At 43.5% G+C, this 72,089-nt stretch overlaps 1 long non-coding RNA gene and 1 pseudogene across 1 annotated transcript; both read left to right on the plus strand.

Annotated features, from left to right (window-relative positions):
* The first annotated feature begins 32,509 nt into the window (after positions 1-32,509).
* Positions 32,510-57,149, plus strand: LOC143809984 (uncharacterized). The gene is made up of 4 exons (XR_013222573.1): positions 32,510-32,638; positions 32,674-32,745; positions 43,372-43,513; positions 56,761-57,149. It is a non-coding gene; the product is annotated as an uncharacterized LOC143809984 (long non-coding RNA).
* LOC143808989 (catenin beta-1 pseudogene) lies at positions 50,623-52,813 on the plus strand (annotated as a pseudogene).
* Positions 57,150-72,089: the final 14,940 nt, after the last annotated feature.

Here is a 72,089-nt window from a genome sequence, read left to right on the forward strand (position 1 = left end):
TTTTTTTATTTCCAAGGCACACACCATCCGTAATATGGTTCTGACTTTAAATAATAGCAATGTTTTGAGGATTCCTATCACACATCCAGAACAAGTCCTTATGTGGCCTAGCAGTTTGTTAGTAGTAGACCGGCGTCACACTGGCATATTGCATCGGATGCGAGAGCATTGGATGCGATATGCTAATGACACTCGGCTCCTGCTTGCAGCAGAGCAGGAGCCGAGTGTCATGCGTCTGTGCTCTGAGCCTCTCGCACAGGGAGGATCGGAGTACAGCTGCGGAGGAGGTGGAGAAATGAATTTCTCCATCTCCTCCATTGCTGGGGTCCGCTTATAACGCACAGCACTCGGATGATATCCAAGTGATGTGCGTTGTCTCACTCGCACCCATAGGCTTAAATGGGTACGAGTGAGTCCAGAGTTTTCCTCTGTCCGAGACAATCGCAGCATGCTGCGATTGTCTTGGACAGAGGAAAACGGCCGACAAAAGGTCGGCTGGTGGGAGCTGCCCCATAGCTGAACATTGGTCCGAGTGTAATGCGATTTTTTTATCGCATTGCACTCGGCCGTTTAAAACGCCAGTGTGACGCCGGCCATATACACACAATTGGGGGTTAAGATGCATTTACACTGAAAAATGTGAACTAGTGTCCTTAGCAATGCAATTTCATGATAATCTCGTAGTGTAAACAGGCTGCGGATCACCCGATGATTGAGAAAAATGCTTATTCACTGGGTGAAGTGATCTTTTGTTTAGTGCAAAAGATCGTAATTCTCAGTGGTGCATCATCCTGTGTAAATCATGAACAATGGCAGCCTATGTATCTTGAGCAATCTATTACAGACCACTCAGTAAGCATCATATATTGCATTCTGTCTGTGCAAACAGGGTATTAAACGACTGCTGATCAGCAAAGGTTTGCAGATCGTGGTTGTTTTGTAAAACACAGAGATCAAGACCCAACTTTTTACTTTTGAGACATTTGAAACCAAGTTCCACTTTCATTGCTGAGATAAGTGACTGTGCACATTTAATTCAATTACATTTTTGTCTGATACAGGAGAAATGTCAGGGCAGGGATTAGCTGTTCTTTAGATTACACCTGCAGTGTTACAAGCCAAATCCTGGTGCGCCGACCCAAAACACTATACCAATAAACAACAGGTCCCCTTTCAGCTTGCCAACCTAAGACATAGCACGGTTTTGCAATGACTTGGTTAATAAGGGAAGGTTTCTTAGTAACAAGACAGAACTTGTACATATCAGGGTACATGCACGTTGTGTGTGCACAAGGATGAGAGTAACACCTCTTGAAAAGAAGTGTGCAGGTGTGCTGAGATTAGTTTTGTTTTCCTAGTTCTCTAAAAGTCTAAATAGGTTTCTTTTCAGTGACGCAAAACTTTTTTTATACCTTTTTTTTTAAACTATTCTTTTTCTTACTTCTAGATATCATATCTAATGACGTAATTGTATTTGTATTCAAACCAGGGTCAAAACTATTGAAGGTACAGTAAAAGTTCACCCACCCATAACTTGGCTCTAGGATCCAAGAGGGGGTCTAAGACCACCAGGACTTATAAAGGTATACTAGAGTTTATTTCCATTGTAGAATCACTAGTTGAATCACTGTTTTTACTAACTCTGCGCTGTGACATCACTACATTAATTATTTCTGATCAAGAAGATCATTCACTAATGTGCATTATGCTTTAATAACTGTTTTGTATTTATTGTGTTTGGGATGTGCAAACACTTTATATTATTCTTGTTCTATCGTACCATTGTTATCATCATTGTATGTATTATTCCCATGCCGGAGCAACAACAAACAGTGTACAAAAACCTTTTCATGACTACACAGTATTCATTACACATGTACAGTACTATGAGACCACTGGGCTTGTCCTTCCCTTTTTTATGATATTACTTTGTGCAGTATTCCTGTCTTGCAATACGCTGTAAAAGGTGTTTGGGCAAATTTTGATGTGTGTGAAACATGGTACGTATATGGACAGTAATATACAGTATGTCCAGACCATGCATCTGTACATGGAGCATACCAAAAAAGTTGCACTCTATCATGCTAAAGCATGTTAATGTGAAATATATGAGATATGAATAGCAATACGGCTTTTGAATATTAGGAAAAAAATTTGAGACGCCTAGCATAAAATTTGGCCAAATTATATCTGCCCATCGTCAAGGTGGTCTCCAAAACTGATGCGTGTGAACCTATGTGTGTGAACATCTCTCATGGGGCTCATACCCATATACGAGAAAAAAAAAATCCGATTTCCGGACCGAAAAAAAGGAAGAGTGCTATGTGAGCATCATGTGAGTACAATGCGATCTTCACACCTAGCATCCGATTGACATCCGAGTGCATTGTGATTGCTATCCAATTGCAATGCGACTTTAACATGAGTTTTTACATACAGCAGTTCTCTGTCATTTACACATAATTTTCAAAGGAAATATTTGTCAAAACGCACACACACACACACATATATATATATATATATATATATATATATATATATATATATATATATATTGCTCAAAAAAATAGAGGGAACACTAAAATCTCACATCCTAGGTATCACTGAATGAAATATTCCACTTGTAAATCTTTATTCATTACATAGTGGAATGTGTTGAGAACAATAAAACCTAAAAATGATCAACTTAAATCACAACTAATATCCCACGGAGGTCTGGAGTTGGAATGATGCTCAAAATCAAAGTGGAAAAGTTACAGGCTGATCCAACTTCAGTGCAAATGCCTCAAGACAAGGAAATGATGCTCAGTAGTGTGTGTGGCCTTCACGTGCATGTATGACCTCCATACAATGCCTGGGCATGCTCCTGATGAGGCGGCCAATGGACTCCTGAGGGATCTCTGTTATGATCTGGTGGCCTAAGAGCAGCATGAGACGTACTCTGGAGAAGGTGGTACCTGTACTGACCGCAGACCCTGAACTTAACACCGCAACTAGAAGTAGCCGTGGAATGTACCTAGCGCTCCCTAGACATCTCGACACAGCCGGAGGACTAATTACCCCTAGAGATAGAAAAGGGAAAACTATCTTGCCTCAGAGAAAATCCCCAAAGGATAGACAGCCCCCCACAAATATTGACTGTGAGAGGAGAGGGAAAAAAGATACACAGACTGAAATGAGAATTTAGCAAAGGAGGCCACTTCTAGCTAAATAGAAAGGATAGGACAGAGTACTATGCGGTCAGTATTAAAACACTAGAAAATATCCACCACAGAAAATACAAAATCTGCACAGCTAACTAAAGATATGGAGGGTATATCTGCATCTCCAGAGATACCAGCTTGGCTAAACAAATCCTTATACAGACCAAGCTGGACAAGACAAAAACATGGAAAAGAGCCGAACAATAAGGCCACAGCATGTGGACAGCAAAAATCAAGGCCAGAACTTATCTTTGTTGAAAAGAACTGCAAAGCAGAAGAGACCAGGCAGGGATGTGAATCCTCCAGGAACAATGGACAACTGGCACTGACTAAAGGGTGAAGCAAGACTAAATAGCCCAGTCAAAATTGCAAAAAGTGAACACACCTGATAAATGCTGCGATTCAGAGACAGCAGCGCTACCACTTACAACCACCAGAGGGAGCCCAAGAGCAGAATTCACAACAGATCTCCTCCTAGACCTGGACTAAAGCGTCCGCCAACTCCTGGACAGTCTGTGGTGCAACGTGACATTGGTGGATGGTGCGAGAAATAATGTTCCAGATGTGTTCAATTAGATTCAGGTTTGGGCAACGAGCGGGCCAGTCCATAGCTTCAATGCCTTCATCTTGCAGGAACTGCTGACACACTCCAGCCACATGAGGTCTGGCATTGTCTTGCATTAGGAGGAACCCAGGGCCAACTGCATCAGCAATGGGTTTGAGGATCTCATCTCGGTACCGAATGGCAGTCAGGCTACCTCTGCTGAGCACATGGAATGCTGTGCATCCCTCCAAAATGCCACCCCACACCATTACTAACCCACTGCCAAACCGGTCATGCTGAAGGATGTTGCAGGCAGCAGATTGCTCTCCATGGTATGTCCAGACTCTGTCACGTCTGTCACATATGCTCAGTGTGAACCTGCTTTCATCTGTGAAGAGCACAGGGCATCAGTGGCAAATTTGCCAATTCTGGTGTTCTGTGGCTAATGCCAAGCGTACTGTACAGTGTGGGGCTGTGAGCACAACCCCCATCTGTGGATGTCGGGCACTCAGACCATCCTCATGGAGTCGGTTTCTAACCATTTGTGCAGACACATGCACATTTGTGGCCTGCTGGAGGTCATTTTGTAGGGCTCTGGCAGTGCTCCTCCTGTTCCTCCTTGCACAAAGGCTGAGGTAGCGGTCCTGCTGCTGGGGTGTTGCCCTCCTATGACCCCCTCCACATCTCCTGGTGTACTGGCCTGTCTCCTGGTAGCGCCTCCAGCCTCTGGACATTATGCTGACACAGCAAATCTTCTTGTCACAGCTTGCTTTGATGTGCCATCCTGGATGAGCTGCACTACCTGAGCCACTCGTGTGGGTTGTAGAGTCCCTCTCATGTTACCACGAGTGAGAAAGCACAACCAACATTGAAAAGTGACCAAATCAGCCAGAAAGCATTGTTACTGAGATGTGGTCTGTGGTCCCCACTTGCAGAATCACTCCTTTATTGAGTGTGTCTTGATAATTGCCAATAATTTCCATCTGTTGTCTATTCCATTTGTACAACAGCATGTGAAATTGATTGTCAGTGTTGCTTCCTACGTGGACAGTTTGATTTCACAGAAGTTTGATTTAGTTGGAGTTATATTCTGTTGTTTGTGTTCCCTTTATTTTTTTAAGCAGTGTATATATGTGTGTGTGTGTATGTATATATATACAGTATATATATATATATATATATATATATATATATATATATATATATATATATATATATATATACACAATTGACAGATGGATAAAAAAGAATGGATAGATAGGAAAAAATTTGGAGACGCTTAGCATAAAATTTGGCCACATTATATCTGCCCATCAACCATTTATTTTCCTAATATTCAAAAGCCGTATTGCTATTCATATATTATATATTTCACATTGACATGCTTTAGCATGATAGAGTGCAACCTTTTTTTGTATATTATATATGGAGGTAGCTACTCCTGGTATGCACCTATTCACACTAGTCTGGATGTGCCAGTCAGTTTTTTGTCATTTGTATGTTAGTTTACTGACCAAGCACTCCGCCCTTCAACATGTGGTGATTTTAATTACAGCAGGTTCCTACTTAGGCCTCTTTCACACTTCCGTCTTTCCTTTTCCGTCACAATGCGTCTTTTTGTGAAAAAAAAACGGATCCAGCAAATGTTTCTGCTGGATCCGTTTTTTCTCATAGACTTGTATTAGCGACTAGTGTTGAGCATTCCGATACCGCAAGTATCGGGTATCGGCCGATACTTGCGGGTATCGGAATTCCGATATCGAGATCCGATACTTTTGTGGTATCGGGTATCGGTATCGAAACAACATTAATGTGTAAAATAAAGAATTAAAATAAAAAATATTGCTATACTCACCTCTCCGACGCAGCCTGGACCTCACCGAGGGAACCGGCAGCGTTGTTTGCTTAAAATGCGCGCTTTTACTTCCTTCCGTGACGTCACAGCTTGTGATTGGTTGCGTGCCGCCCATGTGGCCGCGACGCGACCAATCACAGCAAGCCGTGACGTAATTTTCAGGTCCTCAATGCCTAATTCTAGGCATTCATGATTTGAAAATTACGTTCCGGCTTGTGATTGGTCGCGTCGCGGTCACATGGGCGACGCGACCAATCACAAGCCGTGACGTCACGGGAGGCAGGAGACGCGCGCATTTTTAAAATTACGTCACGGCTTGTGATTGGTTGCGTGCCGCCCATGTGACCGCGACGCGACCAATCACAGCAAGCCGTGACGTAATTTCAGGTCCTGATGCCTATTTCTGCATTCAGGACCTGAAATTACGTCACGGCTTGCTGTGATTGGTCGCGTCGCGGTCACATGGGCGGCACGCAACCAATCACAAGCCGTGACGTAATTTTAAAAATGCGCGCGTCTCCTGCCTCCCGTGACGTCACGGCTTATGATTGGTCGCGTCGCCCATGTGACCGCGACGCGACCAATCACAAGCCGGAACGTAATTTTAAAATCATGAATGCCTAGAAATAGGCATCCAGGACCTGAAAATTACGTCACGGCTTGCTGTGATGGGTCGCGTCGCGGCCACATGGGCGGCACGTGACCAATCACAAGCCGTGACGTCACGGAAGGAAGTAAAAGCGCGCATTTTAAGCAAACAACGCTGTCGGTTCCCTTGGTGAGGTCCAGGCTGCGTCGGAGAGGTGAGTATAGCAATATTTTTTATTTTAATTCTTTCTTTTACACATTAATATGGTTCCCAGGGCCTGAAGGAGAGTTTCCTCTCCTTCAGACCCTGGGAACCATCAGGGATACCGTCCGATACTTGAGTCCCATTGACTTGTATTGGTATCGGGTATCGGTATCGGATTAGATCCGATACTTTGCCGGTATCGGCCAATACTTTCCGATACCGATACTTTCAAGTATCGGACGGTATCGCTCAACACTATTAGCGATGGATTGTGACAAATGGCCTTCTGTTTCATCCGTTGTGTGCTGGATCCGTTGTAAAATTGCTGTCCGTCGGGCAAAGACAACCCACAGAGGAACGTTTTTTCTGTACTTTGGAAAATCACTCAGTGATGGATCCTGCGCTGTCCGTCATTGGCTATAATGGAAGCCTATGGACGCAGCATCCATCGCTGACTGTCAAAAGCAGGAATGCAGCAACGGATGCCGTCTTTTCAAACTGAGCATGCGCGGACGAATTTCCCGCCAGGGAAATTCTCTCTCTCTCGCTCTCTCTCTTTTTACTATTGATGCTGCCTATGCAACATCAATAGTAAAAAGATATAATGTTAAAAATAATAAAAAAAATAAAAAATCGTGATAGTCTTACCTTCCGGCGTCCCCCGTAGCCCTCCCGCAACCTTTCCCGATGCTCGCGATGCTGTCCGCAGCTCCCGTTCTGTTGTGGATTCTGTTTGTGGGCTCCCTCTGGTGGTTACTGCTGGTACTGGGTGACTTTGGTGGGTTGCGGCCTTTGGTTTCCACCTGTCCATCAGAGGCTGGGTGTTTCCTATTTTACCTGGCCTTTCTGTCATTCCCTTGCCGGCTATCAATGTATTCAGATGTGCTCTGTTTGGTTCCTGCCTACCTGCTCCCAGATCTTTCAGGATAAGCTAAGTGCTGATTTTCAGTTGTTGGTTTTTTTGTCCAGCTTGCTTATTATGTCTCTATGCTAGCTGGTAGCTCTAGTGGACTGAGGTTCTCCCCATGTGCCATGAGTTGGCACATGGGTTCTTGTAATCTCAGGATGGTTTTTTGATTAGGGTTTTTTGCTGACCGCTCAGACCCCTTTTGTATCATTCTGCTTTCTAGTTTACAGCGGGCCTCAATTTGCTGAACCTATATATATCATCTCTATGTGTGTGCCTTCCTCTCATTTCACCGTCAATACATGTGGGGGGCAACTATACCTTTTGGGGTTCATTCCTCTGGAGGCAAGTGAGGTCTTTATTTTCTCTGCAGTACTAGTTAGCTCTTAGGCTGGTGCGTGGCGTCTAGAACCAACGTAGGCACGCTCCCTGGCTATCTCTAGTTGCGTTTGTCAGGCGTAGGGCAGCGGTCAGCCCAGGTTCCATCACCCTAGAGCTCGTCCGATATTTTGTATTACTTTGCTTGTCCCTTGCTATCCCTAGCCATTGGGATTCATGACAGTATAGCCGGCCCACAAAGTGTTAATTGTTTGGGCTGAAGCAGGAGAAAAAGAAGTGTTTAAGGGAAACATTTTTTTTTTTTTTTTTTTTTTCTTCCTTCAGAGTTTTGCTGCCTAGCCCTTAATTGCTGTCTAGCTGCTTCTTACCTCCTCTTAACCCTTGAATGGCTCTGATATTAGCTGTTTAACATGGATGTCCAGAGTTTGGCTTCCAGCCTGAGTAATCTCGCGGCAAAAGTTCAAAACATACAGGATTTTGTTGTTCACACTCCCATGTCTGAACCTAGAATTCCTATTCCAGAGTTCTTTTCTGGAGATAGATCTACCTTCCTGAATTTCAGGAACAATTGTAAATTGTTTCTTTCTTTAAAATCTCGCTCCTCTGGAGACCCTGCTCAACAGGTCAAGATTGTAATATCTTTCCTGCGAGGCGACCCTCAGAATTGGGCATTTGCATTGGCACCAGGGGATCCTGCATTGCTCAATGTGGATGTGTTTTTTCTGGCATTGGGATTGCTCTATGAGGAACCCAACCTGGAGATTCAGGCTGAAAAGGCTTTATTAGCCCTCTCTCAGGGGTATGATGAAGCGGAAATATATTGTCAAAAATTTCGGAAATGGTCGGTGCTTACTCAGTGGAATGAGTGCGCCCTGGCTGCAAACTTCAGAAATGGTCTTTCCGAGGCCATTAAGGATATTATGGTGGGGTTCCCTACGCCTACAGGTCTGAATGAGTCGATGGCTATGGCCATTCAGATTGATCGGCGTTTACGGGAGCGCAAACCCGTGCACCAGTTGGCGGTGTCTTTTGAACAGGCACCTGAGACTATGCAATGTGATAGAATTCAGTCCAGAAGTGAACGGCAAAATTATAGGCGGAAAAATGGATTGTGTTTTTATTGTGGTGATTCAGCTCATGTTATATCAGCATGCTCTAAACGCACAAAAAGGGTTGATAAATCTTTTGCCATTGGTACTCTGCAGCCTAAGTTCATTTTGTCTGTGACTCTGATTTTTTCACTGTCTTCCATTTCCGTCGATGCCTATGTGGATTCGGGCGCTGCCCTGAGTCTTATGGATTGGTCATTTGCTAAACGCTGAGGTTTTAGTCTGGAACCTCTGGAAGTTCCTATTCCTCTGAAGGGAATTGACTCTACACCATTGGCTATGAATAAACCGCAGTATTGGACACAAGTGACCATGCGCATGACTCCCGTTCATCAGGAGGTGATTCGCTTCCTTGTACTGTATAATTTACATGATGTACTAGTGCTTTGTCTGCCATGGTTACAAACTCATAATCCTGTCCTGGACTGGAAAACAATGTCTGTGTTAAGCTGGGGATGTCAGGGGGTTCATGATTATGCACCTCCGATTTCAATCGCTTCATCTACTCCTTCTGAGATCCCTGTGTTTTTGTCTGACTATAGGGATGTTTTTGAGGAGCCTAAGCTCAATTCGCTCCCTCCGCATAGAGATTGTGACTGTGCTATAGAATTGATTCCTGGCAGTAAGTTCCCTAAGGGTCGTTTATTTAATCTGTCACTGCCAGAGCATACTGCTATGCGGAATTATATTAAGGAGTCCTTGGAAAAGGGACATATTCGTCCATCTTCGTCCCCTCTGGGAGCAGGTTTTTTTTTCGTGGCAAAAAAAGATGGTTCCCTGAGGCCTTGTATAGATTATCGCCTTCTGAATAAGATTACAGTCAAGTATCAGTATCCATTGCCATTATTGACTGATTTGTTTGCTCGCATTAAGGGGGCTAGGTGGTTCACTAAGATAGATCTTCGCGGTGCGTATAATCTGGTGCGGATAAAACAGGGTGATGAGTGGAAAACCGCATTTAATACGCCTGAGGGCCATTTTGAGTATTTGGTAATGCCTTTTGGACTCTCCAATGCTCCGTCAGTCTTTCAGTCCTTTATGCACAATATTTTCCGTGAATATCTGGATAAGTTTATGATTGTGTATTTGGATGATATTTTGGTGTTTTCTGATGACTGGGAGTCTCATGTTCTACAGGTCAGGAAGGTGTTTCAGGTTCTGCGGGCCAATTCTCTGTTTGTGAAGGGCTCAAAGTGTCTCTTCGGAGTCCAGAAGATTTCTTTTTTGGGGTACATTTTTTCTCCTTCTACTATTGAGATGGATCCCGTCAAGGTTCAGGCGATTTGTGACTGGACACAACCTACATCTGTTAAGAGCCTTCAGAAGTTCTTGGGGTTTGCTAATTTTTATCGTCGGTTCATTGCTAATTTTTCCAGTATTGTTAAACCTTTGACTGATTTGACTAAAAAGGGTGCTGATGTTGCTGATTGGTCTCCTGCGGCCGTGGAGGCCTTTCAGGAACTTAAGCGCCGGTTTTCTTCTGCTCCTGTGTTGTGTCAACCAGATGTTTCACTTCCTTTTCAGGTTGAGGTTGATGCTTCCGAGATTGGAGCGGGGGCGGTTTTGTCACAGAGAAGTTCTAATGGCTCGGTGATGAAGCCATGTGCATTCTTCTCTAGAAAATTCTCGCCCGCCGAGCGCAATAATGATGTGGGTAATCGGGAGCTTTTGGCCATGAAGTGAGCATTTGAGGAGTGGCGTCATTGGCTTGAGGGTGCTAAACATCATGTGGTGGTCTTGACTGATCACAAGAATCTCATTTACCTTGAGTCTGCCAGGCGTTTGAATCCTAGACAGGCTCGTTGGTCGTTGTTTTTTTCTCGTTTCAATTTCGTGGTTTCATACCTGCCAGGTTCAAAGAATGTGAAGGCAGATGCTCTTTCCAGGAGTTTTGTGCCTGACTCTCCTGGAGACTCTGGGCCTACTGGTATCCTTAGGGATGGGGTAATATTGTCCGCCGTATCCCCAGACTTGCGACGTGCATTGCAGGAGTTTCAGGTGCATAAACCGGATCGTTGTCCACCAGAAAGACTGTTTGTTCCGGATGATTGGACCAGTAGAGTCATCTCCGAGGTCCATTCTTCTGTGTTGGCTGGTCATCCTGGAATATTTGGTACTAGAGACTTGGTGGCAAGGTCTTTTTGGTGGCCTTCCTTGTCTAGGGATGTGCGTACCTTTGTGCAGTCTTGTGAAGTGTGTGCTCGAGCTAAGCCTTGCTGTTCTCGGGCCAGTGGGTTGTTGTTATCCTTGCCCATCCCGAAGAGGCCTTGGACGCACATTTCCATGGATTTTATTTCTGATCTCCCGGTTTCACAGAAAATGTCCGTTATCTGGGTTGTGTGTGACCGCTTTTCTAAGATGGTTCATTTGGTGCCCTTGCCTAAGTTGCCTTCCTCCTCTGAGTTGGTCCCTTTATTTTTTCAGAACGTGGTTCGTTTGCATGGGATTCCGGAGAATATCGTTTCTGACAGGGGATCCCAGTTTGTGTCTAGATTTTGGCGGACGTTTTGTGCCAAGATGGGCATTGATTTGTCTTTCTCGTCTGCATTCCATCCTCAGACGAATGGCCAGACGGAGCGAACTAATCAGACCTTGGAAACTTATTTGAGGTGTTTTGTTTCTGCTGATCAAGATGACTGGGTTGCTTTTTTGCCACTGGCCGAATTTGCTCTTAATAATCGGGCTAGTTCTGCCACTTTGGTCTCTCCTTTTTTTTGTAATTCGGGGTGTCATCCTCGTTTTTCCTCTGGTCAGGTGGAGTCTTCGGATTGTCCTGGAGTGGACGTGGTGGTGGACAGGCTGCATCAGATTTGGAACCAGGTGGTGGACAATTTGAAGTTATCTCAGGAGAAGACTCAGCAGTTTGCTAATCGCCGTCGCCGCGTGGGTCCCCGACTTCTTGTTGGGGATTTGGTGTGGTTGTCTTCTCGTTTTGTCCCTATGAAGGTCTCTTCTCCTAAGTTCAAGCCTCGGTTCATCGGTCCTTATAGGATCTCGGAGATTCTTAACCCTGTATCTTTTCGTTTGGATCTCCCAGCATCGTTTGCTATTCATAATGTGTTCCATCGGTCGTTGTTGCGGAGGTATGAGGTGCCCGTTGTTCCTTCGGTTGAGCCTCCTGCTCCGGTGCTGGTGGAGGGAGAATTGGAGTATGTTGTTGAGAAGATCTTGGATTCTCGTGTTTCCAGACGCAAACTCCAGTATTTGGTTAAGTGGAAGGGTTATGGTCAGGAGGATAATTCCTGGGTGGTCGCCTCCGATGTTCATGCGACTGATTTGGTCCGCGCCTTCCATAGAGCTCACCCTGATCGCCCTGGGGGTTCTCGTGAGGGTTCGGTGACCCCTCCTCAAGGGGGGGGTACTGTTGTGGATTCTGTTTGTGGGCTCCCTCTGGTGGTTACTGCTGGTACTGGGTGACTTTGGTGGGTTGCGGCCTTTGGTTTCCACCTGTCCATCAGAGGCTGGGTGTTTCCTATTTTACCTGGCCTTTCTGTCATTCCCTTGCCGGCTATCAATGTATTCAGATGTGCTCTGTTTGGTTCCTGCCTACCTGCTCCCAGATCTTTCAGGATAAGCTAAGTGCTGATTTTCAGTTGTTGGTTTTTTTGTCCAGCTTGCTTATTATGTCTCTATGGTAGCTGGTAGCTCTAGTGGACTGAGGTTCTCCCCATGTGCCATGAGTTGGCACATGGGTTCTTGTAATCTCAGGATGGTTTTTTGATTAGGGTTTTTTGCTGACCGCTCAGACCCCTTTTGTATCGTTCTGCTTTCTAGTTTACAGCGGGCCTCAATTTGCTGAACCTATATATATATCATCTCTATGTGTGTGCCTTCCTCTCATTTCACCGTCAATACATGTGGGGGGCAACTATACCTTTTGGGGTTCATTCCTCTGGAGGCAAGTGAGGTCTTTATTTTCTCTGCAGTACTAGTTAGCTCTTAGTCTGGTGCGTGGCGTCTAGAACCAACGTAGGCACGCTCCCTGGCTATCTCTAGTTGCGTTTGTCAGGCGTAGGGCAGCAGTCAGCCCAGATTCCATCACCCTAGAGCTCGTCCGATATTTTGTATTACTTTGCTTGTCCCTTGCTATCCCTAGCCATTGGGATTCATGACACGTTCCCAGTATTGCCCTGCAAAATGACCCGATGACGTAGCGATCTCGCGAGACCGCTACGTCATCACAGGTCATTGTCTCGCAAGGCATTACTGGGATGCATTACTGTGCATCTGTTTTTTACAATCTGCACAGGATCCGTCTTTTCAACATTTTGACAGATTGTGACTGATTGTAAAAAACGTGTGAAAGAGGCCTTACCCATAAATGCAGGCATTGCTGAAAGAGGTGTCCACATTCACCCATGAATTCAGACATCAGCCTAAGGGCTCATACTCACTTGCGAGAAATTCGGATGAGTCTCGCACGGCAATACCCAGCACTGCACCCGGCACTCAGGAGCGGAGCGTGTGGCTGCATGTATTGCTATGCGACAGCACGCTCCGATCTGAGTGCTGGCAGCAGCGCCAGGTATTTACATGCGAGACTCATCCAAGTTTCTCACAAGTGAGTATGAACCCTAAGAAAGGTGTTCACACACGTAGGTATCCATCAGTTTTTGAGACCACCTTGACAATGGTTGATGGGCAGATATAATTTGGCCAAATTTAATGCTAAGCATCTCAAATTTTTTTTCCTAATATTCAAAAGCCATATTGATATTCATATTTCACATTGACATGCTTTAGCATGATAGAGTGCAACCTTTTTTTGTATATGGAGCTCCTCCTGGTATGCACCTATTCACACAGATCTGTATGTACCAGTCAGTTTTTTTGTCATTTGTACATGGAGCATGTTATATGGACGTCAGAATTTGCTCTTATGGTGGTGTGACCTTATTGTTCACATCATCCGTACACAGTAACTACTATTCTGTTGCTGTTACTTTACATTGAACATTTTTCCAATACTATCTTTATTGTTGTTCTTGTGCATATATCACTAACGAATATCAGTAAAATGCGAATGTATTATACCCATAATGTCATTCCTGTATTGTGACTCCAATTTTCTTTTTACCCATTTTTAGGAGAACACTATATGAATATTCAAGATTCTGTGGTATCACTGTAAGAACCTCTTGTGAGCAGTAACATCAATGGTTATATAAGTAGCTTAAGTATTTAAGTTTACTGTCACACTTGAAAACTTGTGCATTAGGAGGCTACCAATATTAAAACCCATGTGTTATGTTGTGACAAGGACTCACCTGGATAGGTCAGATTATACAGGATGGATTGAAGGAATTAGAGCTGGTCTTGACAAATGACGCATGTGTCAGCAAGGAGCAGGACATCAGTGTATGAATGACAGCAGACAATTAAAATAGCACAGAAGAAAGCAGATCCAGGGAGTGGATATACACCTGAATAGTAAACTGCAGTTTCAAAAGTTAATCAAAGGAATGCAGTCTCGTATCTTCCAGCAGGGTAATGGTTAATCAAAGGTATAACAGAATTAAATGTATCATGGTATCTTCCAGTAGGAAGATAGTTATTAGCAGCAATGTATGCAAACTTGGACTTCTTTTGAGGAAATGGTTATGCAGCGCCCCAGGGTCCTGGTCTTTGCAGTAATATCATTCTCCTCTAGGGGGAGTGTTGTTACGTTTGGAGGCAAAGAAGGACAACTGCATCCAGGTATCACAAACATGCAACACATTTCACACTCCAGGCCACCAGGGGGAGCTCTGCTCCTATTTATTAGGTCACTCCCCACACTTAGGTAAAACTGGTGATCTGTAGGGAAAGTTAGTGAGTTGCTGGCTGAGCTTCGCTAAGGTAGTTGGTCCCTGGCAGGGGTGGGATCCTGTCAGAGATTGAGACAGATGGACACGGAGCTGTGCATGCCCTGAGAGCTGCAGCTATCAGAAAGAGACACTGAATGAGAACTGTATTGCAGAGACGATGAAAGAAGTCATAGCAAAGGAGTGGATACCAGAAGGGGATCATCCTTACACAGGCTACCTCCATCTGAGGTGCAGGATCCCGGTAGCCAGAACACCGAGGGAGCAACGATCCTTTAGCCTTTGCTCCAGAGACCGGCAGGACAGCTAATTTCACATTACCTGCCCGCCCTATACCCGGGAGGCAAGGTGGCACCCCTTAACCCCTTCACCCCCAAGGGTGGTTTGCACGTTAATGACCGGGCCAATTTTTAGAATTCTGACCACTGTCCCTTTATGAGGTTATAACTCTGGAACGCTTCAACGGATCTTGGCGATTCTGACATTGTTTTCTCGTGACATATCGTACTTCATGAAAGTGGTAAAATTTCTTTGATATTACCTGCGTTTATTTGCAAAAAAAATGGAAATTTGGCGAAAATTTTGAAAATTTTGCAATTTTCCAACTTTGAATTTTTATGCCCTTAAATCACAGAGATATGTCACACAAAATACTTAATAAGTAACATTTCCCACATGTCTACTTTACATCAGCACAATTTTGGAACCAAAATTTTTTTTTGTTAGGGAGTTATAAGGGTTAAAAGTTGACCAGCAATTTCTCATTTTTACAACACCATTTTTTTTTAGGGACCACATCTCATTTGAAGTCATTTTGAGGGGTCTATATGATAGAAAATACCCAAGTGTGACACCATTCTAAAAACTGCACCCCTCAAGGTGCTCAAAACCATATTCAAGAAGTTTATTAACCCTTCTGGTGCTTCACAGGAACTTTTGGAATGTTTAAATAAAAATGAACATTTAACTTTTTTTCACAAAAAATTTACTTCAGCTCCAATTTGTTTTATTTTACCAAGGGTAACAGGAGAAAATGGACCCCAAAAGTTGTTGTACAATTTGTCCTGAGTACGCCGATACCCCATATGTGGGGATAAACCACTGTTTGGGCGCATGGGAGACCTCGGAAGGGAAGGAGCGCCGTTTGACTTTTCAATGCAAAATTGACAGGAATTGAGATGGGACGTCATGTTGCGTTTGGAGAGCCCCTGATGTGCGTAAACATTGAAACCCCCCACAAGTGACACCATTTTGGAAAGTAGACCCCCTAAGGAACTTATCTAGAGGTGTGGTGAGCACTTTGACCCACCAAGTGCTTCACAGAAGTTTATAATGCAGAACCGTAAAAATAAAAAATCATATTTTTTCACAAAAATTATCTTTTCACCCCCAATTTTACATTTTCCCAAGGGTAAGAGAAGAAATTGGACCCCAAAAGTTGTTGTACAATTTGTCCTGAGTACGCTGATACCCCATATGTGGGGGTAAACCACTGTTTGGGCGCATGGGAGAGCTCGGAAGGGAAGTAGCACCGTTTGACTTTTCAATGCAAAATTGACAGGAATTGAGATGGGACGCCATGTTGCGTTTGGAGAGCCACTGATGTGCCTAAACATTGAAACCCCCCACAAGTGACACCATTTTGGAAAGTAGACCCCCTAAGGAACTTATCTAGATGTGTTTTGAGCGCTTTGACCCACCAAGGGCTTCACAGAAGTTAATAATGCAGAGCCGTAAAAATAAAACAAAAATTTTTTCCCACAAAAATTATTTTTTTAGCCCCCAGTTTTGTATTTTCCCGAGGGTAGCAGGAGAAATTGGACCCCAAAATTTTTTGTCCAATTTGTCCTGAGTGCGCTGATACCCCATATGTGGGGGGGAACCACCGTTTGGACGCATGGAAGGGCTCGGAAGTGAAGGAGCGCCATTTGGAATGCAGACTTAGATGGAATGGTCTGCAGGCGTCACATTGCGTTTGCAGAGCCCCTAATGTACCTAAACAGTAGAAACCCCCCACAAGTGACACCATGTTGGAAAGTAGACCCCTAAGGAACTTATCTAGATGTGTGGTGAGTGCTTTGACCCACCAAGGGCTTCACAGAAGTTTATAATGCAGAGCCGTAAAAATAAAACAAAAATTTTTTCCCACAAAAATTATTTTTCAGCCCCCAGTTTTGTATTTTTCCGAGGGTAACAGGAGAAATTGGACCCCAAAAGTTGTTGTACAAATTGTCCTGAGTGCGCTGATACCCCATATGTGGGGGGAACCACCGTTTGGATGCATGGGAGGGCTCGGAAGGGAAGGAGCGCCATTTGGAATGCAGACTTAGATGGAATGGTCTGCAGGCGTCACATTGCGTTTGCAGAGCCCCTAATGTACCTAAACAGTAGAAGCCCCGCACAAGTGACCCCATTTTGGAAACTAGACCCCCCAAGGAACTTATCTAGATGTGTTGTAAGAACTTTGAACCCCCAAGTGTTTCACTACAGTTTATAACGCAGAGCCGTGAAAATAAAAAATCCTTTTTTTTCCCACAAAAATTATTTTTTAGCCCCCAGTTTTGTATTTTCCCAGGGGTAACAGGAGAAATTGGACCCCAAAGGTTGTTGTCCTACTTGTCCTGAGTACGCTGATACCCCATATGTTGGGGTAAACCCCTGTTTGGGCACACGGGAGAGCTCGGAAGGGAAGGAGCACTGTTTTACTTTTTCAACGCAGAATTGGCTGGAATTGAGATCGGACGCCATGTCGCGTTTGGAGAGCCCCTGATGTGCCGAAACAGTGGAAACCCCCCAATTATAACTGAAACCCTAATCCAAACACACCCCTAACCCTAATCCCAACAGTAACCCTAACCACACCTCTAACCCTGACACACCCCTAACCCTAATCCCAACCCTATTCCCAACCGTAAATGTAATCTAAACCCTAACCGTAACTTTAGCCCCAACCCTAACTGTAGCCTTAACCCTAGCCCCAACCCTAGTCCTAACCCTAACCCTAATGAGAAAATGGAAATAAATACATTTTTTTTATTTTTCCCTAACTAAGGGGGTGATGAAGGGGGGTTTGATTTACTTTTATAGCGGGTTTTTTAGCGGATTTTTATGATTGGCAGCCGTCACACTGAAAGACGCTTTTTATTGCAAAAAATATTTTTTGCGTTACCACATTTTGAGAGCTATAAATTTTCCATATTTTGGTCCACAGAGTCATGTGAGGTCTTGTTTTTTGCGGGACGAGTTGACGTTTTTATTGGTAACTTTTCGGGCATATGACATTTTTTGATCGCTTTTTATTCCGATTTTTGTGAGGCAGAATGACCAAAAACCAGCTATTCATGAATTTCTTTTGGGAGAGGCGTTTATACTGTTCCGCGTTTGGTAAAATTGATAAAGCAGTTTTATTCTTCGGGTCAGTACGATTACAGCGATACCTCATTTATATTATTTTTTTATGTTTTGGCGCTTTTATACGATAAAAACTATTTTATGGAAAAAAAAAATATTTTTGCATCACTTTATTCTCAGGACTATAACTTTTTTATTTTTTTGCTGATCATGCTGTATGGTGGCTCGTTATTTGCGGGACAAGATGACGCTTTCAGCGGTACCATGGTTATTTATATCTGTCTTTTTGATCGCGTGTTATTCCACTTTTTGTTCGGCGGTATGATAATAAAGCGTTGTTTTTTGCCTCGTTTTTTTTTTTTTTTTTCTTACGATGTTTACTGAAGGGGTTAACTAGTGGGCCAGTTTTATAGGTCGGGTCGTTACGGACGCGGCGATACTAAATATGTGTACTTTTATTGTTTTTTTTTTTATTTAGATAAAGAAATGTATTTATGGGAATAATATTTATTTTTTTTTCATTATTTTGGAATATTTTTTTTTATTTTTTTTTACACATTTGGAAAATTTTTTTTTTACTTTTTTACTTTGCCCCAGGGGGGGACAATACAGATCGGTGATCTGCCAGTTTGCATAGCACTCTGACAGATCACCGATCTGAGAGAAGTGCAGGCTGCTTCACAGCGCCTGCTCTGAGCAGGCTTCTGTGAAGCCACCTCCCTCCCTGCAGGACCCGGATCCGCGGCCATCTTGGATCCGGGTCTGGAGCAGGCAGGGAGGGAGGTAAGACCCTCGCAGCAACGCGATCACATCGCGTTGCTGCGGGGGGCTCAGGGAAGCCCGCAGGGAGCCCCCTCCCTGCGCGATGCTTCCCTGCACCGCCGGCACATCGCGATCATGTTTGATCGCGGTGTGCCGGGGGTTAATGTGCCGGGGGGCGGTCCGGGACCGCTCCTAGCACATAGTGCCGGATGTCAGCTGCGATAGGCAGCTGACACCCGGCCGCGATCGGCCGCGCTCCCCCCGTGAGCGCCGCCGATCGCGCTGGACGTACTATCCCGTCGGTGGTCATATGGGCCCACCCCACCTCGACGGGATAGTACGTCCGATGTCAGGAAGGGGTTAAAGGCTGGGGCATGATAGAGTCCCTGTAAAACGCCTCAAGCCACCGGTCATACGGGTTTGTCCTATCCTATCCGGGGGACAGAGAGAGAGACATAACATCTACAACATCTGTGAGGACCTTATGAGAAGCTTGGCAGTAAGGGACTACAACACTGCCACGCTAGAGGAAGGCTACTGATTTCCACCTGGACAAGGGAACTCTGGACTTGCCTCCAAACCAGCCGGACTCTGTCTACCCTGTAATCTGGTGCCCTAGACTGTGGATGCTGAAGTCTTCAGTAAAGGTAAAGAGACTGCAACCTCGTGTCCTCGTTCTTCACTGCGTCTCTCACCATCCACCATCTACACATTGGGAAGCCCTGGGGACATACTTCACCTGTGGGAAGGTATACCATCTAGCTGCCATAACATCACCCCAGCCGACCCCTTAAAGCAGCGTCAGTCACCGTGACCGAATACCACAGCTGGCGTCACAAACATTTCCCCTTTAAAGACCTTTCCCTTTTACACGGTAGTCCCAGGGCCACGGACCGGGTCAGCCACCGTGACATCCCCTTGTGAACCACAGGACCCAGCACCGAGTACCCCTCTGCCCATGGGGGCGCTCCAGTTAACTGCAGGAAAGCAGTGTACAGTAGAAAAGTGGAAACTCACTTGAAAATATATGTTACCTTGATTGCAAATGCCAGGTGTTAACAGCATCAAAAGCAATTGTTGAGAAGTTTGCAACTTGCTTGCTGGGAGGTCTGGGAGGTAAATGTGGACAACACCTAGTAAGCATGGCTAAGCTTGGAAATAATGCTGGTTAGAGCATGAAGGTCAGAAGCAGCAAATTTTGCCTGTGAAACCCAATGTGAACTACTCCAAAGGGAGGTGGTTGTAGGAGCAGGAGGCGGGGTAGGTGAGTAACAACTATTATATCAGAGTCAGAAATTTTAAGTTGTGCTTCTGACCAAAACTGATATAGAGATATTGTCATTACAAAAATAATTGTGGGACTCTGGGAGACAAAGAAGATTAATTTACAGGTTTGCCCAAATCTGAATTTATTGTGATTCACTTCACGTGAATCCAGCAAAATAGCAGCCTGCCAGCTGCTATTTTGCTGAATCATTGAAGACTAGGATTGGTTTTTTTTAAAAAAAGCGTTATACTCACCCATTCCCCAGCTGATCTGTACAGGTCCAATCATCTTCTTTTGTTTGGTAGCCATTGCAGTCTCTTCAAAGGAATCTTTGGCATCTCTGGCACCATCTTGGCTCCTTGATTTCATGATATCATTGGGCAACACATGACATGATGTAGTTTGAAATGTAGTTAGGAGGCCTTATGCAACCACATAGTGTTGAGGGGCCCAGCTATTGCCTAAGGAGCTTTTGAAGGAACCACACTGGTGATCGGACTGAGGAAGATGGCTGGACAGAAGTTGGGCTGTGTAGTGCATTCTTTCATTTATGTTTATCACATTCAGGGGTGTGCAAAGGCATCCAAGCATACTAATACAAAATTTGCAGGCTAGTTTTTCTAAAACCTTACTCATTGACAGTTGTTCTATAATAGTACAAACTGTTGTAGTTCTTTGAGTAAACTAGCATTTTGGATTATACAAAGACTATAATAACATTCAGTAAGCTATTAATTAGCTTTGCAATTAAATGATTGGTCTTAGGTGCTTTGTTAAAGGGGGTGCAGAGGTGGTAGTCAAACATGTCCCTAATGCCTGAAGAGGTCAAATGATTCCTCTGCCACAAGAGAAGATACCAGTTAAGTGAGGAACTTTGGCAACTGTTACGTGAGGGGCTTTGTTACACTGTTGCATGGGGAACCAGGAGCTTCAAGTTACACCTCTGTTTGATCTATTACTTAGCTTAAGTACTGGTAGTTTGAGTTGACCTCACATTCACAGGAAATAGCCAGTTCAACAACAAGTTCACTAAAAACATACTTTAGTAGCAGCTTTAGGCTACTGCTTACAAATATTAGATGTTGGCTCCAGAGTCCCAGTCTATTGGTTAGGAGAGGAAAAACAGGGCAAACAGGATCCAGTATTTAAAGGGGTTGTCTCAAATTCTTAAATGTTCAAAACTGCAAAGTGCTTGTAAAAACAAGCAACTTTGTAACTTACCGCTTATTTAAAATCATTCAACTCTTAAAAATGGAGCAATTTTTAATTCTACTGTGTACAGCTATGTGTCAATGTTAACAGTCACTCCACAGTCTCAAAATGGATGGTCACCTAGGCAAGGAGCATGTACTGCTAGTAGGCTCTGAGCTTTAGAAACTCCAAGCTAGATCTGGCTAGCTTCAATCATCTTGTGCTTCTCTGATACTTCAGAGGAAAAGCTGACTAAGGCTAGGTGCACACGTTGCGGAATGGGGTGCAGAATTTTCTGCACAAAATCCGCATCTCCTGGCAGAATCCGCATGTGCAGATTTGCCGCGGATTTGCCTTAGTTATGCTCAGTGGTGCAATCATGTTGCTGGTCCAAACTGTCAATCTTCAGTAGTACAACCCCTCCACCTTTCATTGTCAACCAGTCGTAATGAATTGGGCCCTAATTCTTTCTATACACAACAGAAATATCTGGCAAAACATGTTTTAACTGGTTAATATAGATTTTCTATGGTTCAAATTAGATATAGATACAGTAGCTTGCAAAAGTATTCACTACCCCTTGGCATTTTTTGCTTTGCTACCTCCAGCCTGGAATTTCACTGTTTTTTTTTATTATTTGCATCAGTTCATGTAAAGAACATGCCTACAATTGTGAACATTTGACTTTCTTTTCATCGTGATTCGTGAAGCAAACAACATATAGGACAAAATAACTGAAAACTTCAGTGTGCATAACTATTCACCCCCTCAAGTCAATACTATTTAGAGTCTCCTTTTGCAGCAATTTCAGCTGCATATCATTTTGGATAAGTTTCTATGAGGTTTACACATCTTGCCACAAGGATTTTTGTCCATTTCTCAAGGCAAAACTGCTCCATCTCCTTCAGGTTAGATGATTTCATCTGGTGAACAGCAATTTTCAATTCTGACCACAGATTCTCAATTGGATCAAGGTCTGGACTTTGACTGTGCCATTCCAAAACATTTACACGTTTCCCCTTATGCTACTCACATGTTGCTTTAGCAGTATGATTTGGGTCATTGTCTTGTTGGAAGTTGAACCACCATCCCAGTCTCAAATCACTAACAGACTGAAACAGGTTTTGCTCAAGAATATCCCTGTATTTTGTGTCATCCATCTTCTCCTTGACCGTTTTCCCTGCTGCTACTGCTGAAAAACATCTTTATAGCATGATACTGCCACCACTATGGGAATTGTGTTCTTGGGATGATGACCTCTGTTGGTTTGGTGCCAGACATAGTGTTTACCTTGGTGGCCAAAAGGTACAATTTCGGTCTCATCTGACCACAGCACCTTCCGCCATACATTTGGGGAATCTCCCACATGTCTTTTGGCAAACTCAAAATGGGCCTTACAATTTTTGTTTGTAAGTATAGGCTTTTTCCTGCCCACTCTTCCATGAAAGACACCTCTATTGAGGTCATATGGGCAGATACTCCGGTCTTGGCTTGGGAGCTTTGCAGTTCCTTCAGGGTTACCTTTGGTCTTTGTGACGCCTCTATAATTAATGCCCTCTTTGCCCAGGTTGAGAGTTTTTTGGCGACCCTGTCTTGGCAGGTTTGTTGTGGTACCATGTGCTTTCCATTTGATTTTAATGGATTTGATGGTGCTCCGGGTATCATCAGAGATTGGAATATTATTTTATAACCCAAACCCAGACTTGTACTTCTCAATAACTTTGTCACTGACTTGTTTGGAGGTCTCCTTGGTCTTCATGGTGTTGTTTGGTTAGTGGTGCTTCTTGCATAATGATATTGCAATCTCTGTTACGTTTCAGAAAAGGTGTGTATATACTGACAGACCATGTGACACTTAGTCCACGTAGCATGTGATTTATGAAGGTAGTTGCTCGCACCAGAAATTTTTAAGGGCTTCATAGCAAAAGGGAAGAATACTTATGCACATTCCAATTTTTAGTTATTTGATCCCATAAATTTAATTTATTCTATATTTTTTTCACTTCACTTCACCAAATTAGACTATTTAGTGCTGATGCATCACACACAAATTGGATTGCAAAAATATTTAAACACAGATTGTAATGTAACAAAATAGGTAAAAAGCCAAGGGGGTGAATACGTTTGCGAGTCACTGCAGATAGATCATGATATGTAAATAGATCGATCTACTTTCATTGAAGACATGGAGAGAATTTACCATTGCAATAATATTAGTAACAACAATATTACATTTAGATTAAGTTAAATTAATGAAAATGTTACTTTTGCAGATATAGATTTTTTATATTGAAAGTCCGATTTATCTATATAAAACACAGCATTCATTAAGTATATTGAACTTATGCTAGCCACGTCTAGCATTTTGTTTTTGTAATTCTTTTTCATATTCAGGTCATTTAATAGATGTAATAATAACCTTGTCTAGTTCCAGTTTCTGGTTGGATCTGACAGTAAAAGGAACAAAAAGCATATTAAATCAGATATTTCAATCTACCAATCTGAATCCAATTATCTTTACTTTGTGATGGCCTGTTGAGTAAATAGTGAAAGCACACACTGTGTAATACTGTTTATTTAACACATTATTATACTTAGCAAGATCCCTGTGGGATGTTTAGATTGCAACACCTAGAGCACACCCTGCTTTATTTTCTTTGAATCCTTTTTAAAGAGCCAACATCCCTTTGAAATATTGGTTATTCTCTCTGGAGATATTGAATATTAATGTTTTAATTTAACTCATAACCCAATTGAAGTCTAAGGTGATGCTTTTCTCCTTGTGGAGAGTGACATACCAGCTGTGGCATGTCAACGTAAGGAGGCATATTCGCCGTGCAATGCTCCTCTGGGAAACTTAATATGCAAATTGCCTCTTCAAAGATAAAGAGGTGCCACCTGTTGGAAGTAGCTATCCTACAAGTCACAATCAACCCTTTAATGTTTCTTGCAATATGACTTAGGATAAAAGCTAAGTCAGAATCTCAATTTGCAGACACGGTGTTTTGTTCGATTGGCCCTCATCAGTGCAGAGCTTGTATTTCACTCTCCACAAGGAGAAACGCTACCCCTTCGACCCCAGTCCAGAGCCTCTCAACTAGTCAAATCAGTTCTCATACTTTGCACTGACGAGAATCAGTAGCCCGAAACACCGTGTCTGCAAATTGAGATTCTGACTCATTAAAATTAAAGTGTTGATTGTGACTTGTAGTACATGTGTATATTCTGCGCAGAACGGACTTCACAGAAAGCGCTGTGTAAGAGGGCCTTGTTTTGTAAAGCTGAGCTCTAAAGGCCTGCAAATGATTTTTTTCGGCTAAGTAAGTCTGTCTTCCTGGCTTATCTCCTTGTTTTCAGAATGGAAGGAGCAACAGGCCTTGTACAGAGCATCCAGCAACATGCTCAGGAAAGTGAAACCATGGCCTCCACAAGCACTTAATAATAATAATAATAATAATAATAATAATAATAATTTTTATTTACATAGCGCCAACATATTCCGCAGCGCTTTACAACTTATAGAGGGGACTTGTACAGACAATAGACATTACAGCATAACAGAAATCACAGTTCAAAACAGATACCAGGAGGAATGAGGGCCCTGCTCTCAAGCTTACAAACTATGAGGAAAAGGGGAGACACGAGAGGTGGATGGTAACAATTGCTTTAGTTATTTGGACCAGCCATAGTGTAAGGCTCGGGTGTTCATGTAAAGCTGCATGAACCAGTTAACTGCCTAAGTATATAGCAGTACAGACACAGAGGACTATTAACTGCATAAAGTGTATGAGAGAACATGTTGCGAGGAACCTGATTATGTTCTTCTTTTTTTTTTTATTAATAGGCCACACAGGGATAGTTAGGTTAATGCATTGAGGCGGTAGGCCAGTCTGAACAAATGAGTTTTTAGGGCACGCTTAAAACTGTGGGGATTGGGGATTAATCGTATTAACCTAGGTAGTGCATTCCAAAGAATCGGCGCAGCACGTGTAAAGTCTTGGAGACGGGAGTGGGAGGTTCTGATTATTGAGGATGCTAACCTGAGGTCATTAGCGGAGCGGAGGGCACGGGTAGGGTGGTAGATTGAGACCAGAGAGGAGATTTAGGGTGGTGCTGAGCCATGGAGTGCTTTGTGGATGAGGGTAGTAGTTTTGTACTGGATTCTGGAGTGGATGGGTAGCCAGTGTAATGACTGGCACAAGGTAGAGGCATCGGTGTAACGGTTGGTGAGGACTATGACCCTGGCAGCAGCATTCAGGACAGGTTGGAGCGGGGAGAGTTTGGTAAGAGGGAGGCCGATTAGTAGAGAGTTACAATAGTCCAGACGAGAATGAATAAGAGAGACAGTAAGAGTTTTTGCAGAGTCGAAAGTAAGAAAAGGGCGAATTCTAGAAATGTTTTTGAGATGCAGATAAGAAGAGCGAGCCAGTGATCGGATGTGGGGGGTGAATGAAAGCTCGGAATCAAGGATGACCCCAAGGCAGCGGGCATGTTGCTTTGGAGTTATGGTGGAAGCGCACACGGAGATGGCAATGTCAGGCAAAGGTAGGTTAGTAGAGGGAGAGAACACGAGGAGTTCAGTTTTTGACAGGTTCAGTTTCAGATAGAGGGAGGACATGATGTTAAAGACAGCGGTAAGACAATCACTGGTGTTTTCTAAAAAGGTCGGCATGATAACAGGAGAAGAGGTGTATAATTGGGTGTCGTCAACATAGAGATGGTACTGGAAACCAAATCTACTGATTGTCCAATAGGGGCAGCATACAAAGAGAAGAGGAGGGGGCCTAGGACTGATCCTTGAGGAACCCCAACAGTAAGGGGAAGGTGAGAGGAGGAGGAACCAGCAAAACATACAGTGAAGGATCAGTCAGAGAGATAGGAGAAGAACCAAGAGAGAACGGTGTCCTTGAGGCCGATGGAGCGGAGCATAGTGAGGAGGAGCTGATGATCCACAGTGTCGAATGCTGCGGAGAGATCCAAGAGAATTAGCATGGAGTAGTGACCATTAGATTTAGCTGTTAGTAGGTCATTAGAGACTTTAGTGAGGGCAGTTTCAGTAGAGTGTAAAGAACGGAAGCCAGATTGAAGAGGGTCAAGAAGAGAGTTATCTGAGAGATAGCGGGTAACACGGGAGTGGACCAGGCGTTCGAGGAGTTTAGAGATGAAGGGAAGATTAGAGATAGGTCCATAATTAGCGGCACAATTTTGGTCGAGGGAGGGTTTTTTAACCCTGCTGTTTTGTTCGCATTTACTATACACTTGTAGTGTTCCGGGTCACTATGACCCGGCTTATTAAACCTTGATTTTAGACACTCTAACTCCATTTTTTTTTTATACTTTTTGCTTACTAGACTGTTTGTGAACATGTTTGGTAGTAAAAAAAAGAAGAAATCTTTTTTTTTTGTTTTTATTCTGAAAAAACAGATCAATGAGCAAAACGAAAATAGAAAAATACACATATTTTGTAAAAAAAAAAAACAAAACATGTGTACTGATAAGAGCAGAGAAGATAAGAACCCTTCTGAAAACAAGCAGATAAGCCAGGAAGACAGACTTACTTAGCAAAAAAAAATTATTTGCAAGACTTTACAGCTCAGCTTTACAAAAAAAAACATCTTAGACAGCGCGTTCTGATCAGTCCACTCTGCGCATAATATACACGTGTAGTGCACACCTAGTGATCACTCCGGATGCACTCTACATTTTAGAATAGACTGCGCACCAAAAATAATCAATATAAAGCCATTTTTATGGTGCGCAGATCTCAATGCATACACCCGGTAGAGCGCGTGTACGACCCCATTGAAATAATTTAGGAAATAAATCAATTGATATACAATAGTAGATGCAATAAATAGACCCAACTGAGGTTATAACTCCTTTATTTCACTGAAAATATGGCCTCACAGCTGTAAAAAACGATGTCGGGTCACTATGACCCGAACACAAGTGTAACTTTTTGCGTGTAGCAAAAAGTAAACGAAAAAAAAAAAAAAAAATACTCATAGGTAGGTCCCCCCAAATGAGGAAAAGTCAAGGAGTCTCAAGTTTTATAGACTTACAGAAAAAAATCTACAGGGCCGCAAAAGTCTGTTCGGGTCACTATGACCCGAACAGAATATTAGGGTTAAGTAATGGATGTATGATGGCATGCTTAAATGAGGATGGAAAAATACCGGAAGTGAAGGAAAGGTTGAATATTTTTGTTAGGTGAGAGGTGACAGCCGGGGAAAGGGACTGGAGGAGATGTGACGGAATGGGGTCACTGGTGCAAGTGGTCGGGCGAGAAGATGCAAGGAGCCTGCTTACTTCTTCTTCTGTAACTGGTTCAAAGTCAGAGAGTGAACTAGATGCAGTGGGGGAGGGAGGACAGTGCATGGTATGAAGAGATTGGGAGATGATTTCCTGTCGAATGTGGTCAATCTTTTCTTTGAAGTAATTGGCCAGATCGTCAGCGCGGAGATCTGTGGTTGGGGCCTGCTCTCTTGGGTTGAATAGGGACTGGAAAGTGTCAAAGAGATGTTTAGGGTTATTTGACAGTGAGGTGATGAGGGTGTTGAAATAGGTTTGTTTGGAGAAGTGAAGGGCAGAGTTGTATGTTTTTAGCATGAACTTATAATGGATGAAATCTTCGGGTAGATTAGATTTTCTCCACAGACGTTCGGCGCACCTGGAGCACCGCTGCAGGAAACGTGTTTGCAGCATGAGCCACTGTTGTCGCCGTCTGTGCCAAGTTGTTCTATGTATAGGAGGTGCAGCTTCATCCAGGGCACTTTGCAGGGTTTCATTGTAATGCTTCAGAGCAGAATCAGGACATGAGATGGAGGAGATTGGGGCCAATGAGGACTGCAAGTTCTTCATAAGTTTCTGGGTGTTAATGGCCTGTATGTTTCTATAAGTGTGGAAAGTGGGGGTGACCTGAGCGGGATGGCAGTTCTTGATAGAGAATGAAAGAAGGTTGTGGTCAGAGAGCGAGAGAGGAGAGTTTGTGAAATCATCCACTGAGCAAAGCCGTGTCTGACTGCTGGATCCAGGTTTCAGTAAGAGCCAGGAGATTAAGAGAATTAGAAAGGAAGAAGTCATGGATGAAGGAGAGTTTATTACACACAGAGTGAGAATTCCAAAGGGCACAATTCAAAGAGACAGAAGGCATGCAGGGGATATTAATAAGGTTAGAGGGGTTTCTGGGTGTAGCAATTGGGAGGTTTGACTGGCTATAACATGGGGGGGAGAGATGTCTCCAGCGACTATGAGAAGGAGAATAGAAAGAGTGAGCAGATGATTAAGTGATTTGTGAGACCGTCTCTTGTGTTGGATGGTGGGACTGAATGGATCTGCGCTGTTAAGCAATGTAAACAGAGCATGAGTGCTATACATAGGAGAGGCAAGGACAGAGGGGCCAATATGGATGGAGTGTAAAGAGTTTATGCAAGGGCGGTGAATATGAGTGAATACAGCAGTCAGGATATAGATTATACAAATACATATGGTGAGTATTTGTTCTGTTTCAAGTGAATAGGGAATAGATTTAGATTGTCTTACCTGTCTCCTGCCCTGTCTAACTGCCATGTTATAACTGCCTAATACTTAGAAAAAAACTACTTTGAATAAATGTACACGAATAATAGTGCACGAATGCACCCCTGCACGAATGCATCCCCAAGCTATGTCTACATTTATAGAAGGTTAGCTCTTAGATCTCACTTTTTTTTTTTATTCTCCTCTCGTTATCAATCAATCTAACTCAGTTGAGACAGCAGGACACAATAAATGTAGTGATCAGATAAACAAATGTCCAGGTCTACATGGATCATAAACCCGTTTGAAACAGTTATGTGATCTCTCTGCATAAGGACAAGCAGAAGTGAGTTAAATATCTATAAACACAAACAATTGCATAATAAGATGACTAACATATATAGATATATGCAGGATTCAATGCCGAAGATAGAATGACTCAGATACCATTCAGGCTGCTTGCTGTCAGGGAATGGAGCAATAGACATGCAGGATATTTCAGTTCAGAGAATGAATCATATGTTTACCATTCAGGCTGCTTGCTGTCACTTCTACCCCCATGGCCTCTACCAATGGTGCTTCCAGAATAAAAAGAAAAAAGGCCAGCTATTGCCCCTATTCTTGTGATACTAAAACAAGTATTACATGTTCTGGATGCAAAAAATTCTTATGCAAAGCCCATGTTAATTGTTCATGCAAGAATATATAAATTTATATTACCATGTAAATATGTTCAAATTGAAGTGTTTATTATCTTTAACTTTTTTTCTCAAAATGTTTGATTTGCTTGTTTTGGTTTTTTTTTTTTTACCACATATGTGTAGTTTGCTTTTTTTCGATTTGCTTATTACTAAGTTTTTTTGAATAAAAAATAAAGATTTCAATTTCATTTTTTTTTTTTTATTTCCAAACATGTTCCCATACAGTCTAGTAAGCAAAAGGTATAAAAATAATTGAGTTAGAGTATCTAAAATCAAGATTTAATAAACCGGGTCATAGTGACCCAGGAGCAATACAAGTGTATAGTACATGGAAACAGAACAGCAGGGTTAAATATATATACGCAAGACGCATGCGGATCAGTACGCAGGTATACGCTGCGCACACATACGCAAATATGATCCCGTCCTTAGTGATGAGCGAATGTGCTCAGATAAGGTGTTATCCGAGCATGCTCGGGTGCTAACTGAGTGATTGCGGTGTGTTCGAAAAATTTGTTCCACGCCTGCATGTCTCATGGCTGCTCAACAGAAAGAAGAGGCGAATCTGCAACATTAGGACAAGTAAATGCAATCTTTTTAGGAGCAGACACAGAAAGAAGAAGGGGCACAATTGCATCTGCTTTGGAAGTGGCAGTTGGCCTCCTTAACTCTAGGGCCTCTGTGCACCAATGCTATATCTGCCCCTGAATCGTTTATTTTTTTAACCCTTTCCTGACACTCCATTCATTATGCTTTAGTATCTCGAGAAACAACTTTTTTGGGTACATTCGATTTAGACCAAATTTTGTTTGAGCCAAATTGAATCTGCCAGAGATTTCAAGTTAATCTTCCCAAAATGAATTTCAGTAGATTGAAATATCTCTAGTTTTTAGATTATACATTTCTGGTATGTGGGTATGATTTTTTATAGTTCATAGTATATGTGATAGTTCCCAGTATATACTTTTCTGGCATATACATATGATTTGCCATAAACGTTTGATTGTTGGAAGTCTAAAGGCCCCGTCTCACATAGCGATTTACCAACGATCACGACCAGCGATACGACCTGGCCGTGATCGTTGGTAAGTCGCTGTGTGGTCGCTGGGGAGCTGTCACACAGACCGCTCTCTCCAGCGACCAACGATCAGGGGAACGACTTCGGCATCGTTGAAACTGTCTTCAACGATGCCGAAGTCCCCCTGCAGCACCCGGGTAACCAGGGTAAACATCGGGTTACTAAGCGCAGGGCCGCGCTTAGTAACCCGATGTTTACCCTGGTTACCAAAAAAAACAAACAGTACATACTCGCCTTTCGGTGTCCAGGTCCCTTGCCGTCTGCTTCCTGCTCTGACTGAGATCCGGCCGTACAGTGAGAGCAGAGCGCAGCGGTGACGTCACCGCTGTGCTCTCACTTCTCACTGTACGGCCGGCAGTCAGTGAGAGCAGGAAGCAGACGGCAAGGGACCTGGACACCGAAAGGCGAGTATGTACTGTTTGGTTTTTTTTACATTTACGCTGGTAACCAGGGTAAACATCGGGTTACTAAGCGCGGCCCTGCGCTTAGTAACCCGATGTTTACCCTGGTTACCAGTGAAGACATCGCTGGATCGGTGTCACACACACCGATTCAGCGATGTCAGCGGGGCCTCAACGACCAAAAAAAGGTCCAGGCCATTCCGACACGACCAGCGATCTCGCAGCAGGGGCCTGATCGCTGGTACGTGTCACACATAGCGAGATCGCTATGGAGGTCGCTGTTGCGTCACAAAACTTATGACTCAGCAGCGATCTCGCTAGCGATCTCGCTATGTGAGACGGGGCCTTAACGGGACCCATATACAACAGATATAGATGATGGCCAAATGAAGTTTTGGATGGTTGTCCCGATGGCAGCTATCTCTCTGGACTCCTCCAAACACAGGAGTATTTGCTCTGCTGATCACTCATCCTTTTTCTACAAAAGAGCCTTTGTCAGACTCCCCTGGTGACAGTTTATCTTGCCAAGAACAAAAAGAACAGCAGTCTGAAATAGGGCATGACTGATCCTTTTCTTCAATAATATCAGCAGGGGTGGGTCGATAGTCCCCCGTTTGCATTATTACTGCAGAGCCTACAGACGCTGAGGGTTTGACCAATGGTAGTTTAATATGTAAGGGAGCATTTACAGTTGGAGCTCTCATCAAGCCTAATAACAAACATCATACTGTATGTTCCTTATTTTCAGCGGAGAGCGAGACACATGCACAGTCACCTCTCCACTGCACTGAATGTAATGCATGAACCTAACTGGATAGAATTAGCTACATACCCTGGGGATACGCCTGGTAAGCCATGTCAATTTTGACTCCCTTTTGAAGGGAATCTTACTTCAGAGTATTTTTTTCTTTGATAGAAGCAAAACCCTTTATTCAAGAATTATCAAGTTTTGTTCAAATGTGTTGTATTTGCCCAATCTGGACCTTTTGAAATTCTTTGAATAACATATTTTCTGAATTAGCGTTTGAACGCTTCTGAAGTAACACATGTTTGGATGATACACCCCAGGCATCTTAGCAGGAGGTCAGGTTTTCTGTGTAGCTGTTCTGTGGTTCCTGTTACCTTTCTACATTTCTAGCCAAAAGTAGGTGCAAAGAGATTAGTTAGCTCAGGTAAGAAATCATCAGCGCTCTATCTTGGGGTTACTTCATAGCACAAACCTCCTCTTCTAATGACACTTATTTACTTCATAGTTTCCTTAGCAGGGGGTTATACAAATTATAATAAGTAATATTAGTAGTGTTATAAAGTAAACCTGGTTTGTGGTAAGATCACACCCAGGATTAGTGTTTGAATATGTGAGATTAATTCCAGTGAAACTTGGGTAAAGTCTTTTCTTTATTGAATTGAATATATAGAGTGCCAAATCGTTTGAGCTCCGCATCAGGATTGGGCAGTGTACGACCAATTTTTAATACTTTTGTATGAGGTTGCATTTTTCTATTATCTGTCTAACCACTCCATAATATTACTGTAATTTTTTCTGTGAAAGACAAAAATACACAAATATTTTGTGCTTTTTGCCAACTGAGAATACATGGGAACATGGACATCATGATCTGTATTGCATTGGATTTATATGTGACTCCAGAAATCTAATCTTACAAACACAAAACTTAAGTTGACATACAACTTACTGACGCACACTGGATTTTTTTTTTGGCAAATGAGGGTCAGTCGCAATTCTAAGTATAGAAAATTTTGCTGAATAATTATTATGTAAAGTTACAGAAAATACAAATGCCAACAAGAATGGTGGTGGTCCTCGTGTCCCCAGTAATTAGAGAAAGACAAAAAATGAACATTTTTGAAGCAAAGTTTTCCCAGCCACCAAGTGTCATATTTAGAACAAGAAGATGGAGGTAAGTAATCAGTTAATTTACAACTCAAGTCAAATCTGTTATATTCCTGACTTAAATTTAAGTATATGGAGAGAGGTTGGGCAAATTCTTTCACATGATGATCCTAAGGGGATTTCCAACTACTGTGGACTTATAATCATGGTAAATACCTACAATTTTGTCTTCCTTCCATTCAGGGCCAATTCAAGATTTTCTAGATATTAAGAATACAAACAAAAAGTATATATTTATTGAAAAAATATATATAAAAGTATACATAGATATATCCTAGTAGCAACTGGCACTACAACGTTTTTGTCATGCCCGCAGTTGGCGCATGTGGTTCGTGGACCCACTGTGCCACAGGGCCAGACCTACCTTGGAAGTTGAACAGCTAAGCCACTACCTGGTGTTTACTGGAGATCCTGATGGTGGAGACAGACTAGGTTGCAGGTAACCGGCAGGTACTACTCCTAGGCTGGTGCCGTTACTGCAGCTGCCGATCTCAGGGATCGCGTTCGCTGACAAAGGGAGACGTGACTGAGGTCACTTACTAGCAGTATACAGATATGGATGGAATGTACAGAGAGCTTGGATGTTGAAGATAGGTTCTTGTTCACACTCATAAATATCAGGAAACAGTTCTGGAACTGGCCGCAGAAGGTCCAGGGACAACAGGACAAGGAGGCCGAGTTTAGGTACTCAGACAGATGCCGCTGAAGCGGTCAAAGGAACAAGGACAAACGATACAAGGCTAACGGGATCACTGGATATGGGAATAACTTTAAGACACTAAGGACCTGGCAACATACAGTTGCACATACTAACAAAACTAAGAATAACTATAGGGGTTGCTCAGGCACCTACCAATTGGGGAGGATGGCTTATATACAAGATGCCTCCCAGCTATTGGCTGGGAGACACCTTGCAGATGATTACTTTAACAAAATGCCTTCAATCTGTCTGCTGGGGGCATTTTGCCATATGCATGTGCGACGCCCACCAAGTCAACTACATACCGGACACATGACACAAACAAGTCACACACACCTCACACGTGATGCAAATATATTACTGACACATACATACATGACACGCACACTTCACTCACAAATTTCATACATAATGCACACACATTACTCACTCATTACATAGATAACACATACATATCACTCACACTTTACATTCATAATACACAAATGTCACTCACATATTACACACATAATACATATATTCCTCACAAATTATATTCATTATGCACACATCTCTCACATAAAAGAGTAAATCTGGCTTTACTCACTCTTACATTAATAGGTGAGCTGGGCAGGTGACATCATACTTACTAATATCTACTGGGTAAAGATGAGTGGATTAGGCAAAATTCGTATTCTTTTGTTCATGCACACTTTGCCAGGAAATTTGATCAGCAGAGAAGCTATCCTCTTTAAATTTAATGTCTCTTACTATCTTTTGGGGTCTCTCCAGACCCTAGAGCCTAATAAACATAAGATGTAAAAAATGAAAAATACGCATAGTGGGTACGGAAAGTATTCAGACCCCTTTAAATTTTCAATCTTTGTTTCATTGCAGCCATTTGGTAAATTCAAAAAAGTGAATTTCTTTTTTCACTACCCCCTTAACCCTTGGAGCTTTTTTCGGTTTTGCGTTTTCGTTTTTTGCTCCCCTTCTTCCCAGAGCCATAACTTTTTTAATTTTCTGTTAATATGGCCATGTGGGGCTTGTTTTTTTGCAGGATGAGTTGTACTTTTGAACAACACCATTGGCTTTACCATGTCTTGTACTAGAAAACGGGAAAAAAATTCCAAGTGCGGTGAAATTACAAAAAAAGTGTAATCAAACACTGGTTTCTTGTTTGGCTTTTTTTACTAGGTTTACTAAATGCTAAAATTGACCTGCTATTATGATTCTACAGGGGATTATGAGTTCATAGACACCAAACATGTTTAGGTTCTTTTTTATCTATATGGTGAAAAAAAAATTTCAAACTTTGTTAATAAAAAAAACTGTGCCATTTTCCGATACCCATAGCGTCTCCATGTTTCATGATCTCGGGTTTGGTGAGGGCTTATTTTGTGCATGCCGAGCTGACATTTTTAATTATACCATTTTGGTGTAGATACGATCTTTTGATCACCCGTTATTGAATTTTAATGCAATGTCATAGCGACTAAAAAAACTTAATTATGGCGTTTTGACTTTTTTCTCGCTATGGCCTTTAGCGACCAGGTGCTACGCCGTTTAGCGATCCTTTTTTTTATTCATAGATCGGGCGATTCTGAATGCGGTGATACCAAATATGTGTATATTTGATTTTATTTTAATTGTTTTATTTTGAATGGGGCGAAAGGGGGGTGATTTGAACTGTTATATATATATATATTTTTTACAGTTTTAAAAACTTTTTTTTATTTTTGGCATGATTCAATAGTCTCCATGAGAGACTAGAAGCTGCCATAGCCCGATCGGCTCTGCTACATAGAGGCGATGATCAGATCGCCTCTATAAAGCAGATTTACTCACTTTCTATGAGTGCCGACCAATGGGTGGCGCTTACAGCAAGCCAGCACTGATAACCATAGAGGTCTCCAGGAGACCTCCGGTTGTCATGTCAACACACTGGTGACCCGCAATCATGTGAACGGGTCACCGGTGTGAGTATTTCCGGCGGATTGATTTAAATGCCATTGTCAGCAGCATTTAAGAGGTTAATAGCTGAGGGTGGATCGCGATTCCACGGTGGCTATTCCGGGCACATGTCAGCTATTCAAAACAGCTATGTGCCGGGAAAGAAGTGGGCTCACAGCCGGAAGTCACATCAAAGGAAGGGAGTCCGACATTGACATAGTATTACGCCCGATATCAGAAAGGGGTAAATGTACACTCTGCACCCCATCTTGACAGAAAAAAAACAGAAATGTAGACATTTTTGCAAATTTGTAAAAAAAGAAAAACTGAAATATCACAATGTCATAAGTATTCAGACCCTTTGCTTAGACACTCATATTTAAGTCACATGCTGTCCATTTACTTGTGATCCTCCTTGAGATGGTCTACTCCTTCATTGGAGTTCAGCTGAGTTTACTTAAACTTATAGGACTTGATTTGGAAAGGCACACACCTGTCTATTTAAGACCTCACAGCTCACAGTGCATGTAAGACCAAATGAGAATCATGAGGTCAAAGGAACTGGTCAAGGAGCTCATAGACAGAATTGTGGCAAGGCAAAGATCTAGCCAAGGTTACAAAATAATTTTTGCAGTACTCAAGGTTCTTAAGGGCACAGTGGCCTCCATATTCCTTATATGGAAGAAGTTTGGGACCACCAGAAGTCTTCTTAGACCTGGCCATCCAGACAAACTGAGCAATCGTGAGAGATGAGCCTTAGTGAGAGAGGTAAAGAAGAACCCCAAGATCACTGTGGCTGAGCTCCAGAGATGCAGTAGGGAGAAGTAAGAAAGTTCCACAAAGTCAACTATCACTGCAGCCCTCCACCAGTCAGGCTTTTATGGCAGAGTGACCCAATGGAAGCCGCTACTCAGTGCAAGACATATGAAAGACCGCATTGAGTTTGCTAAAAAACACATGAAGGACTCCCAGACTATGAGAAATAAGATTCTCTGGTCTGAAGAGACGAATATAGAACTTTTTGGTAATAATTCTAAGTGGTATGTGTGGAGAAATCCAGGCACTGCTCATCAACTGTCCAATGCAATCCCAACAGTGAAACATGGTGGTGGCAGCATCATGCTATATGGGTGTTCTTCAGCTGCAGGAACAGGATGACTGGTTATCATTGAAGGAAACATGAATGCGGCAAAGTATAGACATTTCCTGGATGATAACCTCTTCCAGAGAGCTCTGGACCTCAGATATGGCCAAAGGTTCACCTTCCAAAAAGAGAATGACCCTAAGCACACTGTTAAAATAGCAAATGAGTGGCTTCAGAACAACCCTGTGACCATTCTTGACTTGCTGAGCCAGAGCCCTGACCTAAACCCAATTGAGCATCTCTGGAGAGACCTGAAAATGGCAGTCCACCAATGTTCCCTATCCAACCTGAAGGAACTGGAGAGGATCTGCAAGGAAGAATGGCAGAGGATTTCCAAATCCACGTGTGAAAAACTTGTTGCATCATTCCCAAGAAGACTCACGGCAGTACTAGCTCAAAAGGATGCTTCTACTAAATACTGAGCAAAGGGTCTGAATACTTATGACCATGTGATATTTCAGTTTTTCTTTTTTTAAAAATTTGCAAAAATTTCTGCATTTCAGTTTTTTTTTCAGGCAGGATGGAGTGCAGAGTGTACATTAACACCTTTCTGCCATCAGACGTACTATCCTGTCCATGTGACCTGGGAATTAATTCCCATGGACGGAATAGTACATCATACGGGAGCAGATGCGCTCACGGGGGAGTGCAGCCGATCTCGGCTGGGTGTCAGCTGATTATCACAGCTGACACCTGGTACTATGTGCCAGGAGTGGTCACTCCTGGCACTTCAACCCCTGGAACACTGTGATCAAACAAGATCGCAGTGTTCTGGTGGCATAGGGAAGCATCGCGCAAGGAGAGGGCTCACTGCGTGCTCCCTGAGATGCTCAGAACAACGCAATGTGATCGCGTTGTTCCCAGGGTCTCCTCCCTGCAGGCCCACAAGATGCAAGATGGCCGCGGGGTCCTTCCGGGTCCTGCAGGGAGGTGGCTTGCCAGCGCCTGCTAACAGCAGGTGCTGAGAAGCCTCCTACACTGCATGTCAGATCACTGATATGACACAGTGTTCTGCAAAGTGTCAGATCAGTGATCTGACTTTATACAGTGATGTACCACCATGGGACAATGTAAAAAAGTAAAAAAAAAAAAAGAATTAACATGTGTAAATTTTTTTAAAAAAAGTCCTAAATAAAGAAAAATAAATAAAGAAATGTATTTTTATGTAAAAAAAATGTATTGATGTAAATAAAATAACAATAAAATCCACACATATTTAGTATCGCCGCATCCGTAACGACCCAACCTATAAAACTGTCCCAATAGTAAACCCAGTCAGTGAACACTGTAAAAAAATAAATAAAAAACAATGCAAAAAACAATGCTTTATCATCATACCACTGAACATAAAGTGGAATAACATGCGATCAAAAAGACGGATACAAATACACATGGTACCACTGAAAACGTCATCTTGTCTCGCAAAAAACGAGCCACCACACAGCATCATCAGCAAAAAATAAAAAAGTTATAGCCCTCATAATAAAGCGATGCAAAAATAATTATTTTTATAAAAAATTGTTTTCATTGTATAAAAGAGCCAAAACATTAAAAAATATAAACGAGGTATCGCTCTAATCGTACTAACCCGAAGAATAAAACTGCCTTATCAATTTTACCACACGTGGAATGGTATAAACCCCCCTAAAAAATAAATTCATGAATTGCTGGCTTTTGCTCATTCTGCCTCCCAAAAATCGTGATAAAAAGCAATAAAAAAGGTAATGTGCCCAAAAATGGTACCAATAAAAACGTCAATGTGTCCTGCAAAAAACAAGACCTCACATAACTCTGGGGGCCAAAATATGAAAAATTATAGCTCTCAAAATGTGGTGATGCAAAAACTATTTTTTGCAATAAAAAGCTTATTTTAGTGTGTGACAGCTGCCAAATAAAAACCTGCTATAAAAACCCACTATAAATAGTAAATCACCTCCTTAGTTAGGGAAAAACAATAAAATAAAAAAAATGTATTTATTTCCATTTTTCCATTAGGGTTAGGGCTAAAGTTAGGTTTGGGGCTAAAGTTAGGGTTAGAGTTAAGGCTAAATTTATGGTTAGGGTTGGGGCTAAAGTTAGGGTTGGGGCTAGAGATGGGGTTAGGGTTTGGATTACATTTACAGGTGGGATTAGGTTTAGAGGTGTGTCAGGGTTAGGGGTGTGGTTAGGGTTATGGTTAGGGTTGGGATTAAAGCTAGGGGTGTGTTGGGGTTAGGGGTGTGTTGGAGTTAGGGGTGTGGTTACAGTTGGAATTAGGGTTAGGGGTGTGTTCGGGTGAGGGTGTGGTTAGGGTTGGGATTAGGGTTAGGGGTGTGTTAGGGTTGGAGTTAGAATTGGGGGGTTTCCACTGTTTAGGCACATCAGGGGCTCTCCAAATGCGATCTGAATTCCAGCCAATGTTGCATTGAAAAAGTAAAACGGTGCTCCTTCCCTTCCAAACTCTGCTGTGTGCCTAAACAGTGGTTTTCCCCCACATATGGGGTATTAGTGTACTCAGGGCAAATTGGACAACTTTTGCATTCCAATTTCTCCTGTTACCATTGGGAAAATACAGAACTGGGGGCTAAAAAAAATCATTTTTATGGAACAAAAATTATTTTTTATTTTCACGGCTCTGCGTTATAAACTGTAGTGAAACACTTGGGGGTTCAAAGTTCTCATAACACATCTAGATAAGTTCCTTGGGCAGTCTAGTTTACAATATGAGGTCAATTGTGGTGGGTTTCCACTGTTTAGGTACATCAGGGGCTCTGCAAACGCAACAAGACACCCTTAGACCATTCCATCTATGTCTGCATTCCAAAATGGCCCTCCTTTCAATTTCTCCTGTTACCCTTGGGAAAATAAAAAATTGGTGGTGAAAACATCATTTTTGTGACTTTTTATTTTTAAGGCTTTACATTATAAACTTCTGTGTAGCATTTGGGGGTTCAAAGTGCTCACCACACATCTAGATACCTTCCATAGGTGATCTACTTTCCAAAATGGTGTCATTTGTGGGAGTTTCCACTGTTTAGGCACAACAGGGGCTCTCCAAATGCAACATGGTGTCCTATCTCAATTCCAGCCAATTTTGCGTTGAAAAAACAAACGGCGATCCTTCCCTTCTGAGCTCTGCCATGCGCCCAAACAGTGATTTACCCCCACATTTGGAGTATCAGCGTACTGAGGACAAATTGTACAAGAATGTTTGGCTTCCAATTTCTCCTGTTACCCTTGGCAAAATAAAACAAATTGGATCTGAAAAAAAATGTTTGTGAAAAAAAGTTAAATGTTAATTTTTTTTAAACATTCCAAAAATTCCAGTGAAGCACCAGAAGGGTTAATAAACTTCTTGTATGTGGTTTTGAGCACCTTGCGGGGGTACACTTTTTAGAATGGTGTCACTTTTGGATATTTACTATCATATAGACCCCTCAAAGTGGCTTCAAATGTGATGTGGTCCCTAAAAAAAATTGTGTTGTAAAAGTGAGAAATCGCTGGTCAACTTTTAACCCTTATAACTTCCTAACAAATAAAAATTTTGTTTCCAAAATTGTGCTGATGCAAAGTAGACATGTGGGAAATGTTACTTATTAAGTATTTTGTGTGACATATCTCTGTGGTGATTTAAGGGCATGAAAATTCAAAGTTGGAAAATTGCGAAATTTTTAACATTTTTGCCAAATTTCCATTTTTTACACATAAATGCAGGTAATATCAAGGAAATGTTACCACTATCGTGAAGTACAATATGTTATGAGAAAACCTAGTCAGAATCACTGGGATTCATGCAAGCATTCTATAGTTGTTACCTCATAAAAAGACAGTGGTCAGAATTGTAAAAATTGGCCCAGTCATTAACATGCAAACCATCCTTGGGGGTTAAGGGGTTAATGAAAAAAATGAACTTTTTTCAATTTACCAAATGGCTGCAATGAAACAAAGAATGAAAAATGTAAAGGGGTCTGAATACTTTCCGTACCCACTGTATACTTACCTCACCGTTCAACTCTCCAGTTCCTCTGTTCTTCACTTTCACATGTCTAGTCCTCGTCACATCTTATAGCCACCGTGAGCGCTGCAAACCCATGACTCTTCATGCTTAGCAGGGACTTTCAGCTTTGAAGGGCTTTAGGGATTCGGCACAAGTGCACGAGAGTTCACCTGTATCATGACGACATGGTGTGCATCATTACCTTACACATGCATGGGCAAAACTATCCGGATCCTCATCAGAGCCAGAAGTCATTGTGTACCATGAGAGGATTCAGCATTCACAGTGATGAAAAGAAGATGCGACAAGAACCAGATGGATGACCACTGTCGGACACAGTCAGAAAAGGGCCCCTGTGCAAGAACAATATTATGGGCCCTTTGCAGCCCGAGAACTCCTAAAAATGCAAAATTGCACTTGCTTTGGAGTGAGAAATGGGCCCCCTTACCTCTTGGGCCCCTGTGCGGCTGCACAGGTTGCACCAATGGTATGTCCGCCCCTGTGGATGACAGTGAGAAGGTAAGGAGCTGCAGAGGTCAAGAGGAATTATTTTTATTTTTTAAACTTTACAGTTCAGAAAAATGGCCACCATTTTTCTGAATCTACATGGAAGTGAATTAAAATTTTGTAATAATAGAGTAGAATTAAATTCCACTCAAATATATTTGTTCATTTGTACTGCTGTGACAGGTGTGCACTTTCCTCTTGGCAGGTATCAGTAGATGTGATGTAATTTGCCCTACACACCTCTGAATGCAAAAGAGAGTTAAGGCAGATTAACCCTTTAAATTTCTATGAATGTCAGTAAAACATTACATACATACTGTGCAGATGTCACACATCACATACACATCACCACCACATTACATAAATGCTGCACAAAACATCATAAACATGTCATTCAGACTGCAATACACTGCAGACTATACCTGGATACTTCACACTGGCATTTTTACTGGCACTCTTAGTTTGGTCAGAGTGTCATTGAATGTATTGATAATTTTATATTAACTATAATACAAGCAGGGGCGTAACTACAACAGGTGCAGGGGTTGCAAACGCACCCGGGCCCTGGAGCCTAGGGGGCCCTAAAAGTCCCTTTGGCCTATATAAAAAGACTATTGCTATTAAAGATTTTAAATATTTGGGGGCCCCTTTGGAGCCTTCACATTGGGGCCCATGAGTTTCAAGTTACGCCACTGAATACAAGTATGTTCATGGTTCCCTGATTATTACTGTGACTGATTTATTTTGTGCAAGCACTTTAAAACCCTCCTTTCTTTTTGATCTATTTATTTCTGATTTAACATATCATTTTTTTGGCATGTTTTGATATTCCACTGACCACGCTGCCTTTACTTTTTGGGTTTTAATGGGGGTTTTTTTAGGTGTCATTTCTTTGAATTTATGTGTGTTTAGTTAATTGTAACTAATAAAAAATTTTATGCACATAATTTTTTCTATTGCTTTAATTTTAGTATAGTACTTCTTTGACGAGTTGATTATTGGTTTATATTGGTTTTTGGGAACTCTGACAAATGTTACTAATCATTTTTTGGTTATTTTTGTATGGGTCTTTGGGTTTATTATTGGTCATCAAATCTTATCAGCTTGTAATATACCTACTGTCAGGATTCAGCTGTACTTTGCTGGTTCCAATGGTCACTATGTAACCACTCATAAGTGATTTTCATACTCACGAACAAGTGCTGACTGCCTTCTCTTACTGATTCTCCCAAAGAAGTGTGACTATAGATTTTGACTAAACATTGAGAAAATCAGGAAGAGCAGCTAGTCGGCACATGACTGAAAGTATGCAAATAGCCAGGGCGTATTTGCCACTAGGCACTTGAGGGCACGTGCCTAGGGCGCCAGGATGCGGGGGGCAGCACCTGAGCAAGTTGTGTTTTTTTTTTCATAACTAAAGTCCGTGGTCACCGCCCGCCCAAACCTCACGACCGCCCACCCACCGCCCGCCCACCTGACCACCTCCCCACCTCCCTCGTTGCAGACATAATACTCACCTTTCTCCTCCATTCCGAAAGAACCTGTATCTCTGTCCTGGCGCTGCAGCTTCTTCCTGTGTGAGCGGTCACATGGTACCGCTCATTAAGGTCATGAATATGGATGCATATTCATGACCTTAATGAGCGGTACCACGTGAACGCTCACACAGGAAGAAGCTGCAGCGCCGGGACAGAGATGCAGGGACTTTCAGCGCAGAGGAGAAAGGTGAGTATGACAGGGAAGGGAGGGAGGAGGAGGACAGAGGAGGATGAGAGGAGGACATAGGAGGATGGGAGGAGGACAGGGGATGGATGGGGAGCCATGCATACAAGATGGGACGGAGCCGGGGGGAAACCGAGCCATGCATACAAGATGGGACAGGGGGAGCCGAGCCATGCATACAAGATTGGGGGCATGTATGAGGAAACAATATGGGACAATGAGGGCTTGTATGAGGAAACAGTACAGGGGAATCGGGGGCATATCTGAGAAAACAGTATGGGGAAAAGGGGGGCATATATGAGGAAACAGTATGGGGGATGGATGCCGACACTATGAGGAGCGAATGGGGGAATGTATGCGGACACAGTATGAGTAGCGATGTGAAAAATGTATGTGGACAGAGTTCGGAGAGTGAGGGAGATGGGATGTGTGCAGACACAGAATGTGGTGTGGGGAGAAGTGTGATGAGAGAGTATGGGGGGGACACAGTATGAGAGGACAGTTTGAAGAGGGTGCTGGTATGGAAAGGAGAGGTCAGTGTGAAGAGCATGTACCATAAGAGGGACAGTGTGGGGGTCATATTTTGTGCAGACAATATAGTGAGGGACAATTTTTTATTCAGGAGCATTATAATGACACATGTATCTTTAAGGGCATCATGTGGAGATTTTCTGCAAAAGAGTGGAGAAGATGGAATTCTGCAGAGATGGCTGTGAATGACAAAACTCATCATGGGGTCTGGACAAGATGAAGAAAAGAAGGAGAAGGACTCCAGAGATGACGTCATCTATAAGGTACCTGGATGTAAATGTTATTTGTGATACTGACTAACTCTCATGTTTTTATTTATGTTAGGAGCATTAAAGGGGATGTCCAGGTTTGTAATGCATCTGCAGTCATTCTTTGTGACTGCAGACTTCTGACTTCTCACAGTGCGCCCTGCATGCTGTCAGGATTCTCTCGTGCTGGCGATTTACATACATGTGGTCATGTGCTGACTAGACATGTGTGGCCTCACTCACTGAAAATGAACTGAGCAAGGCCGGGCACATCTAGTCAGAATGTGGTCAAAAGTATACAAATTACATGCTTGTGCTGACATGACTGTCCACCGGCAGGGAGAATCTTAAAAGTGTGCAGTGCATTAGCTGTGAGAATTCAGAAGCTGCAATGTCAGTATTCAGCTCTGCAGGTTCCAGTAGTCATCACATGGATACTTCACTCACATGCGACTTTCACACTTATGGTCCTGTGACACCGAGCTTCTCTTCCCGCTTCTCTCAGTTTTTCATTGAACATTGAGAGCATTAGGGAGAGGAGCTCATGGGTACATGACTGAGTGCAAATCGCATATGTCCTGGGGGGGCCAAACTGAATTCTTGCCCCGGGTGCCAGAAACCCTAGGTACACCTCTGCCGGTATGCCACTGCAAGAGGTGATTACCGGGTCCAGTGGAGGGATGTGTGTGCACAGGCAGTGAGGCAGGGACTGAGGATGTGCACAGAGAGAGAATGGAGACCCGGAGACTGCCCGTCCCAGTCTACGCCGTAGCCTGGAGCCCTCATTATCATAGGAATATGTCAGTTAATAAATTGTTTTTCTAAAGCTTTATAGTGTAGTTTTAGGTCGGGGGGATGGTTAGGGATGAGCTAGCAAGGTGCAGGGACAGGTAGTGATGGTTACTTGCGGACATGTGCAGCATTTGCGGTTTTGCACTTGCCGTGAGACAAAAAAAACACTGCTAGCAGCGTTTTTTTCCATTGCTGCAAATCCTATATTTGCCGGATAGCGGCAAAACCGCAAGTGCCGCACATGTCCGCAAGTCCCATAGGGAATGAATGAGGCCGAATGCACTGTTGCTGTAAGTGATCCATTACGCGGCAGATGCGGAAAAACTGCCGGATCTGCTGCAAAAGGCTACTTTCACATCAGCGATTTTTGTCAAAGTCACTGCCGATAGTGTCATACTCACCAATGGGGGAGGCAGCACTAAAAGTGCCTAGGGCAGCAGAAACTCTAAATACAGCCCTGCAAATAGCACATTAGCAGTCACATGATGACTATTCAAACCGTTGCGTATACAATAGGGCGCCAAACTGAATTTTTCCCCCAGATGTGGGAAAACAGAGTTGTCTCTGGCTTATGTATGCCAAAAGCATATGCCTTGTCTGTGTACATAAAAATTGTACAAATGTAGTTGTTTTACAAATCTAGTATTAATAATTGAAGGATTATGTTGTATAAGATAAGGTCACAGAACCCTTTCCAGTCTGTGAATATAAAGACTTTTGTGGCAATTAAAAGATCAGTGTGACTTGTCTACTTATTCCAGAATGAACAACTCAATGAAAACATCAATATACACTAAGTACATCTTTACTGTCTTCTGCAAAAATGAAATTAACCCAGTCATGAATGAATAATCGCTCTCCCTGTGAATAATTTTAGCTCAGTAAATGCTGTGTAAACTTAGTAATTGTGTTCAGTTTTGGGGATTGGCTCTTTCCACCATACTGAGCAAGCACCTTATCAAAAGGTGCATAAATCATTCAAACAATCACATCGAAACACAAACAACCAAAGTAGGTTGAAAACTGTTTGCGAAAGACTTAAAGGCTATTTTTTTTTTTTTAAATAGGCTGATATATAACTACAGTGAATGTTAATTTACTAATAAACAAAGTTAGATTTTCTTACTCAGAATGCAATGAGGCCATATTTCAGGTAAACTTCTGTTTATTTTAACTTGCTAAAGCACTTAAATTGCGTCATGACCCACACTGATAAAGTATAATATTAAGCCCTGTTTACACACCCAATTGTCATCCGCTTGTAATGAAATTAATATTAATTAAAAAAAAACTGTGTTGCAAAAAATAAATATGTTAACAAATGAAGTAACATATGGCCAACTGTTATGATTCCTTTTCCATAGACTTCTGCTAAAAAATGCATCCATTTGGTGCCGAGTTTTTTAACCCCTTAACCCCCAGGGCTTTTTTAGTTTTAGTTTTTTTGCTCCACTTCTTCTCAGAGCCATAACTTTTTATTTTTCCATCAATATGGCCATGTGAGGGCTTGTTTTTTGCGGGACGAGTTGTACTTTTGAACAACACCATTGGTTTTACCATGTCATGTACTAAAAAAATGGGGAAAAAATTCCAATTGCAATCCCACACTGTTTTTTCTTGTCTGGCTTTTTCAGGTTCACAAATGCTAAAACTGACCTGCCTTTATGATTCTCCAGGTAATTACAAGTTCATAGACACCAAACATTTCTAGGTTCTAAGTGGTGAAAAAAAATCCAAACTTCGTTAAAAAAAAAAAAATTGCGCCGCTTTCAGATACCTGTCAGAGTTTGACAGCGGCATTTAACTGGTTAATAGATGCGGGTGGATCGCGATTACACCCGCGGCTATTGCGGGCACATGTCAGCTGTTCAAAACAGCTGACATGTCCCAGGAAAGATGTGGGCTCACCACCGGAGCCCACATCAAAGGGAGGGAGTCTGACATCGGCGTACTATTACACCCGATGTCGGAAAGGGGTTAAACCAAACAAAAATGGTGTAAACTAAATTTTTTGATCCAGCTGAAAAACAGCAATAATTACATTTTAGAACATTTCCATCTTCATTGTAATGAATGGATCCTGTGTATCATTTTATTTCCCTTCTTTGTCATCCAAAAATGGAAATAATTACTGGATATGTGAGTATTGCCTGACAGGTGATATGCAGATGGGCATTGTTAATATTTTTCTGATTAGAATTGTAGAGTCAGCAATAAAATTTAAACATTTTGTATTAAAAGACTCTGTCAGCACAGAAAGACTGCTCAAACCAAGAACAGGCGCTCGATGCGCTCTTGATGAACAGAAGGAAGCCCAGACACTAGGGAAAAGCTGAGTGGAGACCCCTAGGCAGATCCGATAACACCCTACCTGCCCTACCACCCCTAAATTGATTTCTCATCAATCACTGAGCAGGAACCTAAACCCTGTATCTGCCTTGAGCTAAGCCCTGGATAAGGAAGGGGAGGGGATAAGCACTGGTCAATCCCCACTTTAAACGAAAGACAAAAGGTAGACAGACAAAGGGAATGAACTTAGCTTGAACAGACATCAAATGTCCTCAAACAGCTCCAGAGAGGAAGTTAGCCAATTGCTCTAGCTCAAAGCCTTTTCAAGGGAAAAATGTGAATATCACCGGCGACACTCTGCAGCAGACTGGGGATACATAAACCCCCAGGTCCAGGTGTATAAACTAGAGCTGGAGGGAGGTTGCTGCTGGGTCCAAGAGTCGGAAGGATTAAGGAGGCGTCTGTAATTTCAAACGCAGAGACCTTCTGCAGCCAGGTGCTGAGCCACAGTCTGTTGCATCTGACACACTGTGTCTCTCACAGTTGAAGTGTATGTACAGTACGAATTACAGACCTCTACATTCTTTGTAGGTGGCAAAACTTGCAAAATCAGTAGTGTATCAAATACTTATTTTCCTCACTGTATAGCCCACAAAAAAGCAATGTCTTTTAACAAGCAGTGCAAAAAAATCATTTTTATTGGGATAAGGAATAGAATTGATGTTTTCAAAGTGAAGACACAATGGCTGTTTAATAATCCATCGAAAAATTATCACAATTTTGGGAGCAGTTTCAGGTTTCTTATCTTTACCCTGTGCAGGGTAGGTTTCCCAAAAGCGGTAAATATAAAACACAATGGACAGGCAGGAGATGTGTGTCTTTATAGTGGCACTGAATAGGGTTGCACAGAAATGTTGTGACTTTCAAAGCAATTTAAATATAGTACATGAAGAATGGCATGCTGACTTAATTAAAAGTGCACTGATGGGGTCCTATCCTGTAAAATATATGAATAAGAATCTGGCCCTCAAAAAAATGAAATTTTAAGTTTTATTCCAAAAAGGAAAAAAAAAAATGTAAATTTCATTTTTTCAAAGCAGTTTTAGCCAGAGTTTTAGCAAAATTGCTTTGATAAATTGGGTCCTATCTATACAGTTTCTTCAGTGGTTTAAGGCTTTATCTCCCTATTTTCATGGCAAAGCTGTGCGATGTGACATCCTCTCACTATCCTGATTTACCACTGAGTGACAGCTGCATTTTCTGCTTTTAAACATATTCTCTTCTGATTGTTTATGCTATACTAGATGATGTGATAACTGCCAAGCATTAGGCAGAAGCCTGCTCACCTGGCTGTACCCGACTTTGTGACTCTTCTGTGGCTGATGCTATCGCATGTTGTTCGTTGTTTATGCTGCTTTGGCTGTTGTGAGGCAGTGACTGGTGTTACAAGTGAGGGTCACTGTATGTTCCCCCCAGGATGCGCACGGAGGTGTATTGAGGCTATGAGAGGGCATTGCAGTCACAGGCGTAGCTGTGGTTGCAATGTAGAATAAAGTGAGTATTGGTCTTGGACATGGATGATTTATGGAAAACCTGTTTTGAAAGAGACTGCAGATGGTATTGGTGCAGTTCGTTTCATTCCGGGCCGGGTTTTCCACGTGGCTGAAGGCCACAGGTTGCTAGTTAAAATCCTTGCAGTATAGGGTTTGGGTGTGTCAGGTTTAGTGTCAGTCTGGTGTTTGGAGGAGTACAGAGCAGTCGGCTCTGCAGAGCTCCACCTGTATGAGGAACCACAGGCCAGCGGAGCCAAGCAGCCAAGGCAGCTGAAAGCCTGACACCCACAGCATACACAGCGGTGCAGTCACCCATGTGAACTTGTCCCAAATGGAGGTCTGTCTTGTTTAGTGACTGTAACTTGTAGGATATGGTTCCCCGCTGCGATCCGGAGGATATCGTGTACTGTGTGTTGCTGTGAGTAGAACATTAACACGGTGGTGTAGTCGTCCATGACAACAGTCAGATGTGAGTGTTTAGTGACTGTAATCCAGAGGATATGGTTCCTGGCTGAGATCCAGAGGCTATCATGTGCTGTGTGTTTTGAGTTGAACATTAAAGAGTTTTTTGCTTTGAACTTGCTGGGTCACTGCCTCATCACTGCATACGGAGCTACCGCTGTACTACACTATGCAAATTTTATTTTGCTTTTTAAAGAAATAACTGCCAACTTATCAATTAGATTTCTTGGTTGCAGTTTTATCTGCATCTGAATGTTATAACTCCTATTACAATATGTGATTGAAAAGCACTTTGCTCTGGGCTTGCCCATGGAACAATGTCAATGGATAATACAAATAAAATGAAAGTTTATCCTTATAATAATCTTTTGCAGCTGCCTAATCACAGCTCAAAATAGTATTCAAAAAGCTCTTGGGGATAAGTGTCATGATCAACGCCGGGGTTTTGCCTTGTCTCTCCTTTTCCGGTCTGGTCATGTCAGGGGTTAACTTTCCCTGCCTTGTTCCTGTGTCTGGTCTGCTATATCTCTGTGCTGCAACATGTGTGAGGTGCCAGTTATATTGCTTGCCTTCGGCGTGCTAGCTGGCTCTGGTGAGTTCCTGATCTGTCCTGCTGCATTCATCTGACCCGAACCGTGTCTGTTGACCTTCCACCTACCCGTCTCTGCTCCTTATTTCTCTGTGTGTTTGGATCCCTGGTATTTAACTTAAGCTTGGCTCTGACCTGATTCTGTCTCCCACTTCTGGTATCTCTGCTACTGACCAGTACTGACCTTTTGCTCTCGTCTGACTCTGTGCCTTTGTTTTCCCTTTGGTACTGCGTTATCCTCTGGTATCGACTCGGCTCTCTGACTATTCCGCTACCACCTAGTGGTAGCTTTGCTGTATTACTGTGGGTCTGCTTCATAGCAGGATATTCCGCTTACTCTCCACTCTTTTGCTATCTAGTGGAGTTTGTGTTACTCTGCATTTACCCTCAGTATTACAGCATGACAAAAAGTAATGGTATATGTATGCTTTAATGACATTAAAAATTCTGCACTCATAAAATTTGTAATTTTTATTAAAGGACAGCTTAGCACAGTATTACTTGTATGCAGATTCAATGTTTAACTACTGGGATTGTTTAAGGAAACACTCCAACTCAATATGTATGTTCAGCATGTAGAGTCTTTGGATGTGTTTCAATACATACTAATCACTGTCTACTCTGATTTTCATCACTGTTCTAAATATCTTTTGAACTGCATTGCTTCAATTAAAGCTAGTCTTATATGTTGACCAGCAGTCACTTTTTCAATGTATGAAACCACAAGGTGTGGTTCTTTTACGCTTACATTGGGAAAGCAACTATGGGGTCGACCAAGGAGACACTGTGTGAGCCAGCTGAGCTAAATAATGAGCATGTTGTTCAGTGGATCAGATTGTTACTAAAAACGAGAGAGGATGATGATCAGTATGCATTTCATCATATCCACAAAATACTACGTATATATTGATAAGGTATTTGAGGACTGGGAATGCTTCTTTAACTACACTCCATTTCTATATTGAGGTGCACAGAAAAGGGCATGCGATAGAAGACAATATTTTTTTTCAGATTGTTTTCTAACTTACATTTTTTCTTTTTATTTTGATTACAGGTTCCAAATAAGTTCTTACTGGCCCCTACTCAAACATATCCCAGATAAAAGCTTTGATCAAAAATCGATCCACCTGCTTATTTTATTATTTTGGTGTCGCGTTGTGTGGAGGGAGAGAGGTACGTTACTAACTTGGAAGCCACGTGGAGATTGCGTATAACAGGGATTTATTAACATTACCATGTGACTTGCGTACATCCTGGTACAGAACCCTATGTAACGTGATTCCTGATGTGCGGCGCGGAATAAGGAGAGCGAGGGTTGGAGGAGGAGGCCGAGACTGGACAACATTGTTATAGCAGCCGGAGCATGGAGTCTAGGACTGAGCGGCTTCCACATTACAGCAGTCTGTCTTGGACTGAAACATGGCAAATCGGAGCTAGACATGGCAATGGAGCCAGATCGGAAAGCGGCAGTCAGTCACTGGCAACAGCAGTCTTATTTGGATTCTGGAATTCATTCTGGAGCTACTACTGCCCCATCTCTTAGCGGGAAGGGAAATCCAAATAAGGACGATGTGGACACATCCCAAGTACTGTATGTGGCAGATATTGATGGGCAGTTTACAGTGACCAGAGCCCAGAGGGTACATGCTGCCATGTTTCCAGAAACTCTAGACGAAGGCATGCAGATTCCCTCAACACAGTTTGATTCTACTCATCCTACAAATGTGCAGCGCTTGGCAGAATTTTCCCAGATACTGAAACATGCTGTAGTCAACTTGATAAACTATCAAGATGATGCAGAATTGGCTACCCGATCTATTCCTCAGCTAACAAAACTGCTTAATGATGAGGATCAGGTTGTGTTTAGCAAAGCTGCAGTTATGGTTCATCAATTGTTAAAAAAAGGAAGCTTCCCGCCATGCTATCACGCGTTCTCCACAACTGGTTTCTGCGATTGCTCGTACCATGCAAAACACAAATGATGTAGAAACAGTGTGGTGTACTGCTGGTAAGTGTCACAAACTTTCTCATCATCGTGAAGGGTTGCTGGCCATGTCCAAATCTGGAGGCATTCCTGCTTTGTTTAAAATGCTTTTGTCACCTGTGGTTTCTGTGCTCTTTTACGCAATCACAACACTGCACAATCTTCTCTTCCATGAACAAGGTTCAAAAATGGCAGTTCGCTTAGCTGGTGGGTTGCAGAAAATGGTTGCCCTGCTGAAGATAACAAATGTCAAATTTTTAGCCATTACAACAGATTGTCTCCAAATTTTAGCTTATGGGAACCAAGAGAGCAAGTTAATAATTCTTGCAAGTGGTGGTACTCAAACATTTTTCTCAATAATGAAGACGTACAGTTATGAGAAACTTCTGTGGACCACAAGTTGTGTGCTGAAGGTGTTATATGTCGGCTCCAGCAACATGCCTGCTATTGTTCAAGCAGGTTGCATGCAAGCTTTGGGGTTGCACCTCACAGACCCAAGCCAGCATCTGGTACAGAATTGTCTTTGGACATTAAGAAATCTTTCCGATGCTGCAACTAAACAGGAGGGAATGGAGGAAGGTCTTCTAGGAACTCTTGCTCAGCTGCTTGGGTCAGATGATATCAACGTTGTAACTTGTGCAGCTGGTATTCTGTCCAATCTCACATGCAACAACTAGAAGTATAAGATGTCTGTGTATAAGAAAATTGAGGGCACTCACCGGTCTTCACTAGATTAAGTCCTTTATTAATAAAATGTGTCACACGAATTCATGGCCGGAGTCAATGGAGCCGAAGCTCATGTGAGCAGGGGAGATTGATTGGGAGAAGTATAAGATGATGGTCTGTCAAGTTGGGGGTATTAAGGCACTAGTGCACATAGTTCTGCGTGCTGGTGACAGAGAGGACATCACAGAACCTGCTATATGTGCGCTTCCTAACCTTACCAGTAGACACCAAGAAGCAGAGATGGCTCAGAATGCTGTATGACTCTACTATGGACTCCCAGTGGTGGTAAAGTTACTGCATCCACCCTCTCACTGGCCCCTCTTTAAGACCACTGTTGACTTGATTCGTAACCTTGCATTGTGCCAGGCTAACCATGCACCATTACGTGAACAAGGTGCTATCCAAGGCTGGATCAGCTTCTGGTCCATGCACACCAGGACACCCAACATCGCACATCTATGGGGGGTACACAGCGGCAGTTTGTGAAAGGTGTACCTATGGAAAAAATTGTTGAAGGGAGCACATAGGCTCTTTATATTCTTGAATGGGATGTGCACAACAGAATTGTTATCCGAGGGCTAAATACCATTCCACTTTTTGTTCAGCTGTTATACTCTCCCATTGAAAACATCTAATGGGTTGCAGCTGGTGTGCTCTGTGAACTGGCTCAAGACAAGGAAGCCGCTGAAGCTATTGAGGCTAAAGGTGCTACTGGCTCTCTGACAGAACTGCTTCACTCAAGAAATGTAGGAGTTGCAACATACGCAGCCGCTGTACTATTCCATATGTATGAAGAAAAGCCTCAGGACTACAAGAAGCGTTTGTCAGTTGAACTTACAAGCTCTCTGTTCAGAACTGAGCCAATGCCTGAGGCTGGAAATCTTGGTGTTGACATATGTACTCTTGGATAAAGACAATAAGTGCTGCTGGAGAAAAGAGCGCAATAGGGTCTTATCGGATACAATTGAATAGAAAGATCAGATTCTACTCACTGATTTAAAGCCAAAGGATAAACCCGCAGGTATATCCTGCTGTAGCAGATCCACCTGTCCACTCGTGACCAACCAGAGATAAAAAAAATGGTAAAAACGTGGATTTAATCTGCGCAGCTGAATAATTCAAGGTCCAGATATGTAGCCATTAGATCGTGGATTTATTCAACGCGTTTCAAAGTACAATACTTTTTCATCAGGAACACCACAAATATTATGGACCCAATGATGGACCATGATGTGGGAGGACATCATCCTGGTGCTGAATATACCCAGTTGATGGCTTGCCCAATTTAGGCCACACTCAGGATCTTATGAATGGCCGCCCCCCAGGTGACAGCAATCATTTGGCCTGGTTTGACACTGACCTGTAAATATATCTATTTTCGTTATTGTCAGATTGAATTTGCATTGTAATTGGCCAGTAGAGCTGCTGAGAGAGGGCTCAAGTGGTGGACTGGTTATCTCAGAAAGTGCCTGACACACTAACCAAGCTGAGTTTTCTATGGGAACAATGGAAGCTAACTTAATGTTCTGGTCCTTACTTTTGGTTGGAGGAACAATACCAATGGATTTTTGGAAGTGACTCGTTCATCAAGAATGCACAAGAATTGATTGCAAGCTGGAACTTCTCTAACACCTTGCTTCTTTTTATTTATTTATTTTTTTAATCTCTGTAATGGTACTGACCTATCTTGCTTTTCTTAGTATTTAGATTTATTTTCCCTTTCTGCTGTAACATTTTAAGTCTCTGTAGTATTCAGTTAGTGCATATTGCTAAAGCGGTTTCTAATTTTTAAGGATCAAGTAAGTGTAGAACACTAATTCATAATCACTCTAATTGTATTCTGAATAAAGTGGAACATTGTGTAGCCTTTTTGTATATTACATTTTTTTCTGTGATTTATTACAGGCATGGTTCTTTGGGAACTTGATCCCACCATAGCTTCTACTGGCCTGTTTTAGTCTCATAATGATGTGTAATTACTGACTCACTTAATAATAATAGGAAAAGTCAGTGGTTGACTGCTTGAAAATGGATATGGGAAAAAAGTTTCCGTCTTAGGCTTGGAGAAGTCATCATCAGCCTTAGCATCCAAGTTCAATGCAGCTTGAAATGGAAGGGTTCAGCTAGTGAAAGCAAACAGTAACTCAGAATTCAGTTGATGAGCACAACCAGCATTCACCTCAGGAGTGGCATTCGTCCATTCTCCGAGGTAGCTGATGCTCTTATAACTGGCTCAGAAAATATGTAAAAGGCTGGCTTCCTGTATTCAATTGTCCTCACCACTATAAACTGAAATCCTTGCCAACGGCACTTCCATGCTGAACAGGACAAAGAGCAGAATCATCCTGATCATGCTCCAGACATGACTCCTGCCCAGCAGAAAAAGAGAAGTTTGCGATAAAAAAAAGTGCTCCCATGGAATCTAACACATACATTTTACGGTTGGAGTAAAATAGTTTAAGGGGGCAGTATGGGGGTAAGTGAAAGAGGTAACTGTATAGAGACTGGTCAGTGTGGGAGGTGGAAATATAGCGAGGCAGCAGCATAGGGAAACAGTGTGAGCGCACAGCATGGACAGAATGCGAGTAAAAAGTGTGAGAAGGGGAAAATATTTGGTATCGAATAGAGAGGGTACTGTATGGGGGAAAGCATGAGAAGGGGACACAGTACAGTGACAACACAGTATGGGGTACAGCATAGAGAGGGGCAACATTGGGGTAAAGTTTGAGAAGGGACCGCATTATAGCAACCGGGCAGTATGGGGAATAGTATAGAAAGGGGCAGTGTGGAGATATAGTATGAGGGCACAGTATTGAGGGGAGAGTATGCAGAAGAGAAAGGAAAGTATTAGGAGGGGCCCAGTATATAGATTGGGCAGTGTAGGGGGAAAATATGGCGCACACTATAGAGAGGGGGCAGCATAAAGAGACAGTGTGGGGGCACAGTATGTGGGGGAGAATGCAGAGGGGGAAAGTATGAGTTGGCACATTATATAGACTGGAGAGTATGGGGGAACACAGTTTAAGGGTACAGAGTGAAGAGGACGTCCAGTATAGCAATGGGGCAGCATAAGGGGGACAATTAAGATCTGTACAGTGTGACAATTTTTCTTTTGGGATACTTTTGGGAGTGCTAAGAAGCTGGCAACTCCCTTCTAGTCCAGAAAAAAACAATTACAACTGTTTTATAAACATGATAACCTACAGTGTCAGTACAAACAAAAAGGAAAAAATGAGATTACTGTCACAAGATAAAGCAAATTGATCAAGAAATATGCAGTGAGTCTGGAAAAAAGGAGAACGGAGGTGCATATTACCTAAAAAAAAATGTATAGAAAAAAGTGTAAAATACAGAAGAGGGGCTGCTGTATAGATAGCATGCATATGTGCATCATTATTGCAATATATAGTAGGTACCTATAGTATAGTTGCTTATATGTAATGCAATTATGTAATAAATGTAAGTATGATACACATACAAATAAATAACCAACATAGATCAAAGCATGGAATGTGTTCATCTCGGTACAAGTAAGTGAAGTGCTAATGTAAATAAATCCTGGTTATGGTATAATTAATCCAATATAGGCATCGATATGGATCATATTATGTGTGCAATAAAGTGCAAATGCAAATCAACCCTGATATGTAAATCCATGAGGCAAGTTGATCTCAATTAAATAAAGTGCACATGCAAATAGATCCAATAAAGTGATTCAAAGTTGCCAAATTATTATTTTTATTCTTTCAAGAAGGATGCTTGTCTATTGATCTTTGATCATCTGTAAAAATGATGCCAAAGATGGTATAAAAAATTACTGAAAAGCAGTCAATAAGTATTTCATTATTTCATGATGCTTAGGGAAGCTGTCTAGCTATGGGACATCTTTTGTATACTTACCGTGGTCTTCGGTACTAGCTGGCCTACTCATGAGTCTCCCTTCCTTATTCCTTATAACATCTGATTGCCAAGTGAGCACTAATGCAGATTGAACACTCATGGATAAACAACAGGATCGTTGTCTGTGTCCCACCCAGGGGCTTAACTACAACAGGTGCAGGGGTTGCAATCACACCCTGGCCCTGGAGTCTAGAGGGTCCTAAAAGTCCCTTTGGCCTATAGAAAAAGACTATTGCTATTAAAAAATTAAAATATTTGGGGGCCCCGTTGGAGCTTTCGCATTGGGGCCCATGAGTTTCAAGTTACGCCACTGGTCCCACCACTATTGCTTGAGCGCTTTCAGCATTAGCGGCAGGCAGAGAGGCTGTGACTGTAACTCCAACTGTATTTACTAGTGATGAGCGAATGTACTCGTTTATGTAGGGTGCAGGCCGGGCCCTTCAGTAGTGGCTGGGTAATATGGGTTGTCTGTCCTGTGGGTATACATATGGTATTGGCAGCCCACCTTATACGATAGTAGGTATGCTGGAAAAATGCTGTTATGCAGACAGAAGAGCATCTCACGTAATAGTGTTCATGGCACCTTATGCACGCCTATGGGCAGTTTGAATAATTGGCAGACACCCTGTAGATGTTTGGTTGTTTAATAAATGGTCCTATTTTATTATTATTATTATTATTATTATTATTATTATTATTATTATTATTTATATAGCACCATTAATTAATTCCATGGTGCTGTACATGAGAAGGGGTTACGTACAGAGTTATAGATATCATTTACAGTCAAAAAAATGTACAATGACAGATTGGTACAGGGGGAGAGGAATATTTTGCACCTGTGCTGCCCCCGCCTTTATCATGGGGGACCTGCTGCATCCTGTTGTGCATATGTGACTCGACATGATATTGCAAGTACGGCTGTTTTTTCTGTGATGTCTTTTATTGATTTTTGGCCTTTTTTCAGTTAATTATTTTTGATTGCTGGGCTGATGAAGAACTGACATTTGGATGGGAAGAATAAGGGATCAGAGCTGGTGACATTACACGTATCGCCAAGTCAACAATGGACTGCTGAAAACCACACCTTTGACTCCCCACTCAACCCCTACTATGTCATTCTTGTGAACTGGTGACAAAATACCTTGTGTTCTGACTAGCGATTTACAAGTTGCCATAGACTTTAAAAATGCTGTGTACTATTCCCAATATTATGTATATCCCTTGTTGTCAAAAAGTAATAACAGAATTTTTTTGATTCACAGATCCAAGGAACATAGAGTCTAATACATATGATGTTGCAAGATAACCCATGAGTGTAATTTAAACAAGCCAATAAACAAAAGACCGCTTGTCCCTTATTGCCACTTGCAATTATTTCTTTAAGTTGGCCATGTAAATAGTATGACATCCCATGGGCACAGAGCAATCATATTAATGATCCTTCTGCATGTAGAACGTTTGGCGGCCTGTATAAACAAGCCAGTAAAATGCAGTTTGTGCATAGCCAAAGACGGTGTGTGCAAACAGGCCGGTAAAATACAGCTTTTATATAGCCAATGGTCCAGTATGTGCATGTGACCTAATTTTGTATCTCGGTTACCATTGAGTTCTCAAAAAATGATAGAGGAATTTAACAAAAATGAAAGAGCAAAATATTTGAGATCCTATCCTAATATCCGCCTTTTAGAAATTACTGACGGAGCAAAAGCAGCTCTCTGCACAGTGGTATATTGCCAGCTCTCTCTTTACATACACACAATACCTTTTTATCCAATTATCAAATCACGGTGTTTTTAGTTTTTCAATATCTCTCGTTACAGTGTAAGAGGAGTTTCTTTTTCCCTTTTTGATTTGGAGCCTTTGGAGCCCTGTTTCCATATACTTAAATTGAAAACTTGCCCTTAATCGACATGCTCCATGCACATACATTGACTTCTGTGTCTAAATATCTGAGTCCTCTTGATTGTATGGCAGGCTTCCCAGAATGTTGAGAAATCCACATTAAATAAACAAAAATGCCTTCACTATGTAAGACACTGTACTAAATGAAGAAAAATAGGTTCCAAGGATAAAATCGTTGTTGGTGGTAAAGATAAAATAATTTAAAATTGACTCCATGTTTGTTTGTTTTTTCTACCAATCAGTTAGGACATTTAACCCCTTTACCCCCAATGGTGGTTTGCACGTTAATGACCGGGCCAATTTTTACAATTCTGACCACTGTCCCTTTATGAGGTTATAACTCTGGAACGCTTCAATGGATCCCAGTGATTCTGACAATGTTTTCTCATGACATATTGTACTTCATGATAGTAGTAAAATTTCTTTGATATTACCTGCGTTTATTTGTGAAAAAATGGAAATTCGGCAAAAATTTTGAAAATTTCGCAATTTTCCAACTTTGAATTTTTATGCCCTTAAATCACAGAGATATGTCACACAAAATACTTAATAAGTAACATTTCCCACATGTCTACTTTACATCAGCACAATTTTGGAACAAATTTTTTTTTGTTAAGGAGTTATAAGGGTTAAAATTTGACCAGCAATTTCTCATTTATACAAAACCATTTTTTTTAGGGACTGCATCACATTTGAAGTCACTTTGAGGGGTCTATATTATAGAAAATACCCAAGTGTGACACCATTCTAAAAACTGCACCCCTCAAGGTGCTCAAAACCACATTCAAGAAGTTTATTAACCCTTCAGATATTTCACAGGAATTTTTGGAATGTTTAAAAAAAATGAACATTTAACTTTTTTTCACAAAAAATTTACTTAAGCTCCAATTTGTTTTATTTTAGAAAGGGTAACAGTAGAAATTGGACCACAAAAGTTGTTGTACAATTTGTTCTGAGTATGCTGATACCCCACATGTGGGGGTAAACCACTGTTTGGGCGCATGGCAGAGCTCAGAAGGGAAGAAGCGCCATTTGACTTTTCAATGCAAAATTGACTGGAATTGAGATAGGATGCCATGTCACGTTTGGAGAGCCCCTGATGTGCCTATACATTGAAACCCCCCAAAACTGACACCATTTTGGAAAGTAGACCCCCTAAGGAACTCATCTCGATGTGCTGTGAGCACTTTAACCCACCAAGTGCTTAACAGAAGTTTATAATGTAGAGCTGTAAAAATAAAAAATCATATTTTTTCACAAAAATGATCTTTTTGCCCCCAATTTGTTATTTTCCCAAGGGTAACAGAAGAAATTGGACCCTAAAAGTTGTTGTGCAATTTGTCCTGATTATGTTAATACCCCATATGTGAGGGTAAACCACTGCTTTGCCGCATGGCAGAGCTTAGAAGAGAAGGAGTGCCGTTTGACTTTTCAATGCAAAATTGACTGGAATTGAGATGGGACGCCATGTCGCGTTTGGAGAGCCCCTGATGTCCGTAAACATTGAAACCCCCCACAAGAGACACCATTTTGGAAAGTAGACCCCCTAAGGAACTTATCTAGATGTGTGGTGAGCACTTTGCCCCACCAAGTGCTTCACAGAAGTTTATAATGTAGAGCTGTAAAAATAAAAAATCATATTTTTTCACAAAAATGGTTTTTCGCCACCATTTTTTATTTTCCCAAGGGTAACAGAAGAAATTGAACCTCAAGTTTTGTTGTGCAATTTGTCCTGAGTATGCTGATACCCCATATGTAGGGGTAAACCACTGTTTGGGCACATGGCAGAGCTCGGAAAGGAAAGAGTGCCGTTTGACTTTTCAATGCAAAATTGACTGGAATTGAGATGGGATGCCATGTCGCATTTGGAGAGCCCCTGATGTGAATACACATTGAAACCCCCCACAAGAGACACCATTTTGGAAACTAGACCTCCTAAAAAACTTATCTAGATGTGTGGTGAGCACTTTGACACACCAAGCGCTTCACAGAAGTTTATAACGTAGAGCCGTAAAATAAAAAATCATATTTTTTCACAAAAATGATTTTTTCGCCCAAATTTTTTTTATTTTCCCAAGGGTAACAGGAGAAATTGGACACCAAAAGTTATTGTCCAATTTGTCCTGAGTATGCTGATACCCCATATGTGGCGGGAAGCCACTGTTTGTGCGCATGGCAGAGCTCGGAAGGGAAGGAGCGCCGTTTGGAATGCAGACTTAGATGGAATGGTCTGCAGGCATCAAGTTGCATTTGTAGAGCCCCTGATGTACCTAAACAGTAGAAACCCCCCACAATTGGCACCATATTGGAAACTAGACCCCTCAAGGAACTGATCTAGATGTGTTGTGAGAACGTACAACCCCCAAGTGTTTCATTACAGTTTATAACGCAGAGCCGTGAAAATAAAAAATCTTCCCACAAAAATGATTTTTTAGCCCCCCAAATTTTTATTTTCCCAAGGATAGCCAGAGAAATTGGACCCCAAAAGTTGTTGTCCAATTTGTCCTGAGTACGCTGATACCCCATATGTTTGGGTAAACCCCTGTTCTGGAGCTCGGAAGGAAAGGAGCACTCTTTTACTTTTTCAACACAGAATTGGCTGGAATTGAGATCCGACACCATGTCACGTTTGGAGAGCCCCTGATGTGCCAAACAGTGGAAACCCCCCAATTCTAACTGGAACCCTGACCCAAAACACCCTTAACCCTAATCTCAACCTTAACCATAACCCTAACCACACCCCTAACCCGAACATATCCCTAACCCTAGTCCCAAACCTAACCACACCCCTAACTCCAACACACCCCTAACCCTAATCTCAACCATAACCCTAAGCACACCCCTAACCCTGACAAACCCCTAACCCTAACCCCAACCCTAATCCCAACCATAAATGTAATCCAAACTCTAGCTTTAGCCCCAACCCTAACCATAACTTTAGCCCCAAACCTAACCCTAACTTTAGCCCCAACCATAACCCTAACTTTAGCCCCAACCTAACCCTAACTGTAGCCCCAACCCTAACTGTAGCCCTAACCTTAACTTTAGCCCCAACCCTAACCCTTATTTAAGCTCCAACCCTAACCCTATCTTTAGCCCCAACCCCATCCCTAACTGTAGCCTCAACCCTAACCCTAACTGTAGCCTCAACCCTAACCCTAACTTTAGCCCCAACCCTAACCCTAGCTTTAGCCGCAACCCTAACCCTAACCCTAATGTGAAAATGGAAATAAATAATTTTTTTAAATTTTATTATATTTCCCTAACTAAGGGGGTGATGAAGTGGGTTTTGCTGAACAAAAGACAGCAATTCGTGAATTTCTTTTGGGGGAAGCTGTTTATACTGTTCCACGTTTGATAAAATTGATAAAGCAGTTTTATTCTTCGGGTCAGTATGATTACAGCGATACCTCATTTAGATAATTTTTTTATGTTTTGGCGCTTTTATAAGATAAAATCTATTTTATGTAAAAAATAATTACGTGTAAGCTGCTGGCAACCTAGCAGGTGGGATGTGCGAACCTGCCCACAAGAAATATCCAAATAAAAACAAACAGAAGGCTGCCACGCTAAAAACACACATTAACATATAAAGGGAGGACGCTCCCTACCCACGGACTTAGCTCAGCCACCCGCACCACCAGCCATTCTGGGCACACACTCAGCAGAGCCGCTCCAACATTTCTGATTGTGCAGACACAGGAGGACGCGGACAAGAGGAAGTGGGCACCGTTATATGTTAATGTGTGTTTTTAGCGCGGCAGCCTTCTGTTTGTTTTTATTTGGACTTTACAGGTTGGTTACCGCAGTTCACAGGCCGGCTCACACAGAGCTTACGGTGAGAACTGTTGTCTGTGACCAGCGGTAACCTTAATTTTGTCACTGTTCATCACTGCAGCCATAGTCTCATGCTAATCCCAGTGTTCCAGATGGCGAGGTGAGCGGCCATATTACTAATGTCACCGCTCACTACATCATCTGGATGTAGCAGAGTCAGGGATCATCGTGAGACCTCATAATTATAGATTAACAGTGGATAAGTGAGGATTACTTTGATTTTTAATTTTTAAATTTATCTTTTTAAATGGATAAAAGAGGGGATTTGTTTTGGAGTGCTTTGTTCAATTAAAGGACTTTTCTCTGTGTGTCTCTCTTACTTCTGACTATGAGGTTAGTAAATGGGAGTGTGTTATAGACACCTCTCCATTACTAACTCATGTGCTTGATGTCAGCAGAGAGCCTTGGAAGAGCCGAGGATAAGGGCCCACATGTTATTTTTATTATTATTATTGATCTATTGAATTTGTGCAGCCAATCACAGCCATGACATTACATGACATGGCTGTGATGGACCTGGAAGTGCCCACAGCCTTTAAGCTTGTTGATTCGATGAGCTGCAACCTTTCAACAAGCTTTATTAAGCTTCTGGACCCAAACAGAAAGCTTGGATATACAGTAAGAAGTCCATGTTCGGGATCCAGTACAGCACACTACAAGTCCGATTCGAACTCCGAACTTTCCAGTTTGGGTTCGCTCATCCCTAGTGATCACTTCTGGCATTGCTGTTATGTTCTCGTGTATATCTTTTTATTTGTTAAATCTCATTATATAAAGTGTCCTTAGCAGAAATAACTTGTTTAGACTGTCTTTGATGCAGTTTTTTAAATGCATTCTACGTGCTTGAAGTATTTTTATGTGGATCAATTTATCAAGCATTACTAACAAAATATTTTTGTTTCTCCATTCCTTATTATATAACATCCCACTAATCATCTCTTAACAGTAGCATTTTCTCTTTAAACTTCAAAAGCTGGCAATTGTCATTATTCAGTTTAAACACTAAGGGTACCGTCTCACAGTGGCACTTTGGTCGCTACGACGGCACGATCCGTGACGTTCCAGCGATATCCATACGATATCGCTGTGTCTGACACGCAGCAGCGATCAGGGACCCTGCTGAGAATCGTACGTCGTAGCAGATCGTTTGGAACTTTCTTTCGTCGCAGGATCTCCCGCTGTCATCGTTGGATCGGTGTGTGTGACACCGATCCAACGATGCGTTCGCTTGTAACCAGGGTAAACATCGGGTTACTAAGCGCAGGGCCGCGCTTAGTAACCAGATGTTTACCTTGGTTACCGTCGTAAATGTAAAAAAAAACAAACAGTACATACTCACATTCCGGTGTCCGTCAGGTCCCTTGCTGTCTGCTTCCCGCACTGACTGACTCCCGGCCGTAAAGTGAAAGCAGAGCACAGCGGTGACGTCACCGCTGTGATCTGCTTTCACTTTACGGCTAGGAGTCAGTCAGTGCGGGAAGCAAGACGGCAAGGGACCTGACGGACACCGGAATGTGAGTATGTACTGGTTTTTTTTTTTACATTTACGACGGTAACCAGGGTAAACATCGGGTTACTAAGCGCGGCCCTGCGCTTAGTAACCCGATGTTTACCCTGGTTACCCGGGGACCTCGGCATCGTTGGTCGCTGGAGAGCTGTCTGTGTGACAGCTCTCCAGCGACCACACAACGACTTACCAACGATCACGGCCAGGTCGTATCGCTGGTCGTGATTGTTGGTAAATCGTTTTGTGAGACGGTACCCTAAGTTTAAAGGGAATCTGTCAGCAAGATTTCACCCCTCACCAAACTATTTGTGTGTGCATGTAGCCCTTTCAAAGCAATTCCAACAATATGTTTACATGGCAAGTCTGTCACCCCATTATTGATAAATTAGAGTTTGAACTGATATACAAATGAGGCTGTAGATCCTAAGCTTTTGTCACTCCAGCTCTATTCTCCTTCTAGCACCTCCTCCTCCTGCTGCTTTGAAAGAGGTACATAAACATTAATTGTTTGGGGTGTGAAATCCTGACAAAATATTCGCTTTACATTCTGAGCTGCTGAAAAATGTTCTCTCCTATGTATGTGAATACTGTACTGTATTACCTGCATTCAGGAGATGAGAACATATGGAATACTCCTTTTATCAGTCTGTTCATTGTATCCAGCTATGCACTTTGCTGGGTTGCGTCTAAAGTCTGGTCCCATAATCTGTTGCAGAATTCTGCTTTCAGCTTTCTGTCTTTTGGTGTATCCTGCTCTGGTTGTCGGCCTGCTGCCCTGATCCTGTGTTCCATATGCCATTTGTCAAGCTCTGTCTGCTGCGCTGCTGCCTTCAGTCCACATTGTTCGCAGCTTAGAGAATCCACAGCATCAGTAGCACCCATAAGACTTGGGACATTCGGCAATCATTATCTGCATTCATCAAAAGTGTGAAGAATACAGAAGAAATGGACAAACAAAACCATAGAGGTTACATAGTACAGAATTAACTAACTCTAACAACACAGCACCATCTTCTGCCTGATAAACACAGTTCCCAACAGCATAGATCTGCAGCTGGTGTATGCCCCAACAGAAATCACTTTGAAAGCATGGCCTCGTACATTGCATTGTGATTTTCTGTGGAAATGTAAGCTATGCGAGCAGTATGATATTTAGATTGCTCAGATTGCTTTTACTTGATGCCAGAGAAGTCTAAGACAATATATTGCATGCATCACTTGTCTCAATCTTTGGGACACAGGCCCTCTCACAATGTTAAAGGGGACTGCCACTTTACCTTTATTTTAATAGAAGCTTCGAGGATATTTTTTTTTTACAATATTGAAAATTTTCCTCACACACTGCACAGGTCTCCAGTCCATAAAAAAAATCTGAAGGAGGAGCATGTGACCCGCTCAGTCAACCAAAGTTATCAAATTGAAAAACCTCACATTGGAAGGCTGTTTTTCAATTGGTGGAGTCAGATGGACTTATGTGGTCACATGCCCCTCCATCAGCAGGAATTTGATGGACAGCAGTGTTGTGCAGTCTATTAGGATAGCTACAATAGCAAATGCAGGAGTAGAAGCTGATCTGCTGTATGTTACCCTTGCAGGGGGAACATGGTGTACAGAGAAAGCTGCAGCTAGGACTCGAAGCAAATAGGGCTTCACCTTAACAGATATTACTCCCTCTTATGCTGCATTGCCTTGGACTACAACTCTCAGAAACCTTTGCTCTTCCTTGTAATCTGTGAGAGGAGAAGCAGCAGTAGAGGAAAGGACTGATTGACTTAGCATGCTGGAGAAGAAAGTAGAAGCTAATTGAACTCGTGAATATGTGGGTTGTGGTTAGTGTTGAGCGATACTTTCCGATATCGGAAAGTATCGGTATCGGAAAGTATCGGCCGATACCGTCAAAATATCGGATCCAATCCGATACCGATACCCGATCCCAATGCAAGTCAATGGGACGAAAATATCGGAATTAAAATAAACCCTTTATAAACTTGTAGGTTCATTCTACATGAAGGAAAACAACTAAGAATAATGTAGGATGTATTGGGGGACGTGGCGGAGATATTAAAGGGACAGAGGTTTAGCCCAATGTAATAGAATAGCAGGATTTTTATTTTTTTTTTATGAAGTTCGGCGTTAGAAAGAATTTGACTATGTAATTTTTTTTTTTTTTTATGTCAGATATTGATGTTTCACTACTTCCACGCCCTTCACCTTCTTTTTTACTTCTCCCACGCTTTCTTCTTAATTATCCTCATCATCAGCTTCTTTGACATCAACTTCTTCACCTTATTCATCTTCTTCTTCATCTTCTACCTATTATTTTTTGGGTTACATTGTTCATATTCTTTTTATTTTACTATTATCTTCATCATATTCAACTTCTTCATCATATTCTTATTTGTGACAGGCATTCCCGTAGTTGTTATCTATAAAAGTTTGAAGATTACACCTTCCGTTCTGCCTGTCACAAACCAGTTACATTTGTCCGCGTTCAGTTTGGCCTGCAGCATCAGGCTTTATCCAGGGGCACCACGAGGAGGAACGGACTCACCCCCATACACTGCTTAGTCTTCTTCTGCTTATAATTTACATAATATTTTTTTGCTCTGATATTTTGTGTTATGCTTAATGTCCTTCTGCTCTTTGTTCTGCAGCCTCTTGTTCTTCTGCTTCTCGGTCTTCCAGGTCGTCGTCGTCTCCAGGGTCGTCGTCTCCGGGGTCGTCGTCATCGGGGTGGTCTCCGGGGTCGTCGTCATCGGGGTGGTCTTCAGGGTCATCGTCTCCAGGGTCGTCGTCATCACGGTGGTTGTCGTCTCTGGTGTCGTCGTCATCTTAGGGGTGTTCTTCCGGGTCATCGTGTTTAGTCTCTTGAACTTGGAAATGTAGCAGAAGGTACAAGAAGGCTGAGAAAATGCCGAGAACCAGCTGATGGAACTGGAACTCGGATGGCTACCCGAAGGTCCAAGAGCCAATGGAACTACCGAGGACCAGCTGACGTTACTGGAACCCGGTTACTAAGCAGGAGGTACCCGTGCCTGAAAGCACTACCAAGGACCACCTGACGTTGGTGGAACTCGGATACCCAGAGGGAGGCACCTAAGCCAAAGGCTCTGCCCGGAACCAGCTGACGGTACTGGAACCAGGATGGGGAGCAGAAGGTACAAGAGCAAAAGACACTGCCGAGAACCAGCTGACGGTGCTGGAACCCGGATGGGTAGCCGAAGGTCCAAGAGCCAATGGAACTACCGAGGACCAGCTGACGTTACTGGAACCCGGTTACTAAGCAGGAGGTACCCGTGCCTGAAAGCACTACCAAGGACCACCTGACGTTGGTGGAACTCGGATACCCAGAGGGAGGCACCTAAGCCAAAGGCTCTGCCCGGAACCAGCTGACGGTACTGGAACCAGGATGTGGAGCAGAAGGTACAAGAGCAAGTGTCTGCGTGGCTTTTGCAGGACACGTTGCCGGCTGCACAGCAGGGGAACAGCTGGCGGTGCTGGACCCCACTGACACATTGGCGAGGTGTTTGGCTCTGTGCAGCCAGCACTTCCGGACAGCAACGAGCGGTGTTGTAGCCCGGGCTCTGCAGGGGGAGCAGAGTGTAGGCCGAAGCCTACTTGAACCAATTTCAAAGGTAACCTTTAACCCCCCCTCAGGGGTTAGAAAGTAGAAGAGCCACAGCTTATGCAGCAGTAGTGCTGCACAAGTCAAAGGTTGCTCTTTTAATTTCGCTCCTTGCACACGCTGAATGAAACACGTATAACATTTAGCCCTTTATACAGTCAAACTGTGTTGGAGGCGCGAGTTCCCTTTGTAATGAGACGCAGCACAGATGTCAAGAATCCCACCTTGGTGCTGGGTGCAGCCTCCTGAGCGTTGTTATTTGCTGTACAGGAGTCTGCGCTGTCGTGTTATCCCCTGGCCTAGCGCCGTTAGCGCTGCCCATCTTCTGACCTCATTTAATGTTGGCCGGTGCGGTTCGCGATGCCCATGAATCACAGCCCCGCAGTGTATTGACATAGTTTAAACACTGCGGGGCTGGGATTCATGGCCTGGCGCAGTACATATGTTCGCCTCTCGCTTGGGTTCTTACACCCGCTTCAGACTATGCGGCGTCATCTGATCCCTTATCGCATGCCACGGCCATGAAGCCGCACAGTCCGAAGAAGGCGGAAGGAGAGGAGGGACAGGCGAACTGATGCACTGATCCTGCCCATCAATCACACCCTCGCAGTCCCAATAAATAAGACACCGAGGGGCGTTGTGTGGGTCAGGGCGGCTGCAGAGGCGCAGGCAGCCAAACCATGATGCCAGAAGACGGGCAGCGCTACCAAGGGGGTTGCAGCGTGTCATTACAAAGGAAAGTCACACCACCGGGACGGTTAAATGGTCACACAGAGGACACATTGCAGACGTGTTTTCAGTTCCACATGTGCGAGGAGAATACGTTTCTGAGCCACCTTGCACACATGCAGCATTACCGCTGTACAAGGTGGCTGGATAACGTAAAAACGCCTGGGGGAGGGGGGACAGGTTCCCTTCAATTTCAGTTCTTGTGTCTGCGTGGCTTTTGCAGGACACGTTGCCGGCTGCACAGCAGGGGAACAGCTGGCGGTGCTGGACCCCACTGACACATTGGCTGGTGTTTTTCTCTGTGCAGCTAGCACATCTGGGCAAAAACTGGCGGTGTGTTAGAGCCCAGGGACAGCAGGAGGAGGAGCAGGAGGAGGAGGAGCAGGGGGAGGGGAGTGTAGGCCGAAGCCTGCACAGGCGGCAGCTTTGGGTGTGTTGTGTCTGCGTGACTTTTGCAGGACACGTTGCCGGCTACACAGCAGGGGAACAGCTGGCGGTGCTGGACCCCACTGACACATTGGCGAGGTGTTTGGCTCTGTGCAGCCAGCACTTCCGGACAGCAACTAGCGTTGTTGGAGCCCGGGCTCTGCAGGTGGAGCAGAGTGTAGGCCGAAGCCTAATTGAACCGATTTCAAAAGTCACCTTTAACCCCCCCTCAGGGGTTACAAAGTAGAAGAGCCACAGCTTATGCAGCAGCAGTGCTGCGCAAGTCAAAGGTTGCTCTTGTAATTTTTCTCCTTGCACACGCTGAATGGAACACGTATAACATTCAGCCCTTTAGACAGTCAAACTGTGTAATGGAGGCGAGAGTTCCCTTTGTAATGAGACGCAGCACAGGTGTCAAGAATCCCACCTTGGTGCTGGGTGCAGCCTCCCGAGCGTTGTTATTTGCTGTACAGGAGTCTGCGCTGTCGTGTTATCCCCTGGCCTAGCGCCGTTAGCGCTGCCCATCTTCTGGCATCATGTAATGTCGGCCGGTGCGGTTCGCGATGCCCATGAATCCCAGCCCCGCAGTGTCTTAACATTGTTAAAACACTGCGGGGCTGGGATTCAGGGCCTGGCGCAGCACATATGTTCGCCTCTCACACTCGGGTCCTTACACCCGCTTCAGACTGTGCGGCGTCATCTGATCCCTTATCGCATGCCACGGCCATGAAGCCGCACAGTCCGAAGAAGGCGGAAGGAGAGGAGGGACAGGCGAACTGATGCACTGATCCTGCCCATCAATCACACCCTCGCAGTCCCAATAAATAAGACACCGAGGGGCGTTGTGTGGGTCAGGGCGGCCGCAGAGGCGCAGGCAGCCAAACCATGATGCCAGAAGACGGGCAGCGCTACCAAGGGGGTTGCAGCGTGTCATTACAAAGGAAAGTCACACCACCGGGACGGTTAAATGGTCACACAGAGGACACATTGCAGACGTGTTTTCAGTTCCACATGTGCGAGGAGAATACGTTTCTGAGCCACCTTGCACACATGCAGCATTACCGCTGTACAAGGTGGCTGGATAACGTAAAAACGCCTGGGGGAGGGGGGACAGGTTCCCTTCAATTTCAGTTCTTGTGTCTGCGTGGCTTTTGCAGGACACGTTGCCGGCTGCACAGCAGGGGAACAGCTGGCGGTGCTGGACCCCACTGACACATTGGCTGGTGTTTTTCTCTGTGCAGCTAGCACATCTGGGCAAAAACTGGCGGTGTGTTAGAGCCCAGGGACAGCAGGAGGAGGAGCAGGAGGAGGAGGAGCAGGGGGAGGGGAGTGTAGGCCGAAGCCTGCACAGGCGGCAGCTTTGGGTGTGTTGTGTCTGCGTGACTTTTGCAGGACACGTTGCCGGCTACACAGCAGGGGAACAGCTGGCGGTGCTGGACCCCACTGACACATTGGCGAGGTGTTTGGCTCTGTGCAGCCAGCACTTCCGGACAGCAACTAGCGTTGTTGGAGCCCGGGCTCTGCAGGTGGAGCAGAGTGTAGGCCGAAGCCTAATTGAACCGATTTCAAAAGTCACCTTTAACCCCCCCTCAGGGGTTACAAAGTAGAAGAGCCACAGCTTATGCAGCAGCAGTGCTGCGCAAGTCAAAGGTTGCTCTTGTAATTTTTCTCCTTGCACACGCTGAATGGAACACGTATAACATTCAGCCCTTTAGACAGTCAAACTGTGTAATGGAGGCGAGAGTTCCCTTTGTAATGAGACGCAGCACAGGTGTCAAGAATCCCACCTTGGTGCTGGGTGCAGCCTCCCGAGCGTTGTTATTTGCTGTACAGGAGTCTGCGCTGTCGTGTTATCCCCTGGCCTAGCGCCGTTAGCGCTGCCCATCTTCTGGCATCATGTAATGTCGGCCGGTGCGGTTCGCGATGCCCATGAATCCCAGCCCCGCAGTGTCTTAACATTGTTAAAACACTGCGGGGCTGGGATTCAGGGCCTGGCGCAGCACATATGTTCGCCTCTCACACTCGGGTCCTTACACCCGCTTCAGACTGTGCGGCGTCATCTGATCCCTTATCGCATGCCACGGCCATGAAGCCGCACAGTCCGAAGAAGGCGGAAGGAGAGGAGGGACAGGCGAACTGATGCACTGATCCTGCCCATCAATCACACCCTCGCAGTCCCAATAAATAAGACACCGAGGGGCGTTGTGTGGGTCAGGGCGGCCGCAGAGGCGCAGGCAGCCAAACCATGATGCCAGAAGACGGGCAGCGCTACCAAGGGGGTTGCAGCGTGTCATTACAAAGGAAAGTCACACCACCGGGACGGTTAAATGGTCACACAGAGGACACATTGCAGACGTGTTTTCAGTTCCACATGTGCGAGGAGAATACGTTTCTGAGCCACCTTGCACACATGCAGCATTACCGCTGTACAAGGTGGCTGGATAACGTAAAAACGCCTGGGGGAGGGGGGACAGGTTCCCTTCAATTTCAGTTCTTGTGTCTGCGTGGCTTTTGCAGGACACGTTGCCGGCTGCACAGCAGGGGAACAGCTGGCGGTGCTGGACCCCACTGACACATTGGCTGGTGTTTTTCTCTGTGCAGCTAGCACATCTGGGCAAAAACTGGCGGTGTGTTAGAGCCCAGGGACAGCAGGAGGAGGAGCAGGAGGAGGAGGAGCAGGGGGAGGGGAGTGTAGGCCGAAGCCTGCACAGGCGGCAGCTTTGGGTGTGTTGTGTCTGCGTGACTTTTGCAGGACACGTTGCCGGCTACACAGCAGGGGAACAGCTGGCGGTGCTGGACCCCACTGACACATTGGCGAGGTGTTTGGCTCTGTGCAGCCAGCACTTCCGGACAGCAACTAGCGTTGTTGGAGCCTGGGCTCTGCAGGTGGAGCAGAGTGTAGGCCGAAGCCTAATTGAACCGATTTCAAAAGTCACCTTTAACCCCCCCTCAGGGGTTACAAAGTAGAAGAGCCACAGCTTATGCAGCAGCAGTGCTGCGCAAGTCAAAGGTTGCTCTTGTAATTTTTCTCCTTGCACACGCTGAATGGAACACGTATAACATTCAGCCCTTTAGACAGTCAAACTGTGTAATGGAGGCGAGAGTTCCCTTTGTAATGAGACGCAGCACAGGTGTCAAGAATCCCACCTTGGTGCTGGGTGCAGCCTCCCGAGCGTTGTTATTTGCTGTACAGGAGTCTGCGCTGTCGTGTTATCCCCTGGCCTAGCGCCGTTAGCGCTGCCCATCTTCTGGCATCATGTAATGTCGGCCGGTGCGGTTCGCGATGCCCATGAATCCCAGCCCCGCAGTGTCTTAACATTGTTAAAACACTGCGGGGCTGGGATTCAGGGCCTGGCGCAGCACATATGTTCGCCTCTCACACTCGGGTCCTTACACCCGCTTCAGACTGTGCGGCGTCATCTGATCCCTTATCGCATGCCACGGCCATGAAGCCGCACAGTCCGAAGAAGGCGGAAGGAGAGGAGGGACAGGCGAACTGATGCACTGATCCTGCCCATCAATCACACCCTCGCAGTCCCAATAAATAAGACACCGAGGGGCGTTGTGTGGGTCAGGGCGGCCGCAGAGGCGCAGGCAGCCAAACCATGATGCCAGAAGACGGGCAGCGCTACCAAGGGGGTTGCAGCGTGTCATTACAAAGGAAAGTCACACCACCGGGACGGTTAAATGGTCACACAGAGGACACATTGCAGACGTGTTTTCAGTTCCACATGTGCGAGGAGAATACGTTTCTGAGCCACCTTGCACACATGCAGCATTACCGCTGTACAAGGTGGCTGGATAACGTAAAAACGCCTGGGGGAGGGGGGACAGGTTCCCTTCAATTTCAGTTCTTGTGTCTGCGTGGCTTTTGCAGGACACGTTGCCGGCTGCACAGCAGGGGAACAGCTGGCGGTGCTGGACCCCACTGACACATTGGCTGGTGTTTTTCTCTGTGCAGCTAGCACATCTGGGCAAAAACTGGCGGTGTGTTAGAGCCCAGGGACAGCAGGAGGAGGAGCAGGAGGAGGAGGAGCAGGGGGAGGGGAGTGTAGGCCGAAGCCTGCACAGGCGGCAGCTTTGGGTGTGTTGTGTCTGCGTGACTTTTGCAGGACACGTTGCCGGCTACACAGCAGGGGAACAGCTGGCGGTGCTGGACCCCACTGACACATTGGCGAGGTGTTTGGCTCTGTGCAGCCAGAACTTCCGGACAGCAACTAGCGTTGTTGGAGCCCGGGCTCTGCAGGTGGAGCAGAGTGTAGGCCGA

This window comes from Ranitomeya variabilis, chromosome 2 (assembly GCF_051348905.1).
Source record: "Ranitomeya variabilis isolate aRanVar5 chromosome 2, aRanVar5.hap1, whole genome shotgun sequence".
NCBI classification, from domain to species: domain Eukaryota; kingdom Metazoa; phylum Chordata; class Amphibia; order Anura; family Dendrobatidae; genus Ranitomeya; species Ranitomeya variabilis.